Source organism: Macaca nemestrina, chromosome 19, assembly GCF_043159975.1.
Source record: "Macaca nemestrina isolate mMacNem1 chromosome 19, mMacNem.hap1, whole genome shotgun sequence".
NCBI classification, from domain to species: domain Eukaryota; kingdom Metazoa; phylum Chordata; class Mammalia; order Primates; family Cercopithecidae; genus Macaca; species Macaca nemestrina.
In genome coordinates this window covers 36,371,131-36,443,219 of record NC_092143.1, presented here as the reverse complement: position 1 = coordinate 36,443,219, position 72,089 = coordinate 36,371,131, and positions in this window count along the sequence as shown.

The following is a 72,089-nucleotide window of genomic DNA, read 5'->3' as shown; positions in this document are numbered from 1 at the left end:
TGGAATTGGCAAAGTGATATTTGGAAGCCCTTAGAGGGCTGTGGTGAAAAAGGAAATATCCTCAGATGAAATCTGGAAAGAAGCGTTCTGAGAAACTGCTTAGTGTTCTGTTAATTCATCTCATAAAGTTGCATCTGTATTTCGTGGATCTCTTTGCTAGCCTTATATCTGTGGAATCTGGGAACAGATATTTCGGATCCCTTCTAAGTCTATAGGGCCAAAGGAAATATCCTCCGATAACAATGAGAAAAAATCTTTCTGAGAAACTTCTTTGTGTTCTGTGAAATCATCTCAAAGATTTACAGCTTTCCCCTCAAGAAGCCTTTCGCTAAGACAGTTCTTGTGGAATTGGCAAAGTGATATTTGGAAGCCCATGGAGGGCTATGGTGAAAAAGGAAATATCCTCAGATGAAATCTGGAAAGAAGCTTTCTGAGAATCTGCTTAGTGTTTTGTTAATTCATCTCACAGAGGTACATCTCTATTTCGTGGATCTCTTTGCTAGCAATATTTCTGTGTAATCTGAGAACAGATATTTCGGATCCCTTAGCAGAGTGTAGGGCCAAAGGAAATATCCTCCGATAACAAAGAGAAAGAAGCTTTCTGAGAAACTCCTTTGTTTTCTGTGATATCATCTCACAGAGATACAGCTTTCCCCTCAAGAAGCCTTTCGTTAAGACAGTTCTTGTGGAATTGGCAAAGTGATGTTGCGAAGCCCATAGAGGGCTATGGTGAAAAAGGAAATATCCTCAGATGAAATCTGGAAAGAAGATTTCTGAGAAACAGCTTAGTGTTCTGTTAATTCATCTCACAGAGTTACATCTGTAATTCGGGGATCTCTTTGCTAGCCTTATATCTGTGGAATCTGAGAACAGATATTTCGGATCCCTTTGAAGACTATAGGGCCAATGGAAATACCCTCCGATAACAAAGAGAAAGAAGCTTTCTGAGAAACTTCTTTGTGTTCTGTGAAATCATCTCACAGAGTTCCAGCTTTCCCCTCAAGAAGCCTTTCGCTAAGACGGTTCTTGTGGAATTGGCAAAGTGATATTTGGAAGCCCATAGAGGGCTATGGTGAAAAAGGAAATATCCTCAGATGAAATCTGGAAAGAAGCTTTCTGAGAAACCGCTTAGTGTTCTGTTAATTCATCTCACAGAGTTACATCGGTATTTCTTGGATGTCTTTGCTAGCCTTATTTCTGTGGAATCTGAGAACAGATATTACGTATCCCTTAGAAGACTATAGGGCCAAAGGAAATATCCTCTGATAACAAAGAGAAAGAAGCTTTCTGAGAAACTTCTTTGTGTTCTCTGAAATCATCTTACAGAGTTACAGCTTTGCCCTCAGGAATCATTTCGCTAAGACAGTTCTTGTGGAATAGGCAAAGTGATATTTGGAAGCCTATAGAGGGCTATAGTGAAAAAGGAAGTATCCTCAGATGAAATCTGGAAAAAAGCTTTCTGAGAAACTGCTTAGTGTTCTGTTAATTCATCTCACAGAGTTACATCTGTATTTCCTGGATCTATTTGCTGGCCTTATTTCTGTGCAATCTGAGATCAGATATTTCGGATCCCTTAGAAGACGATAGGGCCAAAGGAAATATCCTCCGATAACAAAGAGAAAGAAGCTTTTTGAGAAACTTCTTTGTGTTCTGTGATATCATCTCACAGAGTTACAGCTTTCCCCTCAAGAAGCCTTTCGCTAAGACAGTTCTTCTGGAATTGGCAAAGTGATATTTGGAAGCGCCTAGAGGGCTATGGTGAAAAAGGAAATATCCTCAGATGAAATCTGGAAAGAAGCTTTCTGAGAAACTGCTTAGTGTTCTGTTAATTCATCTCACAGAGTTACATCTGTATTTCGTGGATCTCTTTGCTAGCCTTATATCTGTGGAATCTGAGAACAGATATTTCGGATCCCTTAGAAGACTATAGGGCCCAAGGAAATATCCTCCGATAACAAAGAGAAAGAAGCTTTCTGAGAAACTTCTTTGTGTTCTGTGATATCATCTCACAGAGATACAGGTTTCCCCTCAAGAAGCCTTTCGTTAAGACAGTTCTTGTGGAATTGGCAAAGTGATATTGGGAAGCCCATAGAGGGCTCTGGTGAAAAAGGAAATATCCTCAGATGAAATCTGGAAAGAAGATTTTTGAGAAACTGCTTAGTGTTCTGTTAATTCATCTCACAGAGTTACATCTGTATTTCGTGGATCTCTTTGCTAGCCTTATTTCTGTGGAATCTGGGAAAAGATATTTCGGATCCCTTTGAAGACTATAGGGCCAAAGGAAATATTCTCCGATAACAAAGAGAAAGAAGTTTTCTGAGAAACTCCTTTGTGTTCTGTGAAATCATCTCACAGAGATACAGCTTTCCCCTCAGGAAGCCTTTCGCTAAGACAGTTCTTCTGGTATTGGCAAAGTGATATTTGGAAGCCCATAGTGGGCTGGGGTGAAAAAGGAAATATCCTCAGATGAAATCTGGAAAGAAGCTTTCTGAGAAACTGCTTAGTGTTCTGTTAATTCATCTCACACAGTTACATCTGTATTTCGTGGATCTCTTGGCAATCCTTATTTCTGTGGAATCTAAGAACAGATATTTCGGATCCCTTTGAAGACTATACGGCGAAAGGAAATAAACTCCGATAACAAAGAGAAAGAAGCTTTGTGAGAAACTTCTTTGTGTTCTGTGAAATCATCTCACAGTGTTACAGCTTTCCCCTCAAGAAGCCTTTCGCTAAGACAATTCTTGTGGAATTCGCAAAGTTATATTTGCAAGCGCATAGAGGGCTATGGTGAAAAGGAAATATCCTCAGATGAAATCTGGAAAGAAGCATTCTGAGAAACTGCTTAGTGTTCTGTTAATTCATATCACAGAGTTACATCTGTATTTCGTGGAACTCTTTGTTAGCCTTATTTCTGTGGAAACTGAGAACAGATATTTCGGATCCCTTAGAAGACGATAGGGCCAAAGGAAATATCCTCCGATAACAAAGAGAAAGAAGCTTTCTGAGAATCTTCTTTGTGTTCTGTGAAATCGTCTCACAGAGTTACAGCTTTACCCTCAAGAAGCCTTTCGCTAAGACAGTTGTTGTGGAATTGGCAAAGTGATATTTGGAAGCCTTTAGAGGGCTATGGTGAAAAAGGAAATATCCTCAGATGAAATCTGGAAAGAAGCTTTCTGAGAAACTGCTTAGTGTTCTGTTAATTCATCTCACAGAGTTACATCTGTATTTCGTGGATCTCTTTGCTGGCCTTATATCTGTGGAATCTGAGAACAGATATTTCGGATCCCTTAGAAGACTATAGGGCCAAAGGAAATATCCTCCGATAACAAAGAGAAAGAAGGTTTCTGAGAAACTTCTTTGTGTTCTGTGATATCTTCTCACAGAGATACAGGTTTCCCCTCAAGATGCCTTTCGTTAAGACAGTTCTTGTGGAATTGGCAAAGTGATATTGGGAAGCCCATAGAGGGCAATGGTGAAAAAGGAAATATCCTCAGATGAAATCTGGAAAGAAGATTTTTGAGAAACTGCTTAGTGTTCTGTTAATTCATCTCACAGAGATACATCTGTATTTCGTGGATCTCTTTGCTAGCCTTATTTCTGTGGAATCTGGGAAAAGATATTTCGGATCCCTTTGAAGACTATAGGGCCAAAGGAAATATTCTCCGATAACAAAGAGAAAGAGGTTTTCTGAGAAACACCTTTGTGTTCTGTGAAATCATCTCACAGAGTTACAGCTTTCACCTCAGGAAGCCTTTCGCTAAGACAGTTCTTCTGGAATTGGCAAAGTGATATTTGGAAGCCCATAGAGGGCTATGGTGAAAAAGGAAATATCCTCAGATGAAATCTGGAAAGAAGCTTTCTGAGAAACCGCTTAGTGTTCTGTTAATTCATCTCACAGTGTTACATCGGTATTTCGTGGATGTCTTTGCTAGCCTTATTTCTGTGGAATCTGAGAACAGATATTACAGATCCCTTAGAAGACTATAGGGCCAAAGGAATTATCCTCTGATAACAAAGAGAAAGAAGCTTTTTGAGAAACTTCTTTGTGTTCTCTGAAATCATCTTACAGAGTTACAGCTTTCCCCTCAGGAATCATTTCGCTAAGACAGTTCCTGTGGAATATGCAAAGTGATATTTGGAAGCCCATAGAGGGCTATAGTGAAAAAGGAAGTATCCTCAGATGAAATCTGGAAAGAAGCTTTATTAGAAACTTCTTAGTGTTCTGTTAATTCATCTCACAGAGTTACATCTGTATTTCCTGGATCTATTTGCTGGCCTTATTTCTGTGCAATCTGAGATCAGATATTTCGGATCCCTTAGAAGACGATAGGGCCAAAGGAAATATCCTCCGATAACAAAGAGAAAGAAGCTTTCTGAGAAACTTCTTTGTGTTCTGTGAAATCATCTCACAGAGTTAGAGCTTTCCCTTCAAGAAGCCTTTCGCTAAGACAGTTCTTGTGGAATTGGCAAAGTGATATTTGGAAGCCCATGGAGGGCTGTGGTGAAAAAGGAAATATCCGAAGATGAAATCTGGAATGAAGCTTTCTGAGAAACTGCTTAGTGTTCTGTTAATTCATCTCACAGAGTTACATCTGTATGTCGTGGATCTCTTGGCTATCCTTATTTCAGTGGAATCTAAGAACAGATATGTAGGATCCCTTTGAAGGCTATACGGCCAATGGAAATAAACTCCGATAACAAAGAGAAAGAAGCTTTCTGAGAAACTTCTTAGTGTTCTGTGAAATCATCTCACAGAGTTACAGCTTTCCCCTCAAGAAGCCTTTCGCTAAGACAGTTCTTGTGGAATTGGCAAAGTGATATTTGGAAGCCCATAGAGGGCTATGGTGAAAAAGGAAATATCCTCAGATGGAATCTGGAAAGAAGCATTCTGAGAAACTGCTTAGTGTTCTGTTAATTCATCTCACAGAGTTACATCTGTATTTCGTGGATCTCTTTGCTAGCCTTATTTCTGTGGAATCTGAGTAGAGATATTTCGGATCCCTTAGAAGACTATAGGGCCAAAGGAAATATCCTCCGATAACAAAGAGAAAGAAGCTTTCTGAGAAACTTCTTTGTGTTCTGTGAAATCATCTCACAGAGTTACAGCTTTCCCCTCAAGAAGCCTATCGCTAAGACAGTTCTTGTGGAATTGGCAAACTGATATTTGGAAGCCCATAGAGGGCTATGGTGAAAAAAGAAGTATCCTCAGATGAAATCTGGAAAGAAGCTTTCTGAGAAAGTGCTTAGTGTTCTGTTAATTCATCTCACAGAGTTTCATCTGTATTTCGTGTATCTCTTTGCTAGCCTTATTTCTGTGGAATCTGAGAACAGATAATTCGGATCCCTTCTAAGACTATAGGGCCAAAGGAAATATCCTCCGATAACAAAGAGAAAGAAGCTTTCTGAGAAACCTCTTTGTTTTCTGTGAAATCATCTCACAGAGTTACAGCTTTCCCCTCAGGAAGCCTTTCGCTAAGACAGTTCTTCTGGAATTTGCAAAGTGATATTATAAGCCCATAGAGGGCTATGGTGAAAAAGGAAATATCCTCAGTAAAATCTGGAAAGAAGCTTTCTGAGAAACAGCTTAGTGTTCTCTTAATTCATCTCACAGAGTTACATCTGTAATTCGTGGATCTCTTTGCTAGCCTTATATCTGTGGAATCTGAGAACAGATATTTCGGATCCCTTTGAAGACTATAGGGCCAATGGAAATATCCTCCGATAACAAAGAGAAAGAAGCTTTCTGAGAAACTTCTTTGTGTTCTGTGAAATCATCTCACAGAGTTCCAGCTTTCCCCTCAAGAAGCCTTTCGCCAAGACAGTTCTTGTGGAATTGGCAAAGTGATATTTGGAAGCCCATAGAGGGCTGTGGTGAAAAAGGAAGTATCCTCAGATGAAATCTGGAAAGAAGCTTTCTGAGAAACCGCTTAGTGTTCTGTTAATTCATCTCACAGAGTTACATAGGTATTTCGTGGATGTCTTTGCTAGCCTTATTTCTGTGGAATCTGAGAACAGATATTACGGATCCCTTAGAAGATTTTAGGGCCAAAGGAAATATCCTCTGATAACAAAGAGAAAGAAGCTTTCTGAGAAACTTCTTTATGTTCTCTGAAATCATCTTACAGAGTTACAGCTTTCCCCTCAAGTATCATTTCGCTAAGACAGTTCTTGTGGAATAGGCAAAGTGATATTTGGAAGCCCATAGAGGGCTATAGTGAAAAAGGAAGTATCCTCAGATGAAATCTGGAAAGAAGCTTTCTGAGAAACTGCTTAGTGTTCTGTTAATTCATCTCACAGAGTTACATCTGTATTGCCTGTATCTCTTTGCTAGCCTTATTTCTGTGCAATCTGAGATCAGATATTTCGGATCCCTTAGAAGACGATAGCACCAAAGGAAATATCCTCCGATAACAAAGAGAAAGAAGCTTTCTGAGAAACTTCTTTGTGTTCTGTGATATCATCTCACAGAGTTACAGCTTTCCCCTCAAGAAGCCTTTCGGTAAGACAGTTCTTGTGGAATTGGCAAAGTGATATTTGGAAGCGCCTAGAGGGCTATGGTGAAAAAGGAAATATCCTCAGATGAAATCTGGAAAGAAGTTTCTGAGAAACTACTTAGTGTTCTGTTAATCCATCTCACAGAGTTACATTTGTATTTCTTGGATCTCCTTGCTAGCCTTATTTCTGTGGAATCTGAGAACAGATATTTCGGATCCTTTGAAGATTATAGGGCCAAAGGAAATATCCTCCGATAACAATGAGAAAGAAGCTTTCTGAGAAACTTCTTTGTGTTCTGTGAAATCATCTCACAGAGTTACAGCTTTCCCCTCAATAAGACTTTCGCTAAGACAGTTCTTGTGGAATTGGCAAAGTGATATTTGGAAGCCCATAGAGGGCTATGGTGATAAAGGAAATATCCTCAGAAAAATCTGGAAAGAAGCTTTCTGAGAAACTGCTTAGTGTTCTGTTAATTCATCTCACAGAGTTACATCTGTATTTCGTGGATCTCTTTGCTAGCCTTATTTCTGTGGAATCTGAGAACAGATATTTCGGATCCCTTAGAAGACTATAGGGCCAATGGAAATATCCTCAGAAAACAAAGAGAAATAAGCTTTCTGAGAAACTTCTTTGTGTTCTGTGAAATCATCTCACAGAGTTCCAGCTTTCCCCTCAAGAAGCCTTTCGCTAAGACAGTTCTTGTGGAATTGGCAAAGTGATATTTGGAAGCCCATAGAGTTCTATGGTGATAAAGGAAATATCCTCAGATGAAATCTAGAAAGTAGCTTTCTGAGAAACTGATTAGTGTTCTGCTAATTCATCTCACAGAGTTACATCTGTATTTCGTGGTTCTCTTTGCTAGCCTTGTTTCTGTGGGATCTGAGAACAGATACCTCGGATCCCTTTGAAGACTCTAGGGCCAAAGGAAATATCCTCCGATAACAAAGAGAAAGAAGCTTTCTGAGAAACTTGTTTGGGTTCTGTGAAATCATCTCACAGAGTTACAGCTTTCCCCTCAAGAAGCCTTTCGCTAAGACAGTTCTTGTGGAATTGGCAAAGAGATATTTGGAAGCCCATGGAGGGCTATGGTGAAAAAGGAAATATCCTCAGATGAAATCTGGAAAGAAGCTTTCTGAGAATCTGCTTAGTGTTTTGTTAATTCATCTCACAGAGTTACATCTCTATTTCGTGGATCACTTTGCTTGCCTTATTTCTGTGGAATCTGAGAACAGATATTTCGGATCCCTTAGAAGAATATAGGGCCAAAGGAAATATCCTCTGATAACAAAGAGAAAGAAGCTTTCTGAGAAACTTCCTTGTGTTCTGTGAAATCACCTTAAAGAGTTGCAGCTTTCCCATCAAGAAGCCTTTCGCTAAGAATGTTCTTGTGTAATTGGCAAAGTGATATTCGGAAACCCACAGAGGGCTATGGTGAAAAAGGAAGTACCTTCAGATGAAATCTGGAAAGAAACTTTCTGAGAAACTGCTTAGTGTTCTGTTAATTCATCTCACAGAGTTACATCTGTATTTCGTGGATCTCTTTGCTGGCCTTATATTTCTGGAATCAGAGAACAGATATTTCGGATCCCTAAGAAGACTATAGGGCCAAAGGAAATATCCTCTGATATCAAAGAGAAAGAAGCTTTCTGAGAAACTTCTTTGTGTTCTGTGAAATCATCTCGCAGAGTTCGAGCTTTCCCTTCAAGAAGCCTTTCGCTAAGACAGTTCTTGTGGAATTGGCAAAGTGATATTTGGAATCCCATGGAGGGCTATGGTGAAAAAGGAAATATCCGAAGATGAAATCTGGAATGAAGCTTTCTGAGAAACTGCTTAGTGTTCTGTTAATTCATCTCACAGAGTTACATCTGTATGTCGTGGATCTCTTGGCTATCCTTGTTTCTGTGGAATCTAAGAACAGATATGTAGGATCCCTTTGAAGGCTATAGGGCCAATGGAAATAAACTCCGATAACAAAGAGAAAGAAGCTTTCTGAGAAACTCCTTTGTGTTCTGTGAAATCATCTCACAGAGTTACAGCTTTCCCCTCAAGAAGCCTTTCGCTAAGACAGTTCTTGTGGAATTGGCAAAGTGATATTTAGAAGCCCATAGAGGGCTATGGTGAAAAAGGAAATATCCTCAGATGGAATCTGGAAAGAAGCATTCTGAGAAACTGCTTAGTGTTCTGTTAATTCATCTCACAGAGTTACATCTGTATTTCGTGGATCTCTTTGTTAGCCTTATTTCTGTGGAATCAGAGAACAGATATTTCGGATCCCTTCAAATACTAGAGGGCCAAAGGAAATATCCTCCGATAACAAAGAGAAAGAAGCTTTCTGAGAAACTTCTTTGTGTTCTGTGAAATCATCTCACAGAGTTACAGCTTTCCCCTCAAGAAGCCTTTCGCTAAGAAAGGTCTTGTGGAATTGGCAAAGTGATATTTGGAAGCCCATAGAGGGCTATGGCGAAAAAGGAAATATCCTCAGATGAAATCTGGAAACAAGGTTTCTGAGAAACTGCTTAGAGTTCTGTTAATTCATCTGACAGGGTTACATCTGTGTTTCGTGGATCTCTTTGCTAGCCATATATCTGTGGAATCTGAGAACAGATATTTCGGATCCCTTTGAAAACTATAGGGCCAATGGAAATATCCTCCGATAACAAAGAGAAAGAAGCTTTCTGAGAAACTTCTTTGTGTTCTGTGAAATCATCTCACAGAGTTCCAGCTTTCCCCTCAAGAAGCCTTTCGCTAAGACAGTTCTTGTGGAATTGGCAAAGTGATATTTGGAAGCCCCTAGAGGGCTATCGTGAAAAAGGAAATATCCTCAGATGAAATCTGGAAAGAAGCTTTCTGAGAAACTGCTTAGTGTTCTGTTAATTCATCTCACAGAGTTACATCTGTATATCGTGGATCTCTTGGCTATCCTTATTTCTGTGGAATCAAAGAACAGATATGTCGTATCCCTTTGAAGGCTATAGGGCCAAAGGAAATAAACTCCGATAACAAAGAGAAAGAAGCTTTCTGAGAAACATCTTTGTGTTCTGTGAAATCATCTCAAAGATTTACAGCTTTCCCCTCAAGAAGCCTTTCGCTAAGACAGTTCTTGTGGAATTGGCACAGTGATATTTGGAAGCCCATAGAGGGCTATGGTGATAAAGGAAATATCCTCAGATGAAATCTAGAAAGAAGCTTTCTGAGAAACTGCTTAGTGTTCTGCTAATTCATCTCACAGAGTTACATCTGTATTTCGTGGATCTCTTTGCTAGCCTTGTTTATGTGGGATCTGAGAACAGATACCTCGGATCCCTTTGAAGACTCTAGAGCCAAAGGAAATATCCTCCGATAACAAAGAGAAAGAAGCTTTCTGAGAAACTTCTTTGTGTTCTGTGAAATCATCTCACAGAGTTGCAGCTTTCCCCTCAAGAAACCTTTCGCTAAGACAGTTCTTGTGGAATCGGCAAAGTGATATTTGGAAGCCCTTAGAGGGCTATGTTGAAAAAGGAAATATCCTTAGATGAAATCTGGAAAGAAGCTTTCTGAGAAACTGCCTAGTGTTCTGTTAATTCATCTCACAGAGTTCCATCTGTATTTCGTGGTCTCTTTGCTAGCCTTATTTCTGTGGAATCTGAGAACAGATATGTCGGATCCCTTAGAAGAGTATAGGGCCAAAGGAAATATCCTCTGATAACAAAGAGAAAGAAGCTTTCTGAGAAACTTCTTTGTGTTCTGTGAAATCACCTTACAGAGTTGCAGCTTTCCCATCAAGAAGCCTTTCGCTAAGAATGTTCTTGTGTAATTGGCAAAGTGATATTCGGAAACCCACAGAGGGCTATGGTGAAAAAGGAAGTACCTTCAGATGAAATCTGGAAAGAAACTTTCTGAGAAACTGCTTAGTGTTCTGTTAATTCATCTCACAGAGTTACATCTGTATTTCGTGGATCTCTTTGCTGGCCTTATATTTCTGGAATCAGAGAACAGATATTTCGGATCCCTAAGAAGACTATAGGGCCAAAGGAAATATCCTCTGATATCAAAGAGAAAGAAGCTTTCTGAGAAACTTCTTTGTGTTCTGTGAAATCATCTCGCAGAGTTCGAGCTTTCCCTTCAAGAAGCCTTTCGCTAAGACAGTTCTTGTGGAATTGGCAAAGTGATATTTGGAATCCCATGGAGGGCTATGGTGAAAAAGGAAATATCCGAAGATGAAATCTGGATTGAAGCTTTCTGAGAAACTGCTTAGTGTTCTGTTAATTCATCTCACAGAGTTACATCTGTATGTCGTGGATCTCTTGGCTATCCTTGTTTCTGTGGAATCTAAGAACAGATATGTAGGATCCCTTTGAAGGCTATAGGGCCAATGGAAATAAACTCCGATAACAAAGAGAAAGAAGCTTTCTGAGAAACTCCTTTGTGTTCTGTGAAATCATCTCACAGAGTTACAGCTTTCCCCTCAAGAAGCCTTTCGCTAAGACAGTTCTTGTGGAATTGGCAAAGTGATATTTAGAAGCCCATAGAGGGCTATGGTGAAAAAGGAAATATCCTCAGATGGAATCTGGAAAGAAGCATTCTGAGAAACTGCTTAGTGTTCTGTTAATTCATCTCACAGAGTTACATCTGTATTTCGTGGATCTCTTTGTTAGCCTTATTTCTGTGGAATCAGAGAACAGATATTTCGGATCCCTTCAAATACTAGAGGGCCAAAGGAAATATCCTCCGATAACAAAGAGAAAGAAGCTTTCTGAGAAACTTCTTTGTGTTCTGTGAAATCATCTCACAGAGTTACAGCTTTCCCCTCAAGAAGCCTTTCGCTAAGACAGGTCTTGTGGAATTGGCAAAGTGATATTTGGAAGCCCATAGAGGGCTATGGCGAAAAAGGAAATATCCTCAGATGAAATCTGGAAACAAGGTTTCTGAGAAACTGCTTAGAGTTCTGTTAATTCATCTGACAGGGTTACATCTGTGTTTCGTGGATCTCTTTGCTAGCCATATATCTGTGGAATCTGAGAACAGATATTTCGGATCCCTTTGAAAACTATAGGGCCAATGGAAATATCCTCCGATAACAAAGAGAAAGAAGCTTTCTGAGAAACTTCTTTGTGTTCTGTGAAATCATCTCACAGAGTTCCAGCTTTCCCCTCAAGAAGCCTTTCGCTAAGACAGTTCTTGTGGAATTGGCAAAGTGATATTTGGAAGCCCCTAGAGGGCTATCGTGAAAAAGGAAATATCCTCAGATGAAATCTGGAAAGAAGCTTTCTGAGAAACTGCTTAGTGTTCTGTTAATTCATCTCACAGAGTTACATCTGTATATCGTGGATCTCTTGGCTATCCTTATTTCTGTGGAATCAAAGAACAGATATGTCGTATCCCTTTGAAGGCTATAGGGCCAAAGGAAATAAACTCCGATAACAAAGAGAAAGAAGCTTTCTGAGAAACATCTTTGTGTTCTGTGAAATCATCTCAAAGATTTACAGCTTTCCCCTCAAGAAGCCTTTCGCTAAGACAGTTCTTGTGGAATTGGCACAGTGATATTTGGAAGCCCATAGAGGGCTATGGTGATAAAGGAAATATCCTCAGATGAAATCTAGAAAGAAGCTTTCTGAGAAACTGCTTAGTGTTCTGCTAATTCATCTCACAGAGTTACATCTGTATTTCGTGGATCTCTTTGCTAGCCTTGTTTATGTGGGATCTGAGAACAGATACCTCGGATCCCTTTGAAGACTCTAGAGCCAAAGGAAATATCCTCCGATAACAAAGAGAAAGAAGCTTTCTGAGAAACTTCTTTGTGTTCTGTGAAATCATCTCACAGAGTTGCAGCTTTCCCCTCAAGAAACCTTTCGCTAAGACAGTTCTTGTGGAATCGGCAAAGTGATATTTGGAAGCCCATAGAGGGCTATGGTGAAAAAGGAAGTATCTTCAGATGAAATCTGGAAAGAAACTTTCTGAGAAACTGCTTAGTGTTCTGTGAATTCATCTCACAGAGGTACATCTGTATTTCGTGGATCTCCTTGCTGGCCTTATATCTCTGGAATCAGAGAACAGATATTTCGGATCCCTTAGAAGACTATAGGGCCAAAGGAAATATCCTCCGATAACAAAGAGAAAGAAGCTTTCTGAGAAACTTCTTTGTTTTCTGTGATATCATCTCACAGAGATACAGCTTTCCCCTCAAGAAGCCTTTCGTTAAGACAGTTCTTGTGGAATTGGCAAAGTGATGTTGCGAAGCCCATAGAGGGCTATGGTGAAAAAGGAAATATCCTCAGATGGAATCTGGAAAGAAGATTTCTGAGAAACTGCTTAGTATTCTGTTAATTCATCTCACAGAGTTACATCTGTATTTCGTGGATCTCTTTGCTAGCCTTATTTCTGTGGAATCTGATAAAAGATATTTCGGATCTCTTTGAAGACTATAGGGCCAAAGGAAATATTCTCCGATAACAAAGAGAAAGAAGCTTTCTGAGAAACTCCTTTGTGTTCTTGAAATCATCTCACAGAGTTACAGCTTTCCCCTCAAGAAGCCTTTCGCTAAGACAGTTCTTCTGGAATTGGCAAAGTGATATTTGGAAGCCCTTAGAGGGCTGTGGTGAAAAAGGAAATATCCTCAGATGAAATCTGGAAAGAAGCGTTCTGAGAAACTGCTTAGTGTTCTGTTAATTCATCTCATAAAGTTGCATCTGTATTTCGTGGATCTCTTTGCTAGCCTTATATCTGTGGAATCTGGGAACAGATATTTCGGATCCCTTCTAAGTCTATAGGGCCAAAGGAAATATCCTCCGATAACAATGAGAAAAAATCTTTCTGAGAAACTTCTTTGTGTTCTGTGAAATCATCTCAAAGATTTACAGCTTTCCCCTCAAGAAGCCTTTCGCTAAGACAGTTCTTGTGGAATTGGCAAAGTGATATTTGGAAGCCCATGGAGGGCTATGGTGAAAAAGGAAATATCCTCAGATGAAATCTGGAAAGAAGCTTTCTGAGAATCTGCTTAGTGTTTTGTTAATTCATCTCACAGAGTTACATCTCTATTTCGTGGATCTCTTTGCTAGCATTATTTCTGTGGAATATGAGAACAGATATTTCGGATCCCTTAGAAGAGTGTAGGGCCAAAGGAAATATCCTCCGATAACAAAGAGAAAGAAGCTTTCTGAGAAACTTCTTTGTTTTCTGTGATATCATCTCACAGAGATACAGCTTTCCCCTCAAGAAGCCTTTCGTTAAGACAGTTCTTGTGGAATTGGCAAAGTGATGTTGCGAAGCCCATAGAGGGCTATGGTGAAAAAGGAAATATCCTCAGATGAAATCTGGAAAGAAGATTTCTGAGAAACAGCTTAGTGTTCTGTTAATTCATCTCACAGAGTTACATCTGTAATTCGGGGATCTCTTTGCTAGCCTTATATCTGTGGAATCTGAGAACAGATATTTCGGATCCCTTTGAAGACTATAGGGCCAATGGAAATACCCTCCGATAACAAAGAGAAAGAAGCTTTCTGAGAAACTTCTTTGTGTTCTGTGAAATCATCTCACAGAGTACCAGCTTTCCCCTCAAGAAGCCTTTCGCTAAGACGGTTCTTGTGGAATTGGCAAAGTGATATTTGGAAGCCCATAGAGGGCTATGGTGAAAAAGGAAATATCCTCAGATGAAATCTGGAAAGAAGCTTTCTGAGAAACCGCTTAGTGTTCTGTTAATTCATCTCACAGAGTTACATCGGTATTTCTTGGATGTCTTTGCTAGCCTTATTTCTGTGGAATCTGAGAACAGATATTACGTATCCCTTAGAAGACTATAGGGCCAAAGGAAATATCCTCTGATAACAAAGAGAAAGAAGCTTTCTGAGAAACTTCTTTGTGTTCTCTGAAATCATCTTACAGAGTTACAGCTTTGTCCTCAGGAATCATTTCGCTAAGACAGTTCTTGTGGAATAGGCAAAGTGATATTTGGAAGCCCATAGAGGGCTATAGTGAAAAAGGAAGTATCCTCAGATGAAATCTGGAAAAAAGCTTTCTGAGAAACTGCTTAGTGTTCTGTTAATTCATCTCACAGAGTTACATCTGTATTTCCTGGATCTATTTGCTGGCCTTATTTCTGTGCAATCTGAGATCAGATATTTCGGATCCCTTAGAAGACGATAGGGCCAAAGGAAATATCCTCCGATAACAAAGAGAAAGAAGCTTTTTGAGAAACTTCTTTGTGTTCTGTGATATCATCTCACAGAGTTACAGCTTTCCCCTCAAGAAGCCTTTCGCTAAGACAGTTCTTGTGGAATTGGCAAAGTGATATTTGGAAGCGCCTAGAGGGCTATGGTGAAAAAGGAAATATCCTAAGATGAAATCTGGAAAGAAGCTTTCTGAGAAACTGCTTAGTGTTCTGTTAATTCATCTCACAGAGTTACATCTGTATTTCGTGGATCTCTTTGCTAGCCTTATATCTGTGGAATCTGAGAACAGATATTTCGGATCCCTTAGAAGACTATAGGGCCCAAGGAAATATCCTCCGATAACAAAGAGAAAGAAGCTTTCTGAGAAACTTCTTTGTGTTCTGTGATATCATCTCACAGAGATACAGCTTTCCCCTCAAGAAGCCTTTCGTTAAGACAGTTCTTGTGGAATTGGCAAAGTGATATTGGGAAGCCCATAGAGGGCTCTGGTGAAAAAGGAAATATCCTCAGATGAAATCTGGAAAGAAGATTTTTGAGAAACTGCTTAGTGTTCTGTTAATTCATCTCACAGAGTTACATCTGTATTTCGTGGATCTCTTTGCTAGCCTTATTTCTGTGGAATCTGGGAAAAGATATTTCGGATCCCTTTGAAGACTATAGGGCCAAAGGAAATATTCTCCGATAACAAAGAGAAAGAAGTTTTCTGAGAAACTCCTTTGTGTTCTGTGAAATCATCTCACAGAGATACAGCTTTCCCCTCAGGAAGCCTTTCGCTAAGACAGTTCTTCTGGTATTGGCAAAGTGATATTTGGAAGCCCATAGAGGGCTGGGGTGAAAAAGGAAATATCCTCAGATGAAATCTGGAAAGAAGCTTTCTGAGAAACTGCTTAGTGTTCTGTTAATTCATCTCACACAGTTACATCTGTATTTCGTGGATCTCTTGGCAATCCTTATTTCTGTGGAATCTAAGAACAGATATTTCGGATCCCTTTGAAGACTATACGGCGAAAGGAAATAAACTCCGATAACAAAGAGAAAGAAGCTTTGTGAGAAACTTCTTTGTGTTCTGTGAAATCATCTCACAGTGTTACAGCTTTCCCCTCAAGAAGCCTTTCGCTAAGACAATTCTTGTGGAATTCGCAAAGTTATATTTGCAAGCGCATAGAGGGCTATGGTGAAAAGGAAATATCCTCAGATGAAATCTGGAAAGAAGCATTCTGAGAAACTGCTTAGTGTTCTGTTAATTCATATCACAGAGTTACATCTGTATTTCGTGGAACTCTTTGTTAGCCTTATTTCTGTGGAAACTGAGAACAGATATTTCGGATCCCTTAGAAGACGATAGGGCCAAAGGAAATATCCTCCGATAACAAAGAGAAAGAAGCTTTCTGAGAATCTTCTTTGTGTTCTGTGAAATCGTCTCACAGAGTTACAGCTTTACCCTCAAGAAGCCTTTCGCTAAGACAGTTGTTGTGGAATTGGCAAAGTGATATTTGGAAGCCTTTAGAGGGCTATGGTGAAAAAGGAAATATCCTCAGATGAAATCTGGAAAGAAGCTTTCTGAGAAACTGCTTAGTGTTCTGTTAATTCATCTCACAGAGTTACATCTGTATTTCGTGGATCTCTTTGCTGGCCTTATATCTGTGGAATCTGAGAACAGATATTTCGGATCCCTTAGAAGACTATAGGGCCAAAGGAAATATCCTCCGATAACAAAGAGAAAGAAGGTTTCTGAGAAACTTCTTTGTGTTCTGTGATATCTTCTCACAGAGATACAGGTTTCCCCTCAAGATGCCTTTCGTTAAGACAGTTCTTGTGGAATTGGCAAAGTGATATTGGGAAGCCCATAGAGGGCTATGGTGAAAAAGGAAATATCCTCAGATGAAATCTGGAAAGAAGATTTTTGAGAAACTGCTTAGTGTTCTGTTAATTCATCTCACAGAGATACATCTGTATTTCGTGGATCTCTTTGCTAGCCTTATTTCTGTGGAATCTGGGAAAAGATATTTCGGATCCCTTTGAAGACTATAGGGCCAAAGGAAATATTCTCCGATAACAAAGAGAAAGAAGTTTTCTGAGAAACCCCTTTGTGTTCTGTGAAATCATCTCACAGAGTTACAGCTTTCACCTCAGGAAGCCTTTCGCTAAGACAGTTCTTCTGGAATTGGCAAAGTGATATTTGGAAGCCCATAGAGGGCTATGGTGAAAAAGGAAATATCCTCAGATGAGATCTGGAAAGAAGCTTTCTGAGAAACCGCTTAGTGTTCTGTTAATTCATCTCACAGTGTTACATCGGTATTTCGTGGATGTCTTTGCTAGCCTTATTTCTGTGGAATCTGAGAACAGATATTACAGATCCCTTAGAAGACTATAGGGCCAAAGGAATTATCCTCTGATAACAAAGAGAAAGAAGCTTTTTGAGAAACTTCTTTGTGTTCTCTGAAATCATCTTACAGAGTTACAGCTTTCCCCTCAGGAATCATTTCGCTAAGACAGTTCCTGTGGAATATGCAAAGTGATATTTGGAAGCCCATAGAGGGCTATAGTGAAAAAGGAAGTATCCTCAGATGAAATCTGGAAAGAAGCTTTATTAGAAACTTCTTAGTGTTCTGTTAATTCATCTCACAGAGTTACATCTGTATTTCCTGGATCTATTTGCTGGCCTTATTTCTGAGCAATCTGAGATCAGATATTTCGGATCCCTTAGAAGACGATAGGGCCAAAGGAAATATCCTCCGATAACAAAGAGAAAGGAGCTTTCTGAGAAACTTCTTTGGGTTCTGTGATATCATCTCACAGAGATACAGCTTTCCCCTCAAGAAGCCTTTCGTTAAGACAGTTCTTGCGGAATTGGCAAAGTGATATTGGGAAGCCCATAGAGGGCTATGGTGAAAAAGGAAATATCCTCAGATGAAATCTGGAAAGAAGATTTTTGAGAAACTGCTTAGTGTTCTTTTAATTCATCTCACAGAGTTACATCTGTATTTCGTGGATCTCTTTGCTAGCCTTATATCTGTGGAATCTGGGAAAAGATATTTCGGATCCCTTTGAAGACTATAGGGCCAAAGGAAATATTCTCCGATAACAAAGAGAAAGAGGGTTTTCTGAGAAACTCCTTTGTGTTCTGTGAAATCATCTCACAGAGTTACAGCTTTCCCCTCAGGAAGCCTTTCGCTAAGACAGTTCTTCTGGAATTGGCAAAGTGATATTTGGAAGCCCCTAGAGGGCTGGGGTGAAAAAGGAAATATCCTCAGATGAAATCTGGAAAGAAGCTTTCTGAGAAACTGCTTAGTGTTCTGCTAATTCATCTCACAGAGTTACATCTATATTGCGTGGATTTCTTTGCTAGCCTTATTTCTGTGGAATCGAGAACAGATATTTCGGATCCCTTTGAAGACTATAGGGCCAAAGGAAATATCCTCCGATAACAAAGAGAAAGAAGCTTTCTGAGAAACTTCTTTGTGTTCTGTGAAATCATCTCACAGAGTTAGAGCTTTCCCTTCAAGAAGCCTTTCGCTAAGACAGTTCTTGTGGAATTGGCAAAGTGATATTTGGAAGCCCATGGAGGGCTGTGGTGAAAAAGGAAATATCCGAAGATGAAATCTGGAATGAAGCTTTCTGAGAAACTGCTTAGTGTTCTGTTAATTCATCTCACAGAGTTACATCTGTATGTCGTGGATCTCTTGGCTATCCTTATTTCAGTGGAATCTAAGAACAGATATGTAGGATCCCTTTGAAGGCTATACGGCCAATGGAAATAAACTCCGATAACAAAGAGAAAGAAGCTTTCTGAGAAACTTCTTTGTGTTCTGTGAAATCATCTCACAGAGTTACAGCTTTCCCCTCAAGAAGCCTTTCGCTAAGACAGTTCTTGTGGAATTGGCAAAGTGATATTTGGAAGCCCATAGAGGGCTATGGTGAAAAAGGAAATATCCTCAGATGGAATCTGGAAAGAAGCATTCTGAGAAACTGCTTAGTGTTCTGTTAATTCATCTCACAGAGTTACATCTGTATTTCGTGGATCTCTTTGCTAGCCTTATTTCTGTGGAATCTGAGTAGAGATATTTCGGATCCCTTAGAAGACTATAGGGCCAAAGGAAATATCCTCCGATAACAAAGAGAAAGAAGCTTTCTGAGAAACTTCTTTGTGTTCTGTGAAATCATCTCACAGAGTTACAGCTTTCCCCTCAAGAAGCCTATCGCTAAGACAGTTCTTGTGGAATTGGCAAACTGATATTTGGAAGCCCATAGAGGGCTATGGTGAAAAAAGAAGTATCCTCAGATGAAATCTGGAAAGAAGCTTTCTGAGAAAGTGCTTAGTGTTCTGTTAATTCATCTCACAGAGTTTCATCTGTATTTCGTGTATCTCTTTGCTAGCCTTATTTCTGTGGAATCTGAGAACAGATAATTCGGATCCCTTCTAAGACTATAGGGCCAAAGGAAATATCCTCCGATAACAAAGAGAAAGAAGCTTTCTGAGAAACCTCTTTGTTTTCTGTGAAATCATCTCACAGAGTTACAGCTTTCCCCTCAGGAAGCCTTTCGCTAAGACAGTTCTTCTGGAATTTGCAAAGTGATATTATAAGCCCATAGAGGGCTATGGTGAAAAAGGAAATATCCTCAGTAAAATCTGGAAAGAAGCTTTCTGAGAAACAGCTTAGTGTTCTCTTAATTCATCTCACAGAGTTACATCTGTAATTCGTGGATCTCTTTGCTAGCCTTATATCTGTGGAATCTGAGAACAGATATTTCGGATCCCTTTGAAGACTATAGGGCCAATGGAAATATCCTCCGATAACAAAGAGAAAGAAGCTTTCTGAGAAACTTCTTTGTGTTCTGTGAAATCATCTCACAGAGTTCCAGCTTTCCCCTCAAGAAGCCTTTCGCCAAGACAGTTCTTGTGGAATTGGCAAAGTGATATTTGGAAGCCCATAGAGGGCTGTGGTGAAAAAGGAAGTATCCTCAGATGAAATCTGGAAAGAAGCTTTCTGAGAAACCGCTTAGTGTTCTGTTAATTCATCTCACAGAGTTACATCGGTATTTCGTGGATGTCTTTGCTAGCCTTATTTCTGTGGAATCTGAGAACAGATATTACGGATCCCTTAGAAGATTTTAGGGCCAAAGGAAATATCCTCTGATAACAAAGAGAAAGAAGCTTTCTGAGAAACTTCTTTATGTTCTCTGAAATCATCTTACAGAGTTACAGCTTTCCCCTCAAGTATCATTTCGCTAAGACAGTTCTTGTGGAATAGGCAAAGTGATATTTGGAAGCCCATAGAGGGCTATAGTGAAAAAGGAAGTATCCTCAGATGAAATCTGGAAAGAAACTTTCTGAGAAACTGCTTAGTGTTCTGTTAATTCATCTCACAGAGTTACATCTGTATTGCCTGTATCTCTTTGCTAGCCTTATTTCTGTGCAATCTGAGATCAGATATTTCGGATCCCTTAGAAGACGATAGCACCAAAGGAAATATCCTCCGATAACAAAGAGAAAGAAGCTTTCTGAGAAACTTCTTTGTGTTCTGTGATATCATCTCACAGAGTTACAGCTTTCCCCTCAAGAAGCCTTTCGGTAAGACAGTTCTTGTGGAATTGGCAAAGTGATATTTGGAAGCGCCTAGAGGGCTATGGTGAAAAAGGAAATATCCTCAGATGAAATCTGGAAAGAAGTTTCTGAGAAACTACTTAGTGTTCTGTTAATCCATCTCACAGAGTTACATTTGTATTTCTTAGATCTCCTTGCTAGCCTTATTTCTGTGGAATCTGAGAACAGATATTTCGGATCCTTTGAAGATTATAGGGCCAAAGGAAATAACCTCCTATAACAAAGAGAAAGAAGCTTTCTGAGAAACTTCTTTGTGTTCTGTGAAATCATCTCACAGAGTTACAGCTTTCCCCTCAATAAGACTTTCGCTAAGACAGTTCTTGTGGAATTGGCAAAGTGATATTTGGAAGCCCATAGAGGGCTATGGTGATAAAGGAAATATCCTCAGAAAAATCTGGAAAGAAGCTTTCTGAGAAACTGCTTAGTGTTCTGTTAATTCATCTCACAGAGTTACATCTGTATTTCGTGGATCTCTTTGCTAGCCTTATTTCTGTGGAATCTGAGAACAGATATTTCGGATCCCTTAGAAGACTATAGGGCCAATGGAAATATCCTCCGAAAACAAAGAGAAGTAAGCTTTCTGAGAAACTTCTTTGTGTTCTGTGAAATCATCTCACAGAGTTCCAGCTTTCCCCTCAAGAAGCCTTTCGCTAAGACAGTTCTTGTGGAATTGGCAAAGTGATATTTGGAAGCCCATAGAGTTCTATGGTGATAAAGGAAATATCCTCAGATGAAATCTAGAAAGTAGCTTTCTGAGAAACTGATTAGTGTTCTGCTAATTCATCTCACAGAGTTACATCTGTATTTCGTGGTTCTCTTTGCTAGCCTTGTTTCTGTGGGATCTGAGAACAGATACCTCGGATCCCTTTGAAGACTCTAGGGCCAAAGGAAATATCCTCCGATAACAAAGAGAAAGAAGCTTTCTGAGAAACTTGTTTGTGTTCTGTGAAATCATCTCACAGAGTTACAGCTTTCCCCTCAAGAAGCCTTTCGCTAAGACAGTTCTTGTGGAATTGGCAAAGAGATATTTGCAAGCCCATGGAGGGCTATGGTGAAAAAGGAAATATCCTCAGATGAAATCTGGAAAGAAGCTTTCTGAGAATCTGCTTAGTGTTTTGTTAATTCATCTCACAGAGTTACATCTCTATTTCGTGGATCACTTTGCTTGCCTTATTTCTGTGGAATCTGAGAACAGATATTTCGGATCCCTTAGAAGAATATAGGGCCAAAGGAAATATCCTCTGATAACAAAGAGAAAGAAGCTTTCTGAGAAACTTCCTTGTGTTCTGTGAAATCACCTTAAAGAGTTGCAGCTTTCCCATCAAGAAGCCTTTCGCTAAGAATGTTCTTGTGTAATTGGCAAAGTGATATTCGGAAACCCACAGAGGGCTATGGTGAAAAAGGAAGTACCTTCAGATGAAATCTGGAAAGAAACTTTCTGAGAAACTGCTTAGTGTTCTGTTAATTCATCTCACAGAGTTACATCTGTATTTCGTGGATCTCTTTGCTGGCCTTATATTTCTGGAATCAGAGAACAGATATTTCGGATCCCTAAGAAGACTATAGGGCCAAAGGAAATATCCTCTGATATCAAAGAGAAAGAAGCTTTCTGAGAAACTTCTTTGTGTTCTCTGAAATCATCTCGCAGAGTTCGAGCTTTCCCTTCAAGAAGCCTTTCGCTAAGACAGTTCTTGTGGAATTGGCAAAGTGATATTTGGAATCCCATGGAGGGCTATGGTGAAAAAGGAAATATCCGAAGATGAAATCTGGAATGAAGCTTTCTGAGAAACTGCTTAGTGTTCTGTTAATTCATCTCACAGAGTTACATCTGTATGTCGTGGATCTCTTGGCTATCCTTGTTTCTGTGGAATCTAAGAACAGATATGTAGGATCCCTTTGAAGGCTATAGGGCCAATGGAAATAAACTCCGATAACAAAGAGAAAGAAGCTTTCTGAGAAACTCCTTTGTGTTCTGTGAAATCATCTCACAGAGTTACAGCTTTCCCCTCAAGAAGCCTTTCGCTAAGACAGTTCTTGTGGAATTGGCAAAGTGATATTTAGAAGCCCATAGAGGGCTATGGTGAAAAAGGAAATATCCTCAGATGGAATCTGGAAAGAAGCATTCTGAGAAACTGCTTAGTGTTCTGTTAATTCATCTCACAGAGTTACATCTGTATTTCGTGGATCTCTTTGTTAGCCTTATTTCTGTGGAATCAGAGAACAGATATTTCGGATCCCTTCAAATACTAGAGGGCCAAAGGAAATATCCTCCGATAACAAAGAGAAAGAAGCTTTCTGAGAAACTTCTTTGTGTTCTGTGAAATCATCTCACAGAGTTACAGCTTTCCCCTCAAGAAGCCTTTCGCTAAGACAGGTCTTGTGGAATTGGCAAAGTGATATTTGGAAGCCCATAGAGGGCTATGGCGAAAAAGGAAATATCCTCAGATGAAATCTGGAAACAAGGTTTCTGAGAAACTGCTTAGAGTTCTGTTAATTCATCTGACAGGGTTACATCTGTGTTTCGTGGATCTCTTTGCTAGCCATATATCTGTGGAATCTGAGAACAGATATTTCGGATCCCTTTGAAAACTATAGGGCCAATGGAAATATCCTCCGATAACAAAGAGAAAGAAGCTTTCTGAGAAACTTCTTTGTGTTCTGTGAAATCATCTCACAGAGTTCCAGCTTTCCCCTCAAGAAGCCTTTCGCTTAGACAGTTCTTGTGGAATTGGCAAAGTGATATTTGGAAGCCCCTAGAGGGCTATCTTGAAAAAGGAAATATCCTCAGATGAAATCTGGAAAGAAGCTTTCTGAGAAACTGCTTAGTGTTCTGTTAATTCATCTCACAGAGTTACATCTGTATATCGTGGATCTCTTGGCTATCCTTATTTCTGTGGAATCTAAGAACAGATATGTCGTATCCCTTTGAAGGCTATAGGGCCAAAGGAAATAAACTCCGATAACAAAGAGAAAGAAGCTTTCTGAGAAACATCTTTGTGTTCTGTGAAATCATCTCAAAGATTTACAGCTTTCCCCTCAAGAAGCCTTTCGCTAAGACAGTTCTTGTGGAATTGGCACAGTGATATTTGGAAGCCCATAGAGGGCTATGGTGATAAAGGAAATATCCTCAGATGAAATCTAGAAAGAAGCTTTCTGAGAAACTGCTTAGTGTTCTGCTAATTCATCTCACAGAGTTACATCTGTATTTCGTGGATCTCTTTGCTAGCCTTGTTTATGTGGGATCTGAGAACAGATACCTCGGATCCCTTTGAAGACTCTAGAGCCAAAGGAAATATCCTCCGATAACAAAGAGAAAGAAGCTTTCTGAGAAACTTCTTTGTGTTCTGTGAAATCATCTCACAGAGTTGCAGCTTTCCCCTCAAGAAACCTTTCGCTAAGACAGTTCTTGTGGAATCGGCAAAGTGATATTTGGAAGCCCTTAGAGGGCTATGTTGAAAAAGGAAATATCCTTAGATGAAATCTGGAAAGAAGCTTTCTGAGAAACTGCCTAGTGTTCTGTTAATTCATCTCACAGAGTTCCATCTGTATTTCGTGGATCTCTTTGCTAGCCTTATTTCTGTGGAATCTGAGAACAGATATGTCGGATCCCTTAGAAGAGTATAGGGCCAAAGGAAATATCCTCTGATAACAAAGAGAAAGAAGCTTTCTGAGAAACTTCTTTGTGTTCTGTGAAATCACCTTACAGAGTTGCAGCTTTCCCATCAAGAAGCCTTTCGCTAAGAATGTTCTTGTGTAATTGGCAAAGTGATATTCGGAAACCCACAGAGGGCTATGGTGAAAAAGGAAGTACCTTCAGATGAAATCTGGAAAGAAACTTTCTGAGAAACTGCTTAGTGTTCTGTTAATTCATCTCACAGAGTTACATCTGTATTTCGTGGATCTCTTTGCTGGCCTTATATTTCTGGAATCAGAGAACAGATATTTCGGATCCCTAAGAAGACTATAGGGCCAAAGGAAATATCCTCTGATATCAAAGAGAAAGAAGCTTTCTGAGAAACTTCTTTGTGTTCTGTGAAATCATCTCGCAGAGTTCGAGCTTTCCCTTCAAGAAGCCTTTCGCTAAGACAGTTCTTGTGGAATTGGCAAAGTGATATTTGGAATCCCATGGAGGGCTATGGTGAAAAAGGAAATATCCGAAGATGAAATCTGGAATGAAGCTTTCTGAGAAACTGCTTAGTGTTCTGTTAATTCATCTCACAGAGTTACATCGGTATTTCGTGGATGTCTTTGCTAGCCTTATTTCTGTGGAATCTGAGAACAGATATTACGGATCCCTTAGAAGATTTTAGGGCCAAAGGAAATATCCTCTGATAACAAAGAGAAAGAAGCTTTCTGAGAAACTTCTTTATGTTCTCTGAAATCATCTTACAGAGTTACAGCTTTCCCCTCAAGTATCATTTCGCTAAGACAGTTCTTGTGGAATAGGCAAAGTGATATTTGGAAGCCCATAGAGGGCTATAGTGAAAAAGGAAGTATCCTCAGATGAAATCTGGAAAGAAGCTTTCTGAGAAACTGCTTAGTGTTCTGTTAATTCATCTCACAGAGTTACATCTGTATTGCCTGTATCTCTTTGCTAGCCTTATTTCTGTGCAATCTGAGATCAGATATTTCGGATCCCTTAGAAGACGATAGCACCAAAGGAAATATCCTCCGATAACAAAGAGAAAGAAGCTTTCTGAGAAACTTCTTTGTGTTCTGTGATATCATCTCACAGAGTTACAGCTTTCCCCTCAAGAAGCCTTTCGGTAAGACAGTTCTTGTGGAATTGGCAAAGTGATATTTGGAAGCGCCTAGAGGGCTATGGTGAAAAAGGAAATATCCTCAGATGAAATCTGGAAAGAAGTTTCTGAGAAACTACTTAGTGTTCTGTTAATCCATCTCACAGAGTTACATTTGTATTTCTTAGATCTCCTTGCTAGCCTTATTTCTGTGGAATCTGAGAACAGATATTTCGGATCCTTTGAAGATTATAGGGCCAAAGGAAATAACCTCCTATAACAAAGAGAAAGAAGCTTTCTGAGAAACTTCTTTGTGTTCTGTGAAATCATCTCACAGAGTTACAGCTTTCCCCTCAATAAGACTTTCGCTAAGACAGTTCTTGTGGAATTGGCAAAGTGATATTTGGAAGCCCATAGAGGGCTATGGTGATAAAGGAAATATCCTCAGAAAAATCTGGAAAGAAGCTTTCTGAGAAACTGCTTAGTGTTCTGTTAATTCATCTCACAGAGTTACATCTGTATTTCGTGGATCTCTTTGCTAGCCTTATTTCTGTGGAATCTGAGAACAGATATTTCGGATCCCTTAGAAGACTATAGGGCCAATGGAAATATCCTCCGAAAACAAAGAGAAATAAGCTTTCTGAGAAACTTCTTTGTGTTCTGTGAAATCATCTCACAGAGTTCCAGCTTTCCCCTCAAGAAGCCTTTCGCTAAGACAGTTCTTGTGGAATTGGCAAAGTGATATTTGGAAGCCCATAGAGTTCTATGGTGATAAAGGAAATATCCTCAGATGAAATCTAGAAAGTAGCTTTCTGAGAAACTGATTAGTGTTCTGCTAATTCATCTCACAGAGTTACATCTGTATTTCGTGGTTCTCTTTGCTAGCCTTGTTTCTGTGGGATCTGAGAACAGATACCTCGGATCCCTTTGAAGACTCTAGGGCCAAAGGAAATATCCTCCGATAACAAAGAGAAAGAAGCTTTCTGAGAAACTTGTTTGTGTTCTGTGAAATCATCTCACAGAGTTACAGCTTTCCCCTCAAGAAGCCTTTCGCTAAGACAGTTCTTGTGGAATTGGCAAAGAGATATTTGGAAGCCCATGGAGGGCTATGGTGAAAAAGGAAATATCCTCAGATGAAATCTGGAAAGAAGCTTTCTGAGAATCTGCTTAGTGTTTTGTTAATTCATCTCACAGAGTTACATCTCTATTTCGTGGATCACTTTGCTTGCCTTATTTCTGTGGAATCTGAGAACAGATATTTCGGATCCCTTAGAAGAATATAGGGCCAAAGGAAATATCCTCTTATAACAAAGAGAAAGAAGCTTTCTGAGAAACTTCCTTGTGTTCTGTGAAATCACCTTAAAGAGTTGCAGCTTTCCCATCAAGAAGCCTTTCGCTAAGAATGTTCTTGTGTAATTGGCAAAGTGATATTCGGAAACCCACAGAGGGCTATGGTGAAAAAGGAAGTACCTTCAGATGAAATCTGGAAAGAAACTTTCTGAGAAACTGCTTAGTGTTCTGTTAATTCATCTCACAGAGTTACATCTGTATTTCGTGGATCTCTTTGCTGGCCTTATATTTCTGGAATCAGAGAACAGATATTTCGGATCCCTAAGAAGACTATAGGGCCAAAGGAAATATCCTCTGATATCAAAGAGAAAGAAGCTTTCTGAGAAACTTCTTTGTGTTCTGTGAAATCATCTCGCAGAGTTCGAGCTTTCCCTTCAAGAAGCCTTTCGCTAAGACAGTTCTTGTGGAATTGGCAAAGTGATATTTGGAATCCCATGGAGGGCTATGGTGAAAAAGGAAATATCCGAAGATGAAATCTGGAATGAAGCTTTCTGAGAAACTGCTTAGTGTTCTGTTAATTCATCTCACAGAGTTACATCTGTATGTCGTGGATCTCTTGGCTATCCTTGTTTCTGTGGAATCTAAGAACAGATATGTAGGATCCCTTTGAAGGCTATAGGGCCAATGGAAATAAACTCCGATAACAAAGAGAAAGAAGCTTTCTGAGAAACTCCTTTGTGTTCTGTGAAATCATCTCACAGAGTTACAGCTTTCCCCTCAAGAAGCCTTTCGCTAAGACAGTTCTTGTGGAATTGGCAAAGTGATATTTAGAAGCCCATAGAGGGCTATGGTGAAAAAGGAAATATCCTCAGATGGAATCTGGAAAGAAGCATTCTGAGAAACTGCTTAGTGTTCTGTTAATTCATCTCACAGAGTTACATCTGTATTTCGTGGATCTCTTTGTTAGCCTTATTTCTGTGGAATCAGAGAACAGATATTTCGGATCCCTTCAAATACTAGAGGGCCAAAGGAAATATCCTCCGATAACAAAGAGAAAGAAGCTTTCTGAGAAACTTCTTTGTGTTCTGTGAAATCATCTCACAGAGTTACAGCTTTCCCCTCAAGAAGCCTTTCGCTAAGAAAGGTCTTGTGGAATTGGCAAAGTGATATTTGGAAGCCCATAGAGGGCTATGGCGAAAAAGGAAATATCCTCAGATGAAATCTGGAAACAAGGTTTCTGAGAAACTGCTTAGAGTTCTGTTAATTCATCTGACAGGGTTACATCTGTGTTTCGTGGATCTCTTTGCTAGCCATATATCTGTGGAATCTGAGAACAGATATTTCGGATCCCTTTGAAAACTATAGGGCCAATGGAAATATCCTCCGATAACAAAGAGAAAGAAGCTTTCTGAGAAACTTCTTTGTGTTCTGTGAAATCATCTCACAGAGTTCCAGCTTTCCCCTCAAGAAGCCTTTCGCTAAGACAGTTCTTGTGGAATTGGCAAAGTGATATTTGGAAGCCCCTAGAGGGCTATCGTGAAAAAGGAAATATCCTCAGATGAAATCTGGAAAGAAGCTTTCTGAGAAACTGCTTAGTGTTCTGTTAATTCATCTCACAGAGTTACATCTGTATATCGTGGATCTCTTGGCTATCCTTATTTCTGTGGAATCTAAGAACAGATATGTCGTATCCCTTTGAAGGCTATAGGGCCAAAGGAAATAAACTCCGATAACAAAGAGAAAGAAGCTTTCTGAGAAACATCTTTGTGTTCTGTGAAATCATCTCAAAGATTTACAGCTTTCCCCTCAAGAAGCCTTTCGCTAAGACAGTTCTTGTGGAATTGGCACAGTGATATTTGGAAGCCCATAGAGGGCTATGGTGATAAAGGAAATATCCTCAGATGAAATCTAGAAAGAAGCTTTCTGAGAAACTGCTTAGTGTTCTGCTAATTCATCTCACAGAGTTACATCTGTATTTCGTGGATCTCTTTGCTAGCCTTGTTTATGTGGGATCTGAGAACAGATACCTCGGATCCCTTTGAAGACTCTAGAGCCAAAGGAAATATCCTCCGATAACAAAGAGAAAGAAGCTTTCTGAGAAACTTCTTTGTGTTCTGTGAAATCATCTCACAGAGTTGCAGCTTTCCCCTCAAGAAACCTTTCGCTAAGACAGTTCTTGTGGAATCGGCAAAGTGATATTTGGAAGCCCTTAGAGGGCTATGTTGAAAAAGAAAATATCCTTAGATGAAATCTGGAAAGAAGCTTTCTGAGAAACTGCCTAGTGTTCTGTTAATTCATCTCACAGAGTTCCATCTGTATTTCGTGGATCTCTTTGCTAGCCTTATTTCTGTGGAATCTGAGAACAGATATGTCGGATCCCTTAGAAGAGTATAGGGCCAAAGGAAATATCCTCTGATAACAAAGAGAAAGAAGCTTTCTGAGAAACTTCTTTGTGTTCTGTGAAATCACCTTACAGAGTTGCAGCTTTCCCATCAAGAAGCCTTTCGCTAAGAATGTTCTTGTGTAATTGGCAAAGTGATATTCGGAAACCCACAGAGGGCTATGGTGAAAAAGGAAGTACCTTCAGATGAAATCTGGAAAGAAACTTTCTGAGAAACTGCTTAGTGTTCTGTTAATTCATCTCACAGAGTTACATCTGTATTTCGTGGATCTCTTTGCTGGCCTTATATTCCTGGAATCACAGAAGAGATATTTCGGATCCCTAAGAAGACTATAGGGCCAAAGGAAATATCCTCTGATATCAAAGAGAAAGAAGCTTTCTGAGAAACTTCTTTGTGTTCTGTGAAATCATCTCGCAGAGTTCGAGCTTTCCCTTCAAGAAGCCTTTCGCTAAGACAGTTCTTGTGGAATTGGCAAAGTGATATTTGGAATCCCATGGAGGGCTATGGTGAAAAAGGAAATATCCGAAGATGAAATCTGGAATGAAGCTTTCTGAGAAACTGCTTAGTGTTCTGTTAATTCATCTCACAGAGTTACATCTGTATGTCGTGGATCACTTGGCTATCCTTGTTTCTGTGGAATCTAAGAACAGATATGTAGGATCCCTTTGAAGGCTATAGGGCCAATGGAAATAAACTCCGATAACAAAGAGAAAGAAGCTTTCTGAGAAACCACTTTGTGTTCTGTGAAATCATCTCACAGAGTTACAGCTTTCCCCTCAAGAAGCCTTTCGCTAAGACAGTTCTTGTGGAATTGGCAAAGTGATATTTAGAAGCCCATAGAGGGCTATGGTGAAAAAGGAAATATCCTCAGATGGAATCTGGAAAGAAGCATTCTGAGAAACTGCTTAGTGTTCTGTTAATTCATCTCACAGAGTTACATCTGTATTTCGTGGATCTCTTTGTTAGCCTTATTTCTGTGGAATCAGAGAACAGATATTTCGGATCCCTTCAAATACTAGAGGGCCAAAGGAAATATCCTCCGATAACAAAGAGAAAGAAGCTTTCTGAGAAACTTCTTTGTGTTCTGTGAAATCATCTCACAGAGTTACAGCTTTCCCCTCAAGAAGCCTTTCGCTAAGACAGGTCTTGTGGAATTGGCAAAGTGATATTTGGAAGCCCATAGAGGGCTATGGCGAAAAAGGAAATATCCTCAGATGAAATCTGGAAACAAGGTTTCTGAGAAACTGCTTAGAGTTCTGTTAATTCATCTGACAGGGTTACATCTGTGTTTCGTGGATCTCTTTGCTAGCCATATATCTGTGGAATCTGAGAACAGATATTTCGGATCCCTTTGAAAACTATAGGGCCAATGGAAATATCCTCCGATAACAAAGAGAAAGAAGCTTTCTGAGAAACTTCTTTGTGTTCTGTGAAATCATCTCACAGAGTTCCAGCTTTCCCCTCAAGAAGCCTTTCGCTAAGACAGTTCTTGTGGAATTGGCAAAGTGATATTTGGAAGCCCCTAGAGGGCTATCGTGAAAAAGGAAATATCCTCAGATGAAATCTGGAAAGAAGCTTTCTGAGAAACTGCTTAGTGTTCTGTTAATTCATCTCACAGAGTTACATCTGTATATCGTGGATCTCTTGGCTATCCTTATTTCTGTGGAATCTAAGAACAGATATGTCGTATCCCTTTGAAGGCTATAGGGCCAAAGAAATAAACTCCGATAACAAAGAGAAAGAAGCTTTCTGAGAAACATCTTTGTGTTCTGTGAAATCATCTCAAAGATTTACAGCTTTCCCCTCAAGAAGCCTTTCGCTAAGACAGTTCTTGTGGAATTGGCACAGTGATATTTGGAAGCCCATAGAGGGCTATGGTGATAAAGGAAATATCCTCAGATGAAATCTAGAAAGAAGCTTTCTGAGAAACTGCTTAGTGTTCTGCTAATTCATCTCACAGAGTTACATCTGTATTTCGTGGATCTCTTTGCTAGCCTTGTTCATGTGGGATCTGAGAACAGATACCTCGGATCCCTTTGAAGACTCTAGAGCCAAAGGAAATATCCTCCGATAACAAAGAGAAAGAAGCTTTCTGAGAAACTTCTTTGTGTTCTGTGAAATCATCTCACAGAGTTGCAGCTTTCCCCTCAAGAAACCTTTCGCTAAGACAGTTCTTGTGGAATCGGCAAAGTGATATTTGGAAGCCCTTAGAGGGCTATGTTGAAAAAGGAAATATCCTTAGATGAAATCTGGAAAGAAGCTTTCTGAGAAACTGCCTAGTGTTCTGTTAATTCATCTCACAGAGTTCCATCTGTATTTCGTGGATCTCTTTGCTAGCCTTATTTCTGTGGAATCTGGGAACAGATATTTCGGATCCCTTCTAAGTCTATAGGGCCAAAGGAAATATCCTCCGATAACAATGAGAAAAAATCTTTCTGAGAAACTTCTTTGTGTTCTGTGAAATCATCTCAAAGATTTACAGCTTTCCCCTCAAGAAGCCTTTCGCTAAGACAGTTCTTGTGGAATTGGCAAAGTGATATTTGGAAGCCCATGGAGGGCTATGGTGAAAAAGGAAATATCCTCAGATGAAATCTGGAAAGAAGCTTTCTGAGAATCTGCTTAGTGTTTTGTTAATTCATCTCACAGAGTTACATCTCTATTTCGTGGATCTCTTTGCTAGCATTATTTCTGTGGAATCTGAGAACAGATATTTCGGATCCCTTAGAAGAGTGTAGGGCCAAAGGAAATATCCTCCGATAACAAAGAGAAAGAAGCTTTCTGAGAAACTTCTTTGTTTTCTGTGATATCATCTCACAGAGATACAGCTTTCCCCTCAAGAAGCCTTTCGTTAAGACAGTTCTTGTGGAATTGGCAAAGTGATGTTGCGAAGCCCATAGAGGGCTATGGTGAAAAAGGAAATATCCTCAGATGAAATCTGGAAAGAAGATTTCTGAGAAACTGCTTAGTATTCTGTTAATTCATCTCACAGAGTTACATCTGTATTTCGTGGATCTCTTTGCTAGCCTTATTTCTGTGGAATCTGATAAAAGATATTTCGGATCTCTTTGAAGACTATAGGGCCAAAGGAAATATTCTCCGATAACAAAGAGAAAGAAGCTTTCTGAGAAACTCCTTTGTGTTCTTGAAATCATCTCACAGAGTTACAGCTTTCCCCTCAAGAAGCCTTTCGCTAAGACAGTTCTTCTGGAATTGGCAAAGTGATATTTGGAAGCCCTTAGAGGGCTGTGGTGAAAAAGGAAATATCCTCAGATGAAATCTGGAAAGAAGCTTTCTGAGAAACCGCTTAGTGTTCTGTTAATTCATCTCACAGAGTTACATCGGTATTTCGTGGATGTCTTTGCTAGCCTTATTTCTGTGGAATCTGAGAACAGATATTACGGATGCCTTAGAAGACTATAGGGCCACAGGAAATATCCTCTGATAACAAAGAGAAAGAAGCTTTCTGAGAAACTTCTTTGTGTTCTCTGAAATCATCTTACAGAGTTACAGCTTTCCCCTCAAGAATCATTTCGCTAAGACAGTTCTTGTGGAATAGGCAAAGTGATATTTGGAAGCCCTTAGAGGGCTATGGTGATAAAGGAAATATCCTCAGAAAAATATGGAAAGAAGCTTTCTGAGAAACTGCTTAGTATTCTGTTAATTCATCTCACAGAGTTACATCTGTATTTCGTGGATCTCTTTGCTAGCCTTATTTCTGTGGAATCTGAGAACAGATATTTCGGATCCCATAGAAGACTATAGGGCCAATGGAAATATCATCCGAAAACAAAGAGAATTAAGCTTTCTGAGAAACTTCTTTGTGTTCTGTGAAATCATCTCACAGAGTTACAGCTTTCCCCTCAAGAAGCCTTTCGCTAAGACAGTTCTTGTGTAATTGGCAAACTGATATTTGGAAGCCCATAGAGGGCTATGGTGATAAAGGAAATATCCTCAGATGAAATCTAGAAAGAAGCTTTCTGAGAAACTGCTTAGTGTTCTGCTAATTCATCTCACAGAGTTACATCTGTATTTCGTGGATCTCTTTGCTAGCCTTGTTTCTGTGGGATCTGAGAACAGATACCTCGGATCCCTTTGAAGACTCTAGAGCCAAAGGAAATATCCTCCGATAAAAAAGAGAAAGAAGCTTTCTGAGAAACTTCTTTGTGTTCTGTGAAATCATCTCACAGAGTTACAGCTTTCCCCTCAAGAAGCCTTTCGCTAAGACAGTTCTTGTGGAATTGGCAAAGAGATATTTGGAAGCCCATGGAGGGCTTTGGTGAAAAAGGAAATATCCTCAGATGAAATCTGGAAAGAAGCTTTCTGAGAACCTGCTTAGTGTTTTGTTAATTCATCTCACAGAGTTACATCTCTATTTCGTGGATCTCTTTGCTAGCCTTATTTCTGTGGAATCTGAGAACAGATATTTCGGATCCCTTAGTAGAGTATAGGGCCAAAGGAAATATCCTCTGATAACAAAGAGAAAGAAGCTTTCTGAGAAACTTCCTTGTGTTCTGTGAAATCACCTTACAGAGTTGCAGGTTTCCCATCAAGAAGCCTTTCGCTAAGAAAGTTCTTGTGGAATTGGCAAAGTGATATTTGGAAGCCCATAGAGGGCTATGGTGAAAAAGGAAGTACCTTCAGATGAAATCTGGAAAGAAACTTTCTGAGAAACTGCTTAGTGTTCTGTTAATTCATCTCACAGAGTTACATCTGTATTTCGTGGATCTCTTTGCTAGCCTTATATCTGTGGAATCTGAGAACAGATATTTCGGATCCCTTAGAAGACTATAGGGCCCAAGGAAATATCCTCCGATAACAAAGAGAAAGAAGCTTTCTGAGAAACTTCTTTGTGTTCTGTGATATCATCTCACAGAGATACAGCTTTCCCCTCAAGAAGCCTTTCGTTAAGACAGTTCTTGTGGAATTGGCAAAGTGATATTGGGAAGCCCATAGAGGGCTCTGGTGAAAAAGGAAATATCCTCAGATGAAATCTGGAAAGAAGATTTTTGAGAAACTGCTTAGTGTTCTGTTAATTCATCTCACAGAGTTACATCTGTATTTCGTGGATCTCTTTGCTAGCCTTATTTCTGTGGAATCTGGGAAAAGATATTTCGGATCCCTTTGAAGACTATAGGGCCAAAGGAAATATTCTCCGATAACAAAGAGAAAGAAGTTTTCTGAGAAACTCCTTTGTGTTCTGTGAAATCATCTCACAGAGATACAGCTTTCCCCTCAGGAAGCCTTTCGCTAAGACAGTTCTTCTGGTATTGGCAAAGTGATATTTGGAAGCCCATAGAGGGCTGGGGTGAAAAAGGAAATATCCTCAGATGAAATCTGGAAAGAAGCTTTCTGAGAAACTGCTTAGTGTTCTGTTAATTCATCTCACACAGTTACATCTGTATTTCGTGGATCTCTTGGCAATCCTTATTTCTGTGGAATCTAAGAACAGATATTTCGGATCCCTTTGAAGACTATACGGCGAAAGGAAATAAACTCCGATAACAAAGAGAAAGAAGCTTTGTGAGAAACTTCTTTGTGTTCTGTGAAATCATCTCACAGTGTTACAGCTTTCCCCTCAAGAAGCCTTTCGCTAAGACAATTCTTGTGGAATTCGCAAAGTTATATTTGCAAGCGCATAGAGGGCTATGGTGAAAAGGAAATATCCTCAGATGAAATCTGGAAAGAAGCATTCTGAGAAACTGCTTAGTGTTCTGTTAATTCATATCACAGAGTTACATCTGTATTTCGTGGAACTCTTTGTTAGCCTTATTTCTGTGGAAACTGAGAACAGATATTTCGGATCCCTTAGAAGACGATAGGGCCAAAGGAAATATCCTCCGATAACAAAGAGAAAGAAGCTTTCTGAGAATCTTCTTTGTGTTCTGTGAAATCGTCTCACAGAGTTACAGCTTTACCCTCAAGAAGCCTTTCGCTAAGACAGTTGTTGTGGAATTGGCAAACTGATATTTGGAAGCCTTTAGAGGGCTATGGTGAAAAAGGAAATATCCTCAGATGAAATCTGGAAAGAAGCTTTCTGAGAAACTGCTTAGTGTTCTGTTAATTCATCTCACAGAGTTACATCTGTATTTCGTGGATCTCTTTGCTGGCCTTATATCTGTGGAATCTGAGAACAGATATTTCGGATCCCTTAGAAGACTATAGGGCCAAAGGAAATATCCTCCGATAACAAAGAGAAAGAAGGTTTCTGAGAAACTTCTTTGTGTTCTGTGATATCTTCTCACAGAGATACAGGTTTCCCCTCAAGATGCCTTTCGTTAAGACAGTTCTTGTGGAATTGGCAAAGTGATATTGGGAAGCCCATAGAGGGCTATGGTGAAAAAGGAAATATCCTCAGATGAAATCTGGAAAGAAGATTTTTGAGAAACTGCTTAGTGTTCTGTTAATTCATCTCACAGAGATACATCTGTATTTCGTGGATCTCTTTGCTAGCCTTATTTCTGTGGAATCTGGGAAAAGATATTTCGGATCCCTTTGAAGACTATAGGGCCAAAGGAAATATTCTCCGATAACAAAGAGAAAGAAGTTTTCTGAGAAACCCCTTTGTGTTCTGTGAAATCATCTCACAGAGTTACAGCTTTCACCTCAGGAAGCCTTTCGCTAAGACAGTTCTTCTGGAATTGGCAAAGTGATATTTGGAAGCCCATAGAGGGCTATGGTGAAAAAGGAAATATCCTCAGATGAGATCTGGAAAGAAGCTTTCTGAGAAATCGCTTAGTGTTCTGTTAATTCATCTCACAGTGTTACATCGGTATTTCGTGGATGTCTTTGCTAGCCTTATTTCTGTGGAATCTGAGAACAGATATTACAGATCCCTTAGAAGACTATAGGGCCAAAGGAATTATCCTCTGATAACAAAGAGAAAGAAGCTTTTTGAGAAACTTCTTTGTGTTCTCTGAAATCATCTTACAGAGTTACAGCTTTCCCCTCAGGAATCATTTCGCTAAGACAGTTCCTGTGGAATATGCAAAGTGATATTTGGAAGCCCATAGAGGGCTATAGTGAAAAAGGAAGTATCCTCAGATGAAATCTGGAAAGAAGCTTTATTAGAAACTTCTTAGTGTTCTGTTAATTCATCTCACAGAGTTACATCTGTATTTCCTGGATCTATTTGCTGGCCTTATTTCTGAGCAATCTGAGATCAGATATTTCGGATCCCTTAGAAGACGATAGGGCCAAAGGAAATATCCTCCGATAACAAAGAGAAAGGAGCTTTCTGAGAAACTTCTTTGGGTTCTGTGATATCATCTCACAGAGATACAGCTTTCCCCTCAAGAAGCCTTTCGTTAAGACAGTTCTTGAGGAATTGGCAAAGTGATATTGGGAAGCCCATAGAGGGCTATGGTGAAAAAGGAAATATCCTCAGATGAAATCTGGAAAGAAGATTTTTGAGAAACTGCTTAGTGTTCTTTTAATTCATCTCACAGAGTTACATCTGTATTTCGTGGATCTCTTTGCTAGCCTTATATCTGTGGAATCTGGGAAAAGATATTTCGGATCCCTTTGAAGACTATAGGGCCAAAGGAAATATTCTCCGATAACAAAGAGAAAGAGGGTTTTCTGAGAAACTCCTTTGTGTTCTGTGAAATCATCTCACAGAGTTACAGCTTTCCCCTCAGGAAGCCTTTCGCTAAGACAGTTCTTCTGGAATTGGCAAAGTGATATTTGGAAGCCCCTAGAGGGCTGGGGTGAAAAAGGAAATATCCTCAGATGAAATCTGGAAAGAAGCTTTCTGAGAAACTGCTTAGTGTTCTGCTAATTCATCTCACAGAGTTACATCTATATTGCGTGGATTTCTTTGCTAGCCTTATTTCTGTGGAATCGAGAACAGATATTTCGGATCCCTTTGAAGACTATAGGGCCAAAGGAAATATCCTCCGATAACAAAGAGAAAGAAGCTTTCTGAGAAACTTCTTTGTGTTCTGTGAAATCATCTCACAGAGTTAGAGCTTTCCCTTCAAGAAGCCTTTCGCTAAGACAGTTCTTGTGGAATTGGCAAAGTGATATTTGGAAGCCCATGGAGGGCTGTGGTGAAAAAGGAAATATCCGAAGATGAAATCTGGAATGAAGCTTTCTGAGAAACTGCTTAGTGTTCTGTTAATTCATCTCACAGAGTTACATCTGTATGTCGTGGATCTCTTGGCTATCCTTATTTCAGTGGAATCTAAGAACAGATATGTAGGATCCCTTTGAAGGCTATACGGCCAATGGAAATAAACTCCGATAACAAAGAGAAAGAAGCTTTCTGAGAAACTTCTTTGTGTTCTGTGAAATCATCTCACAGAGTTACAGCTTTCCCCTCAAGAAGCCTTTCGCTAAGACAGTTCTTGTGGAATTGGCAAAGTGATATTTGGAAGCCCATAGAGGGCTATGGTGAAAAAGGAAATATCCTCAGATGGAATCTGGAAAGAAGCATTCTGAGAAACTGCTTAGTGTTCTGTTAATTCATCTCACAGAGTTACATCTGTATTTCGTGGATCTCTTTGCTAGCCTTATTTCTGTGGAATCTGAGTAGAGATATTTCGGATCCCTTAGAAGACTATAGGGCCAAAGGAAATATCCTCCGATAACAAAGAGAAAGAAGCTTTCTGAGAAACTTCTTTGTGTTCTGTGAAATCATCTCACAGAGTTACAGCTTTCCCCTCAAGAAGCCTATCGCTAAGACAGTTCTTGTGGAATTGGCAAACTGATATTTGGAAGCCCATAGAGGGCTATGGTGAAAAAAGAAGTATCCTCAGATGAAATCTGGAAAGAAGCTTTCTGAGAAAGTGCTTAGTGTTCTGTTAATTCATCTCACAGAGTTTCATCTGTATTTCGTGTATCTCTTTGCTAGCCTTATTTCTGTGGAATCTGAGAACAGATAATTCGGATCCCTTCTAAGACTATAGGGCCAAAGGAAATATCCTCCGATAACAAAGAGAAAGAAGCTTTCTGAGAAACCTCTTTGTTTTCTGTGAAATCATCTCACAGAGTTACAGCTTTCCCCTCAGGAAGCCTTTCGCTAAGACAGTTCTTCTGGAATTTGCAAAGTGATATTATAAGCCCATAGAGGGCTATGGTGAAAAAGGAAATATCCTCAGTAAAATCTGGAAAGAAGCTTTCTGAGAAACAGCTTAGTGTTCTCTTAATTCATCTCACAGAGTTACATCTGTAATTCGTGGATCTCTTTGCTAGCCTTATATCTGTGGAATCTGAGAACAGATATTTCGGATCCCTTTGAAGACTATAGGGCCAATGGAAATATCCTCCGATAACAAAGAGAAAGAAGCTTTCTGAGAAACTTCTTTGTGTTCTGTGAAATCATCTCACAGAGTTCCAGCTTTCCCCTCAAGAAGCCTTTCGCCAAGACAGTTCTTGTGGAATTGGCAAAGTGATATTTGGAAGCCCATAGAGGGCTGTGGTGAAAAAGGAAGTATCCTCAGATGAAATCTGGAAAGAAGCTTTCTGAGAAACCGCTTAGTGTTCTGTTAATTCATCTCACAGAGTTACATCGGTATTTCGTGGATGTCTTTGCTAGCCTTATTTCTGTGGAATCTGAGAACAGATATTACGGATCCCTTAGAAGATTTTAGGGCCAAAGGAAATATCCTCTGATAACAAAGAGAAAGAAGCTTTCTGAGAAACTTCTTTATGTTCTCTGAAATCATCTTACAGAGTTACAGCTTTCCCCTCAAGTATCATTTCGCTAAGACAGTTCTTGTGGAATAGGCAAAGTGATATTTGGAAGCCCATAGAGGGCTATAGTGAAAAAGGAAGTATCCTCAGATGAAATCTGGAAAGAAGCTTTCTGAGAAACTGCTTAGTGTTCTGTTAATTCATCTCACAGAGTTACATCTGTATTGCCTGTATCTCTTTGCTAGCCTTATTTCTGTGCAATCTGAGATCAGATATTTCGGATCCCTTAGAAGACGATAGCACCAAAGGAAATATCCTCCGATAACAAAGAGAAAGAAGCTTTCTGAGAAACTTCTTTGTGTTCTGTGATATCATCTCACAGAGTTACAGCTTTCCCCTCAAGAAGCCTTTCGGTAAGACAGTTCTTGTGGAATTGGCAAAGTGATATTTGGAAGCGCCTAGAGGGCTATGGTGAAAAAGGAAATATCCTCAGATGAAATCTGGAAAGAAGTTTCTGAGAAACTACTTAGTGTTCTGTTAATCCATCTCACAGAGTTACATTTGTATTTCTTAGATCTCCTTGCTAGCCTTATTTCTGTGGAATCTGAGAACAGATATTTCGGATCCTTTGAAGATTATAGGGCCAAAGGAAATAACCTCCTATAACAAAGAGAAAGAAGCTTTCTGAGAAACTTCTTTGTGTTCTGTGAAATCATCTCACAGAGTTACAGCTTTCCCCTCAATAAGACTTTCGCTAAGACAGTTCTTGTGGAATTGGCAAAGTGATATTTGGAAGCCCATAGAGGGCTATGGTGATAAAGGAAATATCCTCAGAAAAATCTGGAAAGAAGCTTTCTGAGAAACTGCTTAGTGTTCTGTTAATTCATCTCACAGAGTTACATCTGTATTTCGTGGATCTCTTTGCTAGCCTTATTTCTGTGGAATCTGAGAACAGATATTTCGGATTCCTTAGAAGACTATAGGGCCAATGGAAATATCCTCCGAAAACAAAGAGAAATAAGCTTTCTGAGAAACTTCTTTGTGTTCTGTGAAATCATCTCACAGAGTTCCAGCTTTCCCCTCAAGAAGCCTTTCGCTAAGACAGTTCTTGTGGAATTGGCAAAGTGATATTTGGAAGCCCATAGAGTTCTATGGTGATAAAGGAAATATCCTCAGATGAAATCTAGAAAGTAGCTTTCTGAGAAACTGATTAGTGTTCTGCTAATTCATCTCACAGAGTTACATCTGTATTTCGTGGTTCTCTTTGCTAGCCTTGTTTCTGTGGGATCTGAGAACAGATACCTCGGATCCCTTTGAAGACTCTAGGGCCAAAGGAAATATCCTCCGATAACAAAGAGAAAGAAGCTTTCTGAGAAACTTGTTTGTGTTCTGTGAAATCATCTCACAGAGTTACAGCTTTCCCCTCAAGAAGCCTTTCGCTAAGACAGTTCTTGTGGAATTGGCAAAGAGATATTTGCAAGCCCATGGAGGGCTATGGTGAAAAAGGAAATATCCTCAGATGAAATCTGGAAAGAAGCTTTCTGAGAATCTGCTTAGTGTTTTGTTAATTCATCTCACAGAGTTACATCTCTATTTCGTGGATCACTTTGCTTGCCTTATTTCTGTGGAATCTGAGAACAGATATTTCGGATCCCTTAGAAGAATATAGGGCCAAAGGAAATATCCTCTGATAACAAAGAGAAAGAAGCTTTCTGAGAAACTTCCTTGTGTTCTGTGAAATCACCTTAAAGAGTTGCAGCTTTCCCATCAAGAAGCCTTTCGCTAAGAATGTTCTTGTGTAATTGGCAAAGTGATATTCGGAAACCCACAGAGGGCTATGGTGAAAAAGGAAGTACCTTCAGATGAAATCTGGAAAGAAACTTTCTGAGAAACTGCTTAGTGTTCTGTTAATTCATCTCACAGAGTTACATCTGTATTTCGTGGATCTCTTTGCTGGCCTTATATTTCTGGAATCAGAGAACAGATATTTCGGATCCCTAAGAAGACTATAGGGCCAAAGGAAATATCCTCTGATATCAAAGAGAAAGAAGCTTTCTGAGAAACTTCTTTGTGTTCTGTGAAATCATCTCGCAGAGTTCGAGCTTTCCCTTCAAGAAGCCTTTCGCTAAGACAGTTCTTGTGGAATTGGCAAAGTGATATTTGGAATCCCATGGAGGGCTATGGTGAAAAAGGAAATATCCGAAGATGAAATCTGGAATGAAGCTTTCTGAGAAACTGCTTAGTGTTCTGTTAATTCATCTCACAGAGTTACATCTGTATGTCGTGGATCTCTTGGCTATCCTTGTTTCTGTGGAATCTAAGAACAGATATGTAGGATCCCTTTGAAGGCTATAGGGCCAATGGAAATAAACTCCGATAACAAAGAGAAAGAAGCTTTCTGAGAAACTCCTTTGTGTTCTGTGAAATCATCTCACAGAGTTACAGCTTTCCCCTCAAGAAGCCTTTCGCTAAGACAGTTCTTGTGGAATTGGCAAAGTGATATTTAGAAGCCCATAGAGGGCTATGGTGAAAAAGGAAATATCCTCAGATGGAATCTGGAAAGAAGCATTCTGAGAAACTGCTTAGTGTTCTGTTAATTCATCTCACAGAGTTACATCTGTATTTCGTGGATCTCTTTGTTAGCCTTATTTCTGTGGAATCAGAGAACAGATATTTCGGATCCCTTCAAATACTAGAGGGCCAAAGGAAATATCCTCCGATAACAAAGAGAAAGAAGCTTTCTGAGAAACTTCTTTGTGTTCTGTGAAATCATCTCACAGAGTTACAGCTTTCCCCTCAAGAAGCCTTTCGCTAAGACAGGTCTTGTGGAATTGGCAAAGTGATATTTGGAAGCCCATAGAGGGCTATGGCGAAAAAGGAAATATCCTCAGATGAAATCTGGAAACAAGGTTTCTGAGAAACTGCTTAGAGTTCTGTTAATTCATCTGACAGGGTTACATCTGTGTTTCGTGGATCTCTTTGCTAGCCATATATCTGTGGAATCTGAGAACAGATATTTCGGATCCCTTTGAAAACTATAGGGCCAATGGAAATATCCTCCGATAACAAAGAGAAAGAAGCTTTCTGAGAAACTTCTTTGTGTTCTGTGAAATCATCTCACAGAGTTCCAGCTTTCCCCTCAAGAAGCCTTTCGCTTAGACAGTTCTTGTGGAATTGGCAAAGTGATATTTGGAAGCCCCTAGAGGGCTATCGTGAAAAAGGAAATATCCTCAGATGAAATCTGGAAAGAAGCTTTCTGAGAAACTGCTTAGTGTTCTGTTAATTCATCTCACAGAGTTACATCTGTATATCGTGGATCTCTTGGCTATCCTTATTTCTGTGGAATCTAAGAACAGATATGTCGTATCCCTTTGAAGGCTATAGGGCCAAAGGAAATAAACTCCGATAACAAAGAGAAAGAAGCTTTCTGAGAAACATCTTTGTGTTCTGTGAAATCATCTCAAAGATTTACAGCTTTCCCCTCAAGAAGCCTTTCGCTAAGACAGTTCTTGTGGAATTGGCACAGTGATATTTGGAAGCCCATAGAGGGCTATGGTGATAAAGGAAATATCCTCAGATGAAATCTAGAAAGAAGCTTTCTGAGAAACTGCTTAGTGTTCTGCTAATTCATCTCACAGAGTTACATCTGTATTTCGTGGATCTCTTTGCTAGCCTTGTTTATGTGGGATCTGAGAACAGATACCTCGGATCCCTTTGAAGACTCTAGAGCCAAAGGAAATATCCTCCGATAACAAAGAGAAAGAAGCTTTCTGAGAAACTTCTTTGTGTTCTGTGAAATCATCTCACAGAGTTGCAGCTTTCCCCTCAAGAAACCTTTCGCTAAGACAGTTCTTGTGGAATCGGCAAAGTGATATTTGGAAGCCCTTAGAGGGCTATGTTGAAAAAGGAAATATCCTTAGATGAAATCTGGAAAGAAGCTTTCTGAGAAACTGCCTAGTGTTCTGTTAATTCATCTCACAGAGTTCCATCTGTATTTCGTGGATCTCTTTGCTAGCCTTATTTCTGTGGAATCTGAGAACAGATATGTCGGATCCCTTAGAAGAGTATAGGGCCAAAGGAAATATCCTCTGATAACAAAGAGAAAGAAGCTTTCTGAGAAACTTCTTTGTGTTCTGTGAAATCACCTTACAGAGTTGCAGCTTTCCCATCAAGAAGCCTTTCGCTAAGAATGTTCTTGTGTAATTGGCAAAGTGATATTCGGAAACCCACAGAGGGCTATGGTGAAAAAGGAAGTACCTTCAGATGAAATCTGGAAAGAAACTTTCTGAGAAACTGCTTAGTGTTCTGTTAATTCATCTCACAGAGTTACATCTGTATTTCGTGGATCTCTTTGCTGGCCTTATATTTCTGGAATCAGAGAACAGATATTTCGGATCCCTAAGAAGACTATAGGGCCAAAGGAAATATCCTCTGATATCAAAGAGAAAGAAGCTTTCTGAGAAACTTCTTTGTGTTCTGTGAAATCATCTCGCAGAGTTCGAGCTTTCCCTTCAAGAAGCCTTTCGCTAAGACAGTTCTTGTGGAATTGGCAAAGTGATATTTGGAATCCCATGGAGGGCTATGGTGAAAAAGGAAATATCCGAAGATGAAATCTGGAATGAAGCTTTCTGAGAAACTGCTTAGTGTTCTGTTAATTCATCTCACAGAGTTACATCGGTATTTCGTGGATGTCTTTGCTAGCCTTATTTCTGTGGAATCTGAGAACAGATATTACGGATCCCTTAGAAGATTTTAGGGCCAAAGGAAATATCCTCTGATAACAAAGAGAAAGAAGCTTTCTGAGAAACTTCTTTATGTTCTCTGAAATCATCTTACAGAGTTACAGCTTTCCCCTCAAGTATCATTTCGCTAAGACAGTTCTTGTGGAATAGGCAAAGTGATATTTGGAAGCCCATAGAGGGCTATAGTGAAAAAGGAAGTATCCTCAGATGAAATCTGGAAAGAAGCTTTCTGAGAAACTGCTTAGTGTTCTGTTAATTCATCTCACAGAGTTACATCTGTATTGCCTGTATCTCTTTGCTAGCCTTATTTCTGTGCAATCTGAGATCAGATATTTCGGATCCCTTAGAAGACGATAGCACCAAAGGAAATATCCTCCGATAACAAAGAGAAAGAAGCTTTCTGAGAAACTTCTTTGTGTTCTGTGATATCATCTCACAGAGTTACAGCTTTCCCCTCAAGAAGCCTTTCGGTAAGACAGTTCTTGTGGAATTGGCAAAGTGATATTTGGAAGCGCCTAGAGGGCTATGGTGAAAAAGGAAATATCCTCAGATGAAATCTGGAAAGAAGTTTCTGAGAAACTACTTAGTGTTCTGTTAATCCATCTCACAGAGTTACATTTGTACTTCTTAGATCTCCTTGCTAGCCTTATTTCTGTGGAATCTGAGAACAGATATTTCGGATCCTTTGAAGATTATAGGGCCAAAGGAAATAACCTCCTATAACAAAGAGAAAGAAGCTTTCTGAGAAACTTCTTTGTGTTCTGTGAAATCATCTCACAGAGTTACAGCTTTCCCCTCAATAAGACTTTCGCTAAGACAGTTCTTGTGGAATTGGCAAAGTGATATTTGGAAGCCCATAGAGGGCTATGGTGATAAAGGAAATATCCTCAGAAAAATCTGGAAAGAAGCTTTCTGAGAAACTGCTTAGTGTTCTGTTAATTCATCTCACAGAGTTACATCTGTATTTCGTGGATCTCTTTGCTAGCCTTATTTCTGTGGAATCTGAGAACAGATATTTCGGATCCCTTAGAAGACTATAGGGCCAATGGAAATATCCTCCGAAAACAAAGAGAAATAAGCTTTCTGAGAAACTTCTTTGTGTTCTGTGAAATCATCTCACAGAGTTCCAGCTTTCCCCTCAAGAAGCCTTTCGCTAAGACAGTTCTTGTGGAATTGGCAAAGTGATATTTGGAAGCCCATAGAGTTCTATGGTGATAAAGGAAATATCCTCAGATGAAATCTAGAAAGTAGCTTTCTGAGAAACTGATTAGTGTTCTGCTAATTCATCTCACAGAGTTACATCTGTATTTCGTGGTTCTCTTTGCTAGCCTTGTTTCTGTGGGATCTGAGAACAGATACCTCGGATCCCTTTGAAGACTCTAGGGCCAAAGGAAATATCCTCCGATAACAAAGAGAAAGAAGCTTTCTGAGAAACTTGTTTGTGTTCTGTGAAATCATCTCACAGAGTTACAGCTTTCCCCTCAAGAAGCCTTTCGCTAAGACAGTTCTTGTGGAATTGGTAAAAAGATATTTGGAAGCCCATGGAGGGCTATGGTGAAAAAGGAAATATCCTCAGATGAAATCTGGAAAGAAGCTTTCTGAGAATCTGCTTAGTGTTTTGTTAATTCATCTCACAGAGTTACATCTCTATTTCGTGGATCACTTTGCTTGCCTTATTTCTGTGGAATCTGAGAACAGATATTTCGGATCCCTTAGAAGAATATAGGGCCAAAGGAAATATCCTCTGATAACAAAGAGAAAGAAGCTTTCTGAGAAACTTCCTTGTGTTCTGTGAAATCACCTTAAAGAGTTGCAGCTTTCCCATCAAGAAGCCTTTCGCTAAGAATGTTCTTGTGTAATTGGCAAAGTGATATTCGGAAACCCACAGAGGGCTATGGTGAAAAAGGAAGTACCTTCAGATGAAATCTGGAAAGAAACTTTCTGAGAAACTGCTTAGTGTTCTGTTAATTCATCTCACAGAGTTACATCTGTATTTCGTGGATCTCTTTGCTGGCCTTATATTTCTGGAATCAGAGAACAGATATTTCGGATCCCTAAGAAGACTATAGGGCCAAAGGAAATATCCTCTGATATCAAAGAGAAAGAAGCTTTCTGAGAAACTTCTTTGTGTTCTGTGAAATCATCTCGCAGAGTTCGAGCTTTCCCTTCAAGAAGCCTTTCGCTAAGACAGTTCTTGTGGAATTGGCAAAGTGATATTTGGAATCCCATGGAGGGCTATGGTGAAAAAGGAAATATCCGAAGATGAAATCTGGAATGAAGCTTTCTGAGAAACTGCTTAGTGTTCTGTTAATTCATCTCACAGAGTTACATCTGTATGTCGTGGATCTCTTGGCTATCCTTGTTTCTGTGGAATCTAAGAACAGATATGTAGGATCCCTTTGAAGGCTATAGGGCCAATGGAAATAAACTCCGATAACAAAGAGAAAGAAGCTTTCTGAGAAACTCCTTTGTGTTCTGTGAAATCATCTCACAGAGTTACAGCTTTCCCCTCAAGAAGCCTTTCGCTAAGACAGTTCTTGTGGAATTGGCAAAGTGATATTTAGAAGCCCATAGAGGGCTATGGTGAAAAAGGAAATATCCTCAGATGGAATCTGGAAAGAAGCATTCTGAGAAACTGCTTAGTGTTCTGTTAATTCATCTCACAGAGTTACATCTGTATTTCGTGGATCTCTTTGTTAGCCTTATTTCTGTGGAATCAGAGAACAGATATTTCGGATCCCTTCAAATACTAGAGGGCCAAAGGAAATATCCTCCGATAACAAAGAGAAAGAAGCTTTCTGAGAAACTTCTTTGTGTTCTGTGAAATCATCTCACAGAGTTACAGCTTTCCCCTCAAGAAGCCTTTCGCTAAGACAGGTCTTGTGGAATTGGCAAAGTGATATTTGGAAGCCCATAGAGGGCTATGGCGAAAAAGGAAATATCCTCAGATGAAATCTGGAAACAAGGTTTCTGAGAAACTGCTTAGAGTTCTGTTAATTCATCTGACAGGGTTACATCTGTGTTTCGTGGATCTCTTTGCTAGCCATATATCTGTGGAATCTGAGAACAGATATTTCGGATCCCTTTGAAAACTATAGGGCCAATGGAAATATCCTCCGATAACAAAGAGAAAGAAGCTTTCTGAGAAACTTCTTTGTGTTCTGTGAAATCATCTCACAGAGTTCCAGCTTTCCCCTCAAGAAGCCTTTCGCTAAGACAGTTCTTGTGGAATTGGCAAAGTGATATTTGGAAGCCCCTAGAGGGCTATCGTGAAAAAGGAAATATCCTCAGATGAAATCTGGAAAGAAGCTTTCTGAGAAACTGCTTAGTGTTCTGTTAATTCATCTCACAGAGTTACATCTGTATATCGTGGATCTCTTGGCTATCCTTATTTCTGTGGAATCTAAGAACAGATATGTCGTATCCCTTTGAAGGCTATAGGGCCAAAGGAAATAAACTCCGATAACAAAGAGAAAGAAGCTTTCTGAGAAACATCTTTGTGTTCTGTGAAATCATCTCAAAGATTTACAGCTTTCCCCTCAAGAAGCCTTTCGCTAAGACAGTTCTTGTGGAATTGGCACAGTGATATTTGGAAGCCCATAGAGGGCTATGGTGATAAAGGAAATATCCTCAGATGAAATCTAGAAAGAAGCTTTCTGAGAAACTGCTTAGTGTTCTGCTAATTCATCTCACAGAGTTACATCTGTATTTCGTGGATCTCTTTGCTAGCCTTGTTTATGTGGGATCTGAGAACAGATACCTCGGATCCCTTTGAAGACTCTAGAGCCAAAGGAAATATCCTCCGATAACAAAGAGAAAGAAGCTTTCTGAGAAACTTCTTTGTGTTCTGTGAAATCATCTCACAGAGTTGCAGCTTTCCCCTCAAGAAACCTTTCGCTAAGACAGTTCTTGTGGAATCGGCAAAGTGATATTTGGAAGCCCTTAGAGGGCTATGTTGAAAAAGAAAATATCCTTAGATGAAATCTGGAAAGAAGCTTTCTGAGAAACTGCCTAGTGTTCTGTTAATTCATCTCACAGAGTTCCATCTGTATTTCGTGGATCTCTTTGCTAGCCTTATTTCTGTGGAATCTGAGAACAGATATGTCGGATCCCTTAGAAGAGTATAGGGCCAAAGGAAATATCCTCTGATAACAAAGAGAAAGAAGCTTTCTGAGAAACTTCTTTGTGTTCTGTGAAATCACCTTACAGAGTTGCAGCTTTCCCATCAAGAAGCCTTTCGCTAAGAATGTTCTTGTGTAATTGGCAAAGTGATATTCGGAAACCCACAGAGGGCTATGGTGAAAAAGGAAGTACCTTCAGATGAAATCTGGAAAGAAACTTTCTGAGAAACTGCTTAGTGTTCTGTTAATTCATCTCACAGAGTTACATCTGTATTTCGTGGATCTCTTTGCTGGCCTTATATTCCTGGAATCACAGAAGAGATATTTCGGATCCCTAAGAAGACTATAGGGCCAAAGGAAATATCCTCTGATATCAAAGAGAAAGAAGCTTTCTGAGAAACTTCTTTGTGTTCTGTGAAATCATCTCGCAGAGTTCGAGCTTTCCCTTCAAGAAGCCTTTCGCTAAGACAGTTCTTGTGGAATTGGCAAAGTGATATTTGGAATCCCATGGAGGGCTATGGTGAAAAAGGAAATATCCGAAGATGAAATCTGGAATGAAGCTTTCTGAGAAACTGCTTAGTGTTCTGTTAATTCATCTCACAGAGTTACATCTGTATGTCGTGGATCACTTGGCTATCCTTGTTTCTGTGGAATCTAAGAACAGATATGTAGGATCCCTTTGAAGGCTATAGGGCCAATGGAAATAAACTCCGATAACAAAGAGAAAGAAGCTTTCTGAGAAACCACTTTGTGTTCTGTGAAATCATCTCACAGAGTTACAGCTTTCCCCTCAAGAAGCCTTTCGCTAAGACAGTTCTTGTGGAATTGGCAAAGTGATATTTAGAAGCCCATAGAGGGCTATGGTGAAAAAGGAAATATCCTCAGATGGAATCTGGAAAGAAGCATTCTGAGAAACTGCTTAGTGTTCTGTTAATTCATCTCACAGAGTTACATCTGTATTTCGTGGATCTCTTTGTTAGCCTTATTTCTGTGGAATCAGAGAACAGATATTTCGGATCCCTTCAAATACTAGAGGGCCAAAGGAAATATCCTCCGATAACAAAGAGAAAGAAGCTTTCTGAGAAACTTCTTTGTGTTCTGTGAAATCATCTCACAGAGTTACAGCTTTCCCCTCAAGAAGCCTTTCGCTAAGACAGGTCTTGTGGAATTGGCAAAGTGATATTTGGAAGCCCATAGAGGGCTATGGCGAAAAAGGAAATATCCTCAGATGAAATCTGGAAACAAGGTTTCTGAGAAACTGCTTAGAGTTCTGTTAATTCATCTGACAGGGTTACATCTGTGTTTCGTGGATCTCTTTGCTAGCCATATATCTGTGGAATCTGAGAACAGATATTTCGGATCCCTTTGAAAACTATAGGGCCAATGGAAATATCCTCCGATAACAAAGAGAAAGAAGCTTTCTGAGAAACTTCTTTGTGTTCTGTGAAATCATCTCACAGAGTTCCAGCTTTCCCCTCAAGAAGCCTTTCGCTAAGACAGTTCTTGTGGAATTGGCAAAGTGATATTTGGAAGCCCCTAGAGGGCTATCGTGAAAAAGGAAATATCCTCAGATGAAATCTGGAAAGAAGCTTTCTGAGAAACTGCTTAGTGTTCTGTTAATTCATCTCACAGAGTTACATCTGTATATCGTGGATCTCTTGGCTATCCTTATTTCTGTGGAATCTAAGAACAGATATGTCGTATCCCTTTGAAGGCTATAGGGCCAAAGAAATAAACTCCGATAACAAAGAGAAAGAAGCTTTCTGAGAAACATCTTTGTGTTCTGTGAAATCATCTCAAAGATTTACAGCTTTCCCCTCAAGAAGCCTTTCGCTAAGACAGTTCTTGTGGAATTGGCACAGTGATATTTGGAAGCCCATAGAGGGCTATGGTGATAAAGGAAATATCCTCAGATGAAATCTAGAAAGAAGCTTTCTGAGAAACTGCTTAGTGTTCTGCTAATTCATCTCACAGAGTTACATCTGTATTTCGTGGATCTCTTTGCTAGCCTTGTTCATGTGGGATCTGAGAACAGATACCTCGGATCCCTTTGAAGACTCTAGAGCCAAAGGAAATATCCTCCGATAACAAAGAGAAAGAAGCTTTCTGAGAAACTTCTTTGTGTTCTGTGAAATCATCTCACAGAGTTGCAGCTTTCCCCTCAAGAAACCTTTCGCTAAGACAGTTCTTGTGGAATCGGCAAAGTGATATTTGGAAGCCCTTAGAGGGCTATGTTGAAAAAGGAAATATCCTTAGATGAAATCTGGAAAGAAGCTTTCTGAGAAACTGCCTAGTGTTCTGTTAATTCATCTCACAGAGTTCCATCTGTATTTCGTGGATCTCTTTGCTAGCCTTATTTCTGTGGAATCTGGGAACAGATATTTCGGATCCCTTCTAAGTCTATAGGGCCAAAGGAAATATCCTCCGATAACAATGAGAAAAAATCTTTCTGAGAAACTTCTTTGTGTTCTGTGAAATCATCTCAAAGATTTACAGCTTTCCCCTCAAGAAGCCTTTCGCTAAGACAGTTCTTGTGGAATTGGCAAAGTGATATTTGGAAGCCCATGGAGGGCTATGGTGAAAAAGGAAATATCCTCAGATGAAATCTGGAAAGAAGCTTTCTGAGAATCTGCTTAGTGTTTTGTTAATTCATCTCACAGAGTTACATCTCTATTTCGTGGATCTCTTTGCTAGCATTATTTCTGTGGAATCTGAGAACAGATATTTCGGATCCCTTAGAAGAGTGTAGGGCCAAAGGAAATATCCTCCGATAACAAAGAGAAAGAAGCTTTCTGAGAAACTTCTTTGTTTTCTGTGATATCATCTCACAGAGATACAGCTTTCCCCTCAAGAAGCCTTTCGTTAAGACAGTTCTTGTGGAATTGGCAAAGTGATGTTGCGAAGCCCATAGAGGGCTATGGTGAAAAAGGAAATATCCTCAGATGAAATCTGGAAAGAAGATTTCTGAGAAACTGCTTAGTATTCTGTTAATTCATCTCACAGAGTTACATCTGTATTTCGTGGATCTCTTTGCTAGCCTTATTTCTGTGGAATCTGATAAAAGATATTTCGGATCTCTTTGAAGACTATAGGGCCAAAGGAAATATTCTCCGATAACAAAGAGAAAGAAGCTTTCTGAGAAACTCCTTTGTGTTCTTGAAATCATCTCACAGAGTTACAGCTTTCCCCTCAAGAAGCCTTTCGCTAAGACAGTTCTTCTGGAATTGGCAAAGTGATATTTGGAAGCCCTTAGAGGGCTGTGGTGAAAAAGGAAATATCCTCAGATGAAATCTGGAAAGAAGCTTTCTGAGAAACCGCTTAGTGTTCTGTTAATTCATCTCACAGAGTTACATCGGTATTTCGTGGATGTCTTTGCTAGCCTTATTTCTGTGGAATCTGAGAACAGATATTACGGATGCCTTAGAAGACTATAGGGCCACAGGAAATATCCTCTGATAACAAAGAGAAAGAAGCTTTCTGAGAAACTTCTTTGTGTTCTCTGAAATCATCTTACAGAGTTACAGCTTTCCCCTCAAGAATCATTTCGCTAAGACAGTTCTTGTGGAATAGGCAAAGTGATATTTGGAAGCCCTTAGAGGGCTATGGTGATAAAGGAAATATCCTCAGAAAAATATGGAAAGAAGCTTTCTGAGAAACTGCTTAGTATTCTGTTAATTCATCTCACAGAGTTACATCTGTATTTCGTGGATCTCTTTGCTAGCCTTATTTCTGTGGAATCTGAGAACAGATATTTCGGATCCCATAGAAGACTATAGGGCCAATGGAAATATCATCCGAAAACAAAGAGAATTAAGCTTTCTGAGAAACTTCTTTGTGTTCTGTGAAATCATCTCACAGAGTTACAGCTTTCCCCTCAAGAAGCCTTTCGCTAAGACAGTTCTTGTGTAATTGGCAAACTGATATTTGGAAGCCCATAGAGGGCTATGGTGATAAAGGAAATATCCTCAGATGAAATCTAGAAAGAAGCTTTCTGAGAAACTGCTTAGTGTTCTGCTAATTCATCTCACAGAGTTACATCTGTATTTCGTGGATCTCTTTGCTAGCCTTGTTTCTGTGGGATCTGAGAACAGATACCTCGGATCCCTTTGAAGACTCTAGAGCCAAAGGAAATATCCTCCGATAAAAAAGAGAAAGAAGCTTTCTGAGAAACTTCTTTGTGTTCTGTGAAATCATCTCACAGAGTTACAGCTTTCCCCTCAAGAAGCCTTTCGCTAAGACAGTTCTTGTGGAATTGGCAAAGAGATATTTGGAAGCCCATGGAGGGCTTTGGTGAAAAAGGAAATATCCTCAGATGAAATCTGGAAAGAAGCTTTCTGAGAACCTGCTTAGTGTTTTGTTAATTCATCTCACAGAGTTACATCTCTATTTCGTGGATCTCTTTGCTAGCCTTATTTCTGTGGAATCTGAGAACAGATATTTCGGATCCCTTAGTAGAGTATAGGGCCAAAGGAAATATCCTCTGATAACAAAGAGAAAGAAGCTTTCTGAGAAACTTCCTTGTGTTCTGTGAAATCACCTTACAGAGTTGCAGGTTTCCCATCAAGAAGCCTTTCGCTAAGAAAGTTCTTGTGGAATTGGCAAAGTGATATTTGGAAGCCCATAGAGGGCTATGGTGAAAAAGGAAGTACCTTCAGATGAAATCTGGAAAGAAACTTTCTGAGAAACTGCTTAGTGTTCTGTTAATTCATCTCACAGAGATACATCTGTATTTCGTGGATCTCTTTGCTGGCCTTATATCTCTGGAATCTGAGAACAGATATTTCGGATCCCTTCTAAGACTGTAGGGCCAAAGGAAATATCCTCCGATAACAAAGAGAAAGAAGCTTTCTGAGAAACTTCTTTGTTTTCTGTGATATCATCTCACAGAGATACAGCTTTCCCCTCAAGAAGCCTTTCGTTAAGACAGTTCTTGTGGAATTGGAAAAGTGATATTGCGAAGCCCATAGAGGGCTATGGTGAAAAAGGAAATATCCTCAGATGAAATCTTCAAAGAAGCTTTCTGAGAAACGTCTTAGTGTTCTGTTAATTCATCTCACAGTGTTACATCTGTATATCGTGGATCTCTTGGCTGTCGTTATTTCTGTGGAATCTAAGAACAGATATTTCAGATCCTTTTGAAGACTATAGGGCCAAAGGAAATAAACTCCGATAACAAAGAGAAATAAGCTTTCTGAGAAACTTCTTTGTGTTCTGTGAAATCATCTCATAGAGTTACCGCTTTCCCCTCAAGAAGCCTTTCGCTAAGACAGTTCTTGTGGAATTGGCAATGGGATATTTGGAAGCCCATAGAGGGCTATGGTGAAAAAGGAAATATCCTCAGATGAAATCTGGAAAGAAGCTTTCTGAGAAACTGCTTAGTGTTCTGTTTATTCATCTCACTGGGTTACATCTGTATTTCGTGAATGTCTTTGCTAGCCTTATTTCTGTGGAATCTGAGAACAGATATTACGGATCCCTTAGAAGACTATAGGGCCAAAGGAAATATCCTCCGATAACAAAGAGAAAGAAGCTTTCTGAGAAACTTCTTTGTGTTCTGTGAAATCATCTCACAGAGTTACAGCTTTCCCCTCAAGAAGCCTTTCGCTAAGACAGTTCTTGTGGAATAGGCAAAGTGATATGTGGAAGCCCATAGAGTGCTATGGTGGAAAAGGAAATATCCTCAGATGAAATCTGGAAAGAAGCTTTCTGAGAAACTGCTTAGTATTCTGTTAATTCATCTCACAGAGTTACATCTGTATTTCGTGGATCTCTTTGCTAGCCTTATTTCTGTGGAATCTGAGAACAGATATTTCGGATCCCTTTGAAGACTGTAGGGCCAAAGGAAATATCCTCCGATAACAAAGAGAAAGAAGCTTTCAGAGAAACTTCTTTGTGTTATGTAAAATCATCTCACAGGTTACAGCTTTCCCCTCAAGACGACTTTCGCTAAGACAGTCCTTGTGGAATTGGCAAAGTGATATTTAGAAGCTCCTAGAGGGCTATGTTGAAAAAGGAAATATCCTCAGATGAAATCTGGAAAGAAGCTTTCTGAGAAACTGCTTAGTGTTCTGTTAATTCATCTCACAGAGTTACATCTGTATATCGTGGATCTCTTGGCTATCCTTATTTCTGTGGATTCTAAGAACAGATATGTCGTATCCCTTTGAAGGCTATAGAGCCAAAGGAAATAAACTCCGATAACAAAGAGAAAGAAGCTTTCTGAGAAACTTCTTTGTGTTCTGTGAAATCATCTCACAGAGTTACAGCTTTCCCCTCAAGAAGCCTTTCGCTAAGACAGTTATTGTGGAATTGGCAAAGTGATATTTGGAAGCCCATAGAGGGCTATGGTGAAAATGGAAATATCCTCAGATGAAATCTGGAAAGAAGCATTCTGAGAAACTGCTTAGTGTTCTGTTAATTCATTTCACAGAGTTACATCTGTATTTCGTGGATCTCTTTGCTTGCCTTATTTCTGTGGAAACTGAGGACAGATATTTCGGATCCCTTAGAAGATTATAGGGACAAAGGAAATATCCTCCGATAACAAAGAGAAAGAAGCTTTCTGAGAAACTTCTTTGTGTTCTGTGAAATCATCTCACAGAGTTACAGCTTTCCCCTCAAGAAGCCTTTCGCTAAGACAGTTCTTGTGGAATTGGCAAAGTGATATTTGGAAGGCCATGTAGGGGTATGGTGAAAAAGGAAATATCCTCAGATGAAATCTGGAAAGAAGCTTTCTGAGAAACTGCTTATTGTTCTGTTAATTCATCTCACAGAGTTACATCTGTATGTCGTGGATGTCTCGGTTATCCTTATGTCTGTGGAATCCAAGAAAAGATATTTCGAATCCCTTTGAAGACTATAGGGCCAAAGGAAATAAACTCCGATAACAAAGAGAAAGAAGCTTTCTGAGAAACTTCTTTGTGTTCTGTGAAATCATTTCACGGAGTTACAGCTTTCCCCTCAAGAAGCCTTTCGCTAAGACAGTTCTTGTGGAATTGGCAAAGTGATATTTGGAAGCCCTTAGAGGGCTAGGGTGAAAAAGGAAATATCCTCAGATGAAATCTGGAAAGAAGCTTTCTGAGAAACTACTTAGTGTTCTGTTAATTCATCTCACAGAGGTACATCTGTATTTAGTGGATCTCTTTGCTAGCCTTGTTTCTCTGGAATCTGAGAACAGATATTTCGGATCCATTTGAAGACTATAGGGCCAAAGGAAATATCCTCCTATAACAAAGAGAAAGAAGCTTTCTGAGAACTTCTTTGTGTTCTGTGAAATCATCTCACAGAGTTACAGCTTTCCCCTCAAGAAGCCTTTCGCTAAGACAGTTCTTGTGGAATTGGCAAAGTGATATTTGGAGGCCATAGAGGGCTAAGGTGAAAAAGGAAATATCCTCAGATGAAATCTGGAAAGAAACTTTCTGAGAAACTGCTTAGTGTTCTGTTAATTCATCTCACAAAGTTACATCTGTATTTCGTGGATCTATTTGCTAGCCTTATATCTGTGGAATCTGGGAACAGATATTTTGGATCCCTTCTAAGACTATAGGGCCAAAGGAAATATCATCCGAAAACAAAGAGAAAGAAGCTTTCTGAGAAACTTGTTTGTGTTCTGTGAAATCATCTCACAGGTTAGAGCTTACCCCTCAAGACGCCTTTCGCTAAGACAGTTCTTGTGGAATTGGCAAAGTGATATTTGGAAGCCCATGGAGGGCTATGGTGAAAAAGAAAATATCCTCAGATGAAATCTGGAAAGAAGCTTTCTCAGAAACTGCTTAGTGTTCTGCTAATTCATCTCACAGAGTTACATCTGTATATCGTGGATATCTTGGCTATCCTTATTTCTGTGGAATCTAAGAACAGATATTTCGGATCCCTTGGAAGACTATAGGGCCAAAGGAAATAAACCCCGATAACAAAGAGAAAGAAGCTTTCTGAGAAACTTCTTTGTGTTCTGTGAAATCATCTCCCAGAGTTACAGCTTTCCCCTCAAGAAGACTTTCGCTAAGACAGTTGTTGTGGAATTGGCAAAGTGATATTTGGAAGCGCATAGAGGCCTATGTTGAAAATGGAAATATCCTCAGATGAAATCTGGAAAGAAGCTTTCTGAGAAACTGCTTAGTGTTCTGTTAATTCATCTCACAGAGTTACATCTGTATTTCTTGGATCTCTTTGCTAGCCTTATTTCTGTGGAATCTGAGAACAGATATTTCGGATCCCTTTGAAGACTATAGTGCCAAAGGAAATATCCTCCAATAACAAAGAGAAAGAAGCTTTCTGAGAAACTTCTTTATGTTCTGTGAAATCATCTCACAGAGTTACAGCTTTGCCCTCAAGAAGCCTTTCGCTAAGACAGTTTTTGTGGAATTGGCAAAGTGACATTTGGAAGGGCATTGAGGGCTATGGTGAAAAAGGAAATATCCTCAGATGAAATCTGGAAAGAAGCTTTCTGAGAAACTGCTTAGTGTTCTGTTAATTCATCTCACAGAGGTACATCTGTATTTCGTGGATCTCTTTGCTAGCCTTGTTTCTCTGGAATCTGAGAACAGATATTTCGGATCCATTTGAAGACTATAGGGCCAAAGGAAATATCCTCCTATAACAAAGAGAAAGAATCTTTCTGAGAACTTCTTTGTGTTCTGTGAAATCATCTCACAGAGTTACAGCTTTCCCCTCAAGAAGCCTTTCGCTAAGACAGTTCTTGTGGAATTGGCAAAGTGATATTTGGAGGCCATAGAGGGCTAAGGTGAAAAAGGAAATATCCTCAGGTGAAATCTGGAAAGAATAATTTGAGAAACAGCTTAGTGTTCTGTTAATTCATCTCACAGAGGTACATCTGTATTTCGTGGATCTCTTTGTTAGCCTTATTTCTGTGGAATCTGAGAAGAGATATTTCTGATCTCTGAGAAGAATATGGGGACAAAGAAAATATCCTCCGATCACAAAGAGAAAGAAGATTTCTGAGAAACTTGTTTGTGTTCTGTGAAATCATCTCACAGAGTTACAGCTTTCCCCTCAAGAAGCCTTTCGCTAAGACAGTTCTTGTGGAAGTGGCAAAGTGATATTTAGAAGCGCATAGAGGGCTATTGTGAAAAAGGAAATATCCTCAGATGAAATCTGGAAAGAAGCTCCCTGAGAAACTGCTTAGTGTTTTGTTAATTCATCTCACAGAGTTACATCTGTATTTCGTGGATCTCTTTGCTAGCCTTATTTCTGTGGAATCTGGGAAAAGATATTTCGGATCCCTTTGAAGACTATAGGGCCAAAGGAAATATCCTCCCATCACAAAGAGAAAGAAGCTTTCTGAGAAACTTCTTTGTGTTCTGTGAAATCATCTCACAGAGTTACAGCTTTCCCCTCAAGAAGCCTTTCGCTAAGACAGTTCTTGTGGAATTGGCAAAGTGATATTTGGAAGCGCATAGAGGGCTATGGTGAAAAAGGAAATGTCCTCAGATGAAATCTGGAAAGAAGCTTTCTGAGAAACTGCTTAGTGTTCTGTTAATTCATCTCACAGAGTTACATCTGTATTTCGTCGATCTCTTTGCTAGCCTTATTTCTGTGGAATCTGAGAACAGATATTTCGGATCCCTTGGAAGAATATAGTGCCAAAGGAAATATCCTCCAATAACAAATAGAAAGAAGTTTTCTGAGATTCTTCTTTCTGTTCTGTGAAATCATCTCACAGAGTTACCGCTTTCCCCTCAAGAAGCCTTTCGCTAAGACAGTTCTTGTGGAATTGGCAAAGTGATATTTGGAACCGCATAGAGGGCTATGGTGAAAAAGGAAATATCCTCAGATGAAATCTGGAAAGAAGCTTTCTGAGAAACTGCTTAGTGTTCTGTTAATTCATCTCACTGAGTTACACCTGTATGTCGTGGATCTCTTTTCTAGCCTTATTTCTGCGGAATCTGAGAACAGATATTTCGGATCCCTTTGAAGACTATAGGGCCAAAGGAAATATCCTCCGTTAACAAAGACAAAGAAGCTTTCTGAGAAACTTCTTTGTGTTCTGTGAAATCATCTCACATAGTTACAACTTTCCCCTCTAGAAGCCTTTTGCTAAGAGAGTTCTTGTGGAATTGGCAAAGTGATATTTGGACCGCATAGAGGGCTATGGTGAAAAAGGAAATATCCTCAGATGAAATCTGGAAAGAAGCTTTCTGAGAAACTGCTTAGTGTTCTGTTAATTCATCTCACAGAGTTACATCTGTAATGCCTGGATCTCTTTGCTAGCCTTATTTCTGTGGAATCTGAGAACAGATATTTCGGATCTCTTTGAAGACTATAGGGCTAAAGAAAACATCCTTCGATCACAAAGAGAAAGAAACTTTCTGAGAAACTTCTTTGTGTTCTGTGAAATAATCTCACAGACTTACAGCTTTCCCCTCAAGAAGCCTTTCGCTAAGACAGTTCTTGTGGAATTGGCAAAGTGATATTTGGAAGCGCATAGAGGGCTATGGTGAAAAAGGAAATATCCTCAGATGAAATCTGGAAAGAAGCTTTCTGAGAAACCGCTTAGTGTTCTGTTAATTCAACTCACAGAGTTACATCTTTATTTCGTGGATCTCTTTTCTAGCCTTATTTCTGTGGATTTTGAGAACAGATATTTCGCATCCCTTGGAAGACTATAGTGCCAAAGAAAATATCCTCCAATAACAAAGAGAAAGAAGTTTTCTGAGAAACTTCTTTGTAATCTGTGAAATCATCTCACAGAGTTACCGCTTTCCCCTCAAAAAGCTTTTCGCTAAGACAATTCTTGTGGAATTGGCAAAGTGATATTTGGAAGCCCATAGACGGCTATGGTGAAACAGGAAATATCCTCAGATGAAATCTGGAAAGAAGCTTTCTGAGAAACTGCTTAGTGTTCTGTTAATTCATCTCACAGAGTTACATCTGTATATCGTGGATGTCTTTGTTAGCCTTATTTCTGGGGAATCTGAGAACAGATATTTCGGATCCCTTAGAAGACTATAGGGCCAAAGGAAATATCCTCCGATAACAAAGAGAAAGAAGCTTTCTGAGAAACTTCTTTGTGTTCTGTGAAATCATCTCACAGAGTTACAGCTTTCACCTCAAGAAGCCTTTCGCTAAGACAGTTCTTGTGGAATTGGCAAAGTGATATTTGGAAGCCCATAGAGGGCTAAGGTGAAAAAGGAAATATCCTCAGATGAAATCTGGGAAGAAGCTTTCTGAGAAACTGCTTAGTGTTCTGTTAATTCATCTCTCAAAGTTACATCTGTATTTCGTGGATCTCTTTGCTAGCCTTATATCTGTGGAATCTGGGAACAGATATTTCGGATCCCTTCTAAGACTATAAGGCCAAAGGAAATATCCTCCGATAACAAAGAGAAGGAAGCTTTCTGAGAAACTTCTTTGTGTTCTGTGAAATCATCTCACAGAGTTACAGCTTTCCCCTCAAGAAGCCTTTCGCTAAGACAGTTCTTGTGGAATTGGCAAAGTGATATTTGGAAGCCCTTAGAGGGCTATGGTGAAAAAGGAAATATCCTCAGATGAAATCTGGAAAGAAGATTTCTGAGAAACTGCTTAGTGTTCTGTTAATTCATCTCACAGAGTTACATCTGTATTTCGTGGATCTCTTTGCTCGCCTTATTTCTGTGCAATGTGAGAACAGATATTTCGGATCCCTTTGAAGTCTCTAGGGCCAAAGGAAATATCCTCCGATAACAAAGAGAAAGAAGCTTTCTGAGAAACTTCTTTGTGTTCTGTGAAATCATCTCAAAGGTTACAGCTTTCCCCTCAAGACGCCTTTCGCTAAGACAGTTCTTGTGGAATTGGCAAAGTGATATTTGGAAGCCCATGGAGGGCTATGGTGAAAAAGTAAATATCCTCAGATGAAATCTGGAAAGAAATTTTCTCAGAAACTGCTTAGTGTTCTGTTAATTCATCTCACAGAGTTACATCTGTATATCGTGGATCTCTTGGCTATCCTTATTTCTGTGGAATCTAAGAACAGATATTTCGTATCCCTTGGAAGACTATAGGGCCAAAGGAAATAAACTCCGATAACAAAGAGAAAGAAGCTTTCTGAGAAACTCCTTTGTGTTCTGTGAAATCATCTCACAGAGTTACAGCTTTCCCCTCAAAAAGACTTTCGCTAAGACAGTTGTTGTGGAATTGGCAAAGTGATATTTGGAAGCGCATAGAGGCCTATGTTGAAAAAGGAAATATCCTCAGATGAAATCTGGAAAGAAGCTTTCTCAGAAACTGCTTAGTGTTCTGTTAATTCATCTCACAGAGTTACATCTGTTTATCGTGGATCTCTTGGCTATCCTTATTTCTGTGGAATCTAAGAACAGATATTTCGGATCCCTTGGAAGACTATAGGGCCAAAGGAAATAAACTCCGATAACAAAGAGAAAGAAGCTTTCTGATAAACTCCTTTGTGTTCTGTGAAATCATCTCACAGAGATACAGCTTTCCCCTCAAGAAGCCTTACGCTAAGACAGTTCTTGTGGAATTGCAAAGTGATATTTGGAAGCCCATGGAGGGCTATGTTGAAAAAGGAAATATCCTCAGATGAAATCTGGAAAGAAGCTTTCTGAGAAACTGCTTAGTGTTCTGTTAATTCATCTCACAGAGTTACATCTGTATTTCGTGGATCTCTTTGCTAGCCTTATTTCTGTGGAATCTGAGAGCAGATATTTCGGATCCCTGAGAAGACTATAGGGCCAAAGAAAATATCCTCCCATCACAAAGAGAAAGAAGCTTTCTGAGAAACTTCTTTGCGTTCTGTGAAATCATCTCACAGAGTTACAGCTTTCCCCTCAAGGAGCCTTTAGCTAAGACAGCTCTTGTGGAATTGGCAAAGTGATATTTGGAAGCGCATAGAGGGCTATTGTGAAAAAGGAAATATCCTCAGATGAAATCTGGAAAGAAGCATTCTGATAAACTGCTTAGTGTTCTGTTAATTCACCTCACAGAGTTACATCTGTATTTTGTGGATCTCTTTGCTAGCCTTATTTCTGTGGAATCTGAGAACAGATATTTCGGATCCCTTTGAAGACTATAGGGCCAAAGGAAATATCCTCCGATAACAAAGAGAAAGAAGTTTTCTGAGAAACTTCTTTGTGTTCTGTGAAATCATCTCACAGAGTTTCAGCTTTCACCTCAAGAAGCCTTTCGCTAAGACAGTTCTTGTGGAATTGGCAAAGTGATATTTGGAAGCGCATAGAGGGCTAAGGTGAAAAAGGAAATATCCTCAGATGAAATCTGGAAAGAAGCTTTCTGAGAAACTGCTTAGTGTTCTGTTAATTCATCTCTCAAAGTTACATCTGTATTTCGTGGATCTCTTTGCTAGCCTTATATCTGTGGAATCTGGGAACAGATATTTCGGATCCCTTCTAAGACTATGAGGCCAAAGGAAATATCCTCCGATAACAAAGAGAAAGAAGCTTTCTGAGAAACTTCTTTGTGTTCTGTGAAATCATCTCACAGAGTTACAGCTTTCCCCTCAAGAAGCCATTCGCTAAGACAGTTCTTGTGGAATTCGCAAAGTTATATTTGGAAGCCCATAGAGGGATATGGTGAAAAAGGAAATATCCTCAGATGAAATCTGGAAAGAAGCTTTCTGAGAAACTGCTTAGTGTTCTGTTAATTCATCTCACAGAGTTACATCTATATTTCGTGGATCTCTTTGCTAGCCTTATTTCTGTGGAATCTGAGAGCAGATATTTCGGATCCCTGAGAAGACTATAGGGCCAAAGAAAATATCCTCCCATCACAAAGAGAAAGAAGCTTTCTGAGAAACTTCTTTGTGTTCTGTGAAATCATCTCACAGAGTTACAGCTTTCCCCTCAAGAAGCCATTCGCTAAGACAGTTCTTGTGGAATTCGCAAAGTGATATTTGGAAGCCCATAGAGGGATATGGTGAAAAAGGAAATATCCTCAGATGAAATCTGGAAAGAAGCTTTCTGAGAAACTGCTTAGTGTTCTATTATTTCATCTCACAGAGTTACATCTGTATTTCGTGGATCTCTTTGCTAGCCTTATTTCTGTGGAATCTGAGAACAGATATTTCGGATCCCTTTGAAGTCTCTAGGGCCAAAGGAAATATCCTCCCATCACAAAGAGAAAGAAGCTTTCTGAGAAACTTCTTTGTGTTCTGTGAAATCATCTCACAGGTTACAGCTTTCCCCTCAAGACGCCTTTCGCTAAGACAGTTCTTGTGGAATTGGCAAAGTGATATTTGGAAGCCCATGGAGGGCTATGGTGAAAAAGGAAATATCCTCAGATGAAATCTGGAAAGAAGCTTTCTGAGAAACTGCTTAGTGTTCTGTTAATTCATCTCACAAAGTTACATCTGTATTTCGTGGATCACTTTGGTAGCCTTATTTCTGTGGAATCTGAGAACAAATATTTCGGATCCCTTCTAAGACTATAGGGCCAAAGGAAATATCCTCCGATAACAAAGAGAAAGAAGCTTTCAGGAAACTTCTTTCTGTTATGTAAAATCATCTCACAGGTTACAGATTTCCCCTCAAGACGACATTCGCTAAGACAGTTCTTGTGGAATTGGCAAAGTGATACTTGGAAGCCCCTAGAGGGCTATGTTGAAAAAGGAAATATCCTCAGATGAAATCTGGAAAGAAGCTTTCTGAGAAACTGCTTAGTGTTCTTTTAATTCATCTCACAGAGATACATCTGTATTTCGTGGATCTCTATGCTAGCCTTATTTCTGTGGAATCTGAGAGCAGATATTTCGGATCCCTGAGAAGACTATAGGGCCATAGAAAATATCCTCCCATCACAAAGAGGAAGAAGCTTTCTGAGATACTTCTTTGTGTTCTGTGAAATCATCTCACAGAGTTACAGCTTTCCCCTCAAGGAGCCTTTAGCTAAGACAGTTCTTGTGGAATTGGCAAAGTGATATTTGGAAGCGCATAGAGGGCTATGGTGAAAAAGGAAATATCCTCAGATGAAATCTGGAAAGAAGCATTCTGAGAAACTGCTTAGTGTTCTGTTAATTGATCTCACAGAGTTACATCTGTATTTCGTGGATCTCTTTGCTAGCCTTATTTCTGTGGAATCTGAGAACAGATATTTCGGATCCCTTTGAAGACTATAGGGCCAAAGGAAATATCCTACGATAAAAAAGAGAAATAAGCTTTCTGAGAAACTTCTTTGTGTTCTGTGAAATCATCTCACAGAGTTACAGCTTTCCCCTAAAGAAGCCTTTCGCTAAGACAGTTCTTGTGGAATTGGCAAAGTGATATTTGGAAGTCCGTAGACGGCTATGGTGAAACAGGAAATATCCTCAGATGAAATCTGGAAAGAAGCTTTCTGAGAAACTGCTTAGTGTTCTGTTAATTCATCTCACAGAGTTACATCTGTATTTCGTGGATCTCTTTGTTAGCCTTATTTCTGGGGAATCTGAGAACAGATATTTCGGATCCCTTAGAAGACTATAGGGCCATAGGAAATATCCTCCGATAACAAAGAGAAAGAAGTTTTCTGAGAAACTTCTTTGTGTTCTGTGAAATCATCTCACAGAGTTTCAGCTTTCACCTCAAGAAGCCTTTCGCTAAGACAGTTCTTGTGGAATTGGCAAAGTGATATTTGGAAACCCATAGAGGGCTAAGGTGAAAAAGGAAATATCCTCAGATGAAATCTGGAAAGAAGCTTTCTTAGAAACTGCTTAGTGTTCTGTTAATTCATCTCTCAAAGTTACATCTGTATTTCGTGGATCTCTTTGCTAGCCTTATATCTGTGGAATCTGGGAACAGATATTTCGGATCCCTTCTAAGACTATAAGGCCAAAGGAAATATCCTCCGATAACAAAGAGAAAGAAGCTTTCTGAGAAACTTCTTTTTTTCTGTGAAATCATCTCACAGAGTTACAGCTTTGCCCTCAAGAAGACTTTCGCTAAGACAGTTCTTGTGGAATTGGCAAAGTGATATTTGGAAGCCCTTAGAGGGCTATGGTGAAAAAGGAAATATCCTCAGATGAAATCTGGAAAGAAGCTTTCTGAGAAACTGCTTAGTGTTCTGTTAATTCATCTCACAGAGTTACATCTGTATGTCGTGGATCTCTTTGCTAGCCTTATTTCTGTGCAATGTGAGAACAGATATTTCGGATCCCTTTGAAGTCTCTAGGGCCAAAGGAAATATCCTCCGATAACAAAGAGAAAGAAGCTTTCTGAGAAACTTCTTTGTGTTCTGTGAAATCATCTCACAGGTTACAGCTTTCCCCTCAAGACGCCTTTCGCCAAGACAGTTCTTGTGGAATTGCAAAGTGATATTTGGAATCCCATGGAGGGCTATGGCGAAAAAGGAAATATCCTCAGATGAAATCTGGAAAGAAGCTTTCTCAGAAACTGCTTAGTGTTCTGTTAATTCATCTCACATAGTTACATCTGTTTATCGTGGATCTCTTGGCTATCTTTATTTCTGTGGAATCTAAGAACAGATATTTCGGATCCCTTGGAAGACTATAGGGCCAAAGGAAATAAACTCCGATAACAAAGAGAAAGAAGCTTTCTGAGAAACTCCTTTGTGTTCTGTGAAATCATCTCACAGAGATACAGCTTTCCCCTCAAGAAGCCTTACGCTAAGACAGTTCTTGTGGAACTGGCAAAGTGATATTTGGAAGCCCCTAGAGGGCTATGGTGAAAAAGGAAATATCCTCAGATGAAATCTGGAAAGAAGCTTTCTGAGAAACTGCTTAGTGTTCTGTTAATTCATCTCACAGAGTTACATCTATATTGCGTGGATTTCTTTGCTAGCCTTATTTCAGTGGAATCTGAGAACAGATATTTCGGATCCCTTAGAAGACTATAGGGGCAAAGGAAATATCCTCCGATAACAAAGAGAAAGAAGCTTTCTGAGAAACTTCTTTGTGTTCTGTGAAATCATCTCACAGAGTTAGAGCTTTCCCTTCAAGAAGCCTTCCTATAAGACAGTTCTTGTGGAATTGGCAAAGTGATATTTGGAAGCCCATGGAGGGCTATGGTGAAAAAGGAAATATCCGAAGATGAAATCTGGAAAGAAGCTTTCTGAGAAACTGCTTAGTGTTCTGTGAATTCATCTCACAGAGTTACATCTGTATATCGTGGATCTCTTGGCTAGCCTTATTTCTGTGGAATCTAAGAACAGATATGTAGGATCCCTTTGAAGGCTATAGGGCCAATGGAAATAAACTCCAATAACAAAGAGAAAGAAGCTTTCTGAGAAACTTCTTTGTGTTCTGTGAAATCATCTCACAGAGTTACAGCTTTCCCCTCAAGAAGCCTTTCGCTAAGACAGTTCTTGTGGAATTGGCAAAGTGATATTTGGAAGCCCATAGAGGCTATGGTGAAAAAGGAAATATCCTCAGATGGAATCTGGAAAGAAGCACTCTAAGAAACTGCTTAGTGTTCTGTTAATTCATCTCACAGAGTTACATCTGTATTTCGTGGATCTCTTTGCTAGCCTTATTTCTTTGGAATCTGAGTAGAGATATTTCGGATCCCTTAGAAGACTATAGGGCCAAAGGAAATATCCTCCAATAACAAAGAGAAAGAAGCTTTCTGAGAAACTTCTTTGTGTTCTGTGAAATCATCTCACAAAGTTACAGCTTTCCCCTCAAGAAGCCTATGGCTAAGACAGTTCTTGTGGAATTGGCAAACTGATATTTGGAAGCCCATAGAGGGCTATGGTGAAAAACGAAGTATCCTCAGATGAAATCTGGAAAGAAGCTTTCTGAGAAACTGCTTAGTGTTCTTTTAATTCATCTCACAGTGTTACATCTGTATTTCGTGGATCTCTTTGCTAGCCTTATTTCTGTGGAATCTGAGAACAGATATTTCGGATCCCTTTGAAGACTCTAGGGCCAAAGGAAATATCCTCCGATAACAAAGACAAAGAAGCTTTCACAATAACTTCTTTGTGTTCAGTGAAATGATCTCACAGACTTACAGATTTCCCCTCAAGAAACCTTTCGCTAAGACAGTTCTTGTGGAATTGGCAAAGTGATATTTGGAAGCCCATGGAGGGCTATGGTGAAAAAGGAAATATCCGAAGATGAAATCTGGAAAGAAGCTGTCTGAGAAACTTCTTAGTGTTCTGTTAATTCATCTCACAGAGTTACATCTGTATATCGTGGATCTCTTGGCTAGCCTTATTTCTGTGGAATATAAAAACAGATATTTCGTATCCCTTCGAAGACTATAGGGCCAAAGGAAATAAACTCCGATAACAAATAGAAAGAAGCTTTCTGAGAAACTTCTTTGTATTCTGTGAAATCATCTCACAGAGTTACCGCTTTCCCCTAAAGAAGACTTTCGCTAAGACAGTTCTTATGGAATTGGCAAAGTGATATTTGGAAGCCCACAGAGGCTAGGGTGAAAAAGGAAATATCCTCAGATGAAATCTGGAAAGAAGCTTTCTGAGAAACTGCTTAGTGTTGTGTTAATTCATCTCACAGTGTTACATCTGTATTTCGTGGATCTCTTTGCTAGCCTTGTTTCTCCGGAATCTGAGAACAGATATTTCGGATCCCTTTGAAGACTATAGTCCCAAAGGAAATGTCCTCCGATAACAAAGAGAAAGAAGCTTTCTTAGAAACTTCTTTGTGTTCTGTGAAATCATCTCACAGAGTTACAGCTTTCCCCTCAAGAATCCTTTCGCTATGACAGTTCTTGTGGAATTCGCAAAGTGATATTTGGAAGTCCATAGAGGGCTATGGTGAAAAAGGAAATATCCTAAGATGAAATCTGGAAAGAAGCTTTCTGAGAAACTGCTTAATGTTCTGTTAATTCATCTCACAGAGTTACATCTGTATTTCCTGGATCTCTTTGCTAGCCTTATTTCTTATGGATTTGAGAACAGATATTTCGGATCCCTTTGAAGAATCTAGGCCCAAAGGAAATGTCCTCCGATAACAAAGAGAAAGAAGCTTTCTGAGAAACTTCTTTGTGTTCTGTGAAATCATCTCACAGAGTTACAGCTTTCCCCTCAAGAAGCCTTTCGCTAAGACAGTTCTTGTGGAATAGGCAAAGTGATATGTGGAAGCCCATAGAGTGCTATGGTGGAAAAGGAAATATCCTCAGATGAAATCTGGAAAGAAGCTTTCTGAGAAACTGCTTAGTATTCTGTTAATTCATCTCACAGAGTTACATCTGTATTTCGTGGATCTCTTTGCTAGCCTTATTTCTGTGGAATCTGAGAACAGATATTTCGGATCCCTTTGAAGACTGTAGGGCCAAAGGAAATATCCTCCGATAACAAAGAGAAAGAAGCTTTCAGAGAAACTTCTTTGTGTTATGTAAAATCATCTCACAGGTTACAGCTTTCCCCTCAAGACGACTTTCGCTAAGACAGTCCTTGTGGAATTGGCAAAGTGATATTTAGAAGCTCCTAGAGGGCTATGTTGAAAAAGGAAATATCCTCAGATGAAATCTGGAAAGAAGCTTTCTGAGAAACTGCTTAGTGTTCTTTTAATTCATCTCACAGAGTTACATCTGTATATCGTGGATCTCTTGGCTATCCTTATTTCTGTGGATTCTAAGAACAGATATGTCGTATCCCTTTGAAGGCTATAGAGCCAAAGGAAATAAACTCCGATAACAAAGAGAAAGAAGCTTTCTGAGAAACTTCTTTGTGTTCTGTGAAATCATCTCACAGAGTTACAGCTTTCCCCTCAAGAAGCCTTTCGCTAAGACAGTTATTGTGGAATTGGCAAAGTGATATTTGGAAGCCCATAGAGGGCTATGGTGAAAATGGAAATATCCTCAGATGAAATCTGGAAAGAAGCATTCTGAGAAACTGCTTAGTGTTCTGTTAATTCATTTCACAGAGTTACATCTGTATTTCGTGGATCTCTTTGCTTGCCTTATTTCTGTGGAAACTGAGGACAGATATTTCGGATCCCTTAGAAGATTATAGGGACAAAGGAAATATCCTCCGATAACAAAGAGAAAGAAGCTTTCTGAGAAACTTCTTTGTGTTCTGTGAAATCATCTCACAGAGTTACAGCTTTCCCCTCAAGAAGCCTTTCGCTAAGACAGTTCTTGTGGAATTGGCAAAGTGATATTTGGAAGGCCATGTAGGGCTATGGTGAAAAAGGAAATATCCTCAGATGAAATCTGGAAAGAAGCTTTCTGAGAAACTGCTTATTGTTCTGTTAATTCATCTCACAGAGTTACATCTGTATATCGTGGATGTCTCGGTTATCCTTATGTCTGTGGAATCCAAGAAAAGATATTTCGAATCCCTTTGAAGACTATAGGGCCAAAGGAAATAAACTCCGATAACAAAGAGAAAGAAGCTTTCTGAGAAACTTCTTTGTGTTCTGTGAAATCATTTCACGGAGTTACAGCTTTCCCCTCAAGAAGCCTTTCGCTAAGACAGTTCTTGTGGAATTGGCAAAGTGATATTTGGAAGCCCTTAGAGGGCTAGGGTGAAAAAGGAAATATCCTCAGATGAAATCTGGAAAGAAGCTTTCTGAGAAACTACTTAGTGTTCTGTTAATTCATCTCACAGAGGTACATCTGTATTTAGTGGATCTCTTTGCTAGCCTTGTTTCTCTGGAATCTGAGAACAGATATTTCGGATCCATTTGAAGACTATAGGGCCAAAGGAAATATCCTCCTATAACAAAGAGAAAGAAGCTTTCTGAGAACTTCTTTGTGTTCTGTGAAATCATCTCACAGAGTTACAGCTTTCCCCTCAAGAAGCCTTTCGCTAAGACAGTTCTTGTGGAATTGGCAAAGTGATATTTGGAGGCCATAGAGGGCTAAGGTGAAAAAGGAAATATCCTCAGATGAAATCTGGAAAGAAACTTTCTGAGAAACTGCTTAGTGTTCTGTTAATTCATCTCACAAAGTTACATCTGTATTTCGTGGATCTATTTGCTAGCCTTATATCTGTGGAATCTGGGAACAGATATTTTGGATCCCTTCTAAGACTATAGGGCCAAAGGAAATATCATCCGAAAACAAAGAGAAAGAAGCTTTCTGAGAAACTTGTTTGTGTTCTGTGAAATCATCTCACAGGTTAGAGCTTACCCCTCAAGACGCCTTTCGCTAAGACAGTTCTTGTGGAATTGGCAAAGTGATATTTGGAAGCCCATGGAGGGCTATGGTGAAAAAGAAAATATCCTCAGATGAAATCTGGAAAGAAGCTTTCTCAGAAACTGCTTAGTGTTCTGCTAATTCATCTCACAGAGTTACATCTGTATATCGTGGATATCTTGGCTATCCTTATTTCTGTGGAATCTAAGAACAGATATTTCGGATCCCTTGGAAGACTATAGGGCCAAAGGAAATAAACCCCGATAACAAAGAGAAAGAAGCTTTCTGAGAAACTTCTTTGTGTTCTGTGAAATCATCTCCCAGAGTTACAGCTTTCCCCTCAAGAAGACTTTCGCTAAGACAGTTGTTGTGGAATTGGCAAAGTGATATTTGGAAGCGCATAGAGGCCTATGTTGAAAATGGAAATATCCTCAGATGAAATCTGGAAAGAAGCTTTCTGAGAAACTGCTTAGTGTTCTGTTAATTCATCTCACAGAGTTACATCTGTATTTCTTGGATCTCTTTGCTAGCCTTATTTCTGTGGAATCTGAGAACAGATATTTCGGATCCCTTTGAAGACTATAGTGCCAAAGGAAATATCCTCCAATAACAAAGAGAAAGAAGCTTTCTGAGAAACTTCTTTATGTTCTGTGAAATCATCTCACAGAGTTACAGCTTTGCCCTCAAGAAGCCTTTCGCTAAGACAGTTTTTGTGGAATTGGCAAAGTGACATTTGGAAGGGCATTGAGGGGTATGGTGAAAAAGGAAATATCCTCAGATGAAATCTGGAAAGAAGCTTTCTGAGAAACTGCTTAGTGTTCTGTTAATTCATCTCACAGAGGTACATCTGTATTTCGTGGATCTCTTTGCTAGCCTTGTTTCTCTGGAATCTGAGAACAGATATTTCGGATCCATTTGAAGACTATAGGGCCAAAGGAAATATCCTCCTATAACAAAGAGAAAGAATCTTTCTGAGAACTTCTTTGTGTTCTGTGAAATCATCTCACAGAGTTACAGCTTTCCCCTCAAGAAGCCTTTCGCTAAGACAGTTCTTGTGGAATTGGCAAAGTGATATTTGGAGGCCATAGAGGGCTAAGGTGAAAAAGGAAATATCCTCAGGTGAAATCTGGAAAGAATAATTTGAGAAACAGCTTAGTGTTCTGTTAATTCATCTCACAGAGGTACATCTGTATTTCGTGGATCTCTTTGTTAGCCTTATTTCTGTGGAATCTGAGAAGAGATATTTCTGATCTCTGAGAAGAATATGGGGACAAAGAAAATATCCTCCGATCACAAAGAGAAAGAAGATTTCTGAGAAACTTGTTTGTGTTCTGTGAAATCATCTCACAGAGTTACAGCTTTCCCCTCAAGAAGCCTTTCGCTAAGACAGTTCTTGTGGAAGTGGCAAAGTGATATTTAGAAGCGCATAGAGGGCTATTGTGAAAAAGGAAATATCCTCAGATGAAATCTGGAAAGAAGCTCCCTGAGAAACTGCTTAGTGTTTTGTTAATTCATCTCACAGAGTTACATCTGTATTTCGTGGATCTCTTTGCTAGCCTTATTTCTGTGGAATCTGGGAAAAGATATTTCGGATCCCTTTGAAGACTATAGGGCCAAAGGAAATATCCTCCCATCACAAAGAGAAAGAAGCTTTCTGAGAAACTTCTTTGTGTTCTGTGAAATCATCTCACAGAGTTACAGCTTTCCCCTCAAGAAGCCTTTCGCTAAGACAGTTCTTGTGGAATTGGCAAAGTGATATTTGGAAGCGCATAGAGGGCTATGGTGAAAAAGGAAATGTCCTCAGATGAAATCTGGAAAGAAGCTTTCTGAGAAACTGCTTAGTGTTCTGTTAATTCATCTCACAGAGTTACATCTGTATTTCGTGGATCTCTTTGCTAACCTTATTTCTGTGGAATCTGAGAACAGATATTTCGGATCCCTTGGAAGAATATAGTGCCAAAGGAAATATCCTCCAATAACAAATAGAAAGAAGTTTTCTGAGATTCTTCTTTCTGTTCTGTGAAATCATCTCACAGAGTTACCGCTTTCCCCTCAAGAAGCCTTTCGCTAAGACAGTTCTTGTGGAATTGGCAAAGTGATATTTGGAACCGCATAGAGGGCTATGGTGAAAAAGGAAATATCCTCAGATGAAATCTGGAAAGAAGCTTTCTGAGAAACTGCTTAGTGTTCTGTTAATTCATCTCACAGAGTTACACCTGTATGTCGTGGATCTCTTTTCTAGCCTTATTTCTGCGGAATCTGAGAACAGATATTTCGGATCCCTTTGAAGACTATAGGGCCAAAGGAAATATCCTCCGTTAACAAAGACAAAGAAGCTTTCTGAGAAACTTCTTTGTGTTCTGTGAAATCATCTCACATAGTTACAACTTTCCCCTCTAGAAGCCTTTCGCTAAGAGAGTTCTTGTGGAATTGGCAAAGTGATATTTGGACCGCATAGAGGGCTATGGTGAAAAAGGAAATATCCTCAGATGAAATCTGGAAAGAAGCTTTCTGAGAAACTGCTTAGTGTTCTGTTAATTCATCTCACAGAGTTACATCTGTAATGCCTGGATCTCTTTGCTAGCCTTATTTCTGTGGAATCTGAGAACAGATATTTCGGATCTCTTTGAAGACTATAGGGCTAAAGAAAACATCCTTCGATCACAAAGAGAAAGAAACTTTCTGAGAAACTTCTTTGTGTTCTGTGAAATAATCTCACAGACTTACAGCTTTCCCCTCAAGAAGCCTTTCGCTAAGACAGTTCTTGTGGAATTGGCAAAGTGATATTTGGAAGCGCATAGAGGGCTATGGTGAAAAAGGAAATATCCTCAGATGAAATCTGGAAAGAAGCTTTCTGAGAAACCGCTTAGTGTTCTGTTAATTCAACTCACAGAGTTACATCTTTATTTCGTGGATCTCTTTTCTAGCCTTATTTCTGTGGATTTTGAGAACAGATATTTCGCATCCCTTGGAAGACTATAGTGCCAAAGAAAATATCCTCCAATAACAAAGAGAAAGAAGTTTTCTGAGAAACTTCTTTGTAATCTGTGAAATCATCTCACAGAGTTACAGCTTTCCCCTCAAGAAGCCTTTCGCTAAGACAGTTCTTGTGGAATTGGCAAAGTGATATTTGGAACCGCATAGAGGGCTATGGTGAAAAAGGAAATATCCTCAGATGAAATCTGGAAAGAAGCTTTCTGAGAAACTGCTTAGTGTTCTGTTAATTCATCTCACAGAGTTAAATCTGTATTTCGTGGATCTCCTTGCTACCCTTTATATGTGGAATCTGAGACCATATATTTCGGATCCCTTTGAAGACTATAGGGCCAAAGGAAATATCCTCCGATAACAAAGAGAAAGAAGCTTTCTGAAAAACTTCTTTGTGTTCTGTGAAATCATCTCACAGAGTTACAGCTTTCCCCTCAAAAAGCTTTTCGCTAAGACAATTCTTGTGGAATTGGCAAAGTGATATTTGGAAGCCCATAGACGGCTATGGTGAAACAGGAAATATCCTCAGATGAAATCTGGAAAGAAGCTTTCTGAGAAACTGCTTAGTGTTCTGTTAATTCATCTCACAGAGTTACATCTGTATATCGTGGATGTCTTTGTTAGCCTTATTTCTGGGGAATCTGAGAACAGATATTTCGGATCCCTTAGAAGACTATAGGGCCAAAGGAAATATCCTCCGATAACAAAGAGAAAGAAGCTTTCTGAGAAACTTCTTTGTGTTCTGTGAAATCATCTCACAGAGTTACAGCTTTCACCTCAAGAAGCCTTTCGCTAAGACAGTTCTTGTGGAATTGGCAAAGTGATATTTGGAAGCCCATAGAGGGCTAAGGTGAAAAAGGAAATATCCTCAGATGAAATCTGGGAAGAAGCATTCTGAGAAACTGCTTAGTGTTCTGTTAATTCA